At 44.2% G+C, this 72,089-nt stretch overlaps 1 protein-coding gene across 1 annotated transcript; it reads right to left on the bottom strand.

Annotated features, from left to right (window-relative positions):
• Positions 1-15,291: 15,291 nt before the first annotated feature.
• On the bottom strand, positions 15,292-62,206 carry JCAD (junctional cadherin 5 associated). Its single transcript, XM_054592119.1, has 4 exons — positions 62,108-62,206; positions 44,615-44,953; positions 22,843-26,615; positions 15,292-16,775 (listed from the first exon to the last, which is right to left on the bottom strand). Exons 2-4 carry the CDS (start codon positions 44,893-44,895, stop codon positions 16,741-16,743), a joined length of 4,089 nt encoding a protein of 1,362 aa, XP_054448094.1. The 5' UTR covers positions 44,896-44,953; positions 62,108-62,206; the 3' UTR covers positions 15,292-16,740.
• Between the last annotated feature and the right edge of the window lie 9,883 nt (positions 62,207-72,089).

Here is a 72,089-nt window from a genome sequence, read left to right as displayed (position 1 = left end):
ACAAGACCCAATGTTGCAACAAGAACCTGGTTTATAAACAGGACTCTTCCCACAACTGTGTGTTGGCAACTACAGGCAGGGGGAGAAGAATTAAGCAAAGGATACTGTCCCCTTCCAAGTGTCAAAGCAAGAGCAGGTTTTGTGCATGTGTGTCATTACCTCCCACACATGCAAGACACACTGCCCACATGCAACACCCAGTGCGTGCACTTGCAGCACATGCTTATGCAACACAGGCAACACAAACATGTGATACACACAACACACTTATGCAACACAGTGTACACAAATGCATGCAACACATGCAAAACATGCAACACGCACCCAAGCAGTTTCTGGACTTCATTGTGCACTTCCAATAAGCAGCCAGCAGGGGACAGCATTGCAAAGGCTTTGGAGGATGAGAACTCTGCTTCCACAGGCAACAAATATGAAGGATGAGTCAACGTTACAACATGCATGGAGTGCCTGCAATGTGCCAGGCATTGTGCTGGGTGCTGAGGGAGCCACCAAAGAAGAAAACAGGAACTTGTCTTCCTTTAAGACTCAGCTTCCTCTCAAACCTCTCAAGAGTGGGCTTCCTCCGGAGCCCTTGTGCGGCCCCTGACTCTGGCAGTCGTGGGAGGCAGGGGCATTTTGCTGTTAGTTCCAGCCTTGTTACTAAGTGAGTGGGCTGTGATGTCAGACAAGCCCCTTAACCTCTGGCTCTTTTCTGGAACTTGAAATGGCTGATAAAACAACATCATCCAATAGAAATAAAGTGTGAATCACAAATGGAAGCCACACTGGTGACTAAGTTCTCAAGTAGCACCCTTTAAAAAAGGTAAAAGAAACAGGTGAAGCTAATGTAATAATGTGTTTTATTTAACCCAATATTTTAAATAGTATTTTGAATGTGTAATAGAAAAACATTGAGCCATCTTACTTTTTTTTTTTTTTTTCTGGTATGAAGTCTTCACATCAGGGTGTAGTTTACACTCACAGCGATTCTCACTTCGGACCTGCCACGTCCCAGGGGCGCAGCTGCCTGCCGTACGTGCCCGTGGTCCCCGAGCTGGACGGGAAAACTAGGCCTAGATGTGGAAGGTCCTCAGAATATTAGCAATAGAGCTGCCATACGACCCGGCAATTCCACTTTTCATTTATCTGAAAACAACAAAAACAAAAACATTAATTCAAAAAGATACATGCGCCCCTTATGCTCATTGCAACATTATTCACAATAGCCAAGATATGGAAACCAACTCACTGCCCATCAGTGGATGAATGAAGAAGATGTGGTATATATACACGATAGAATATTATTCAGCCATAGAAAGAAGGAAATCTTGCTATTTGTGATATTATTGTGGAACTTGAAGGCACTATGCTAAGTGAAATAAGTCAGACAGAGAAAGACAAATACTATGATCTCGCTTATGTCGAATCTAAAAAAAAGAACTCATGATACAGAGAACAGAGGCAGGGTGTGTGATATGAGTGAAGGGATCAATGGTACAAACTCCCAGTTATAAAATAAGTAAGTTAAGGAGATATAATGTACAGCATAGCGACTATAGTTACTAATATTGTACTGTATATTTGAAAGTGATTAAGAGAGTTGTCCTTTTCTCATCACAAGAAAAAATTTTAACTGTGTGATATCAGATCTTATATTGTAGTGATCATTTCACAGTATATACAAGTATCAAATCCTTATGTTGTACACCTGAAATGAAGATAATGTTATATGTCAATTACACCTCAAATAAACAAACATGTAACCCCTACTTACCCCATCCTGTTTGGGGAGGAGAAGAGAATTTGGGAGGAAATATTATTTTTAATCATTAGAACTTATTTTCTCGGCTTATGTGTGTCCTCTGCTGTGACATTAGCCGACCTTGGAAATGTCTCTAAATTCTCTCACCTAGAAAATGGGAAAGGAAATACCTGCTGTGAATTTCCTTACAGGGTTGTCTTGAAAACTGGATGCAGGCACATTGGCTGAAACTTGTCCAGAACAGGGAAGGGTCTGAGACTCTTGCCTTCCTTCTCGAGCTAATGAGTGCACCAGCCTCGGTTTCACAGATGGTGTACGAGGCACACGAGACTCCTGGGTCAGAGGCGAAGGACTGTATTACAGCAAGAGCAACAGGCAGGGTAGCAGCAGCCTCTTGCACCATGTACCCAAGCCCCCAGCCCCACAGGTGACACTGGCATGCAAGACAGGAGTCCTGGGCTTGGGAAGCCACATCGTTCAGAGTGGGCAGTGAGCCTGGCCAGGTTTTGCCTGAGCGGGGCACATTCTCTTTGTTCCACTGGGTGGTCAGCAAACCCGCCCTTGGCTCTGAAGAGAGACACTGTGGCCATCTTCCCAGGCTGTTCGTTCTGCAAACATCCTGGAAAGCCGTTCCTGAATGAAGTCCAGGACAAAAGCAGTCCGTGCCTCTGTGGGCACAATGACACAGGCCAAGGGGCCCTGGGAGCATGGTCTCCCCAGAGCACTATGTGACATGTAAGCTCTACATATCCATCAGGTATTCCTGCTTCACTTATTCTGACAGTTGTCCCATGAGGACGAAGGGACAAAAATGACCACCATGCAACTTATACAACCAGGGAGGCTGAAGCAGCAAGAGATTAAGTATTTGCCCAAGCTGCTCAGCTACTTGTTGAATCATCATGTCTAACACTGAGAAATCTAGATCCCAGGCCACTGGAAAAATGATCTCTAGTATCACTCAAGTATCATTCATCTCCACTGCAATCTACCAACTGAAACACCCAGGAGCACTCAGCAGCCACTGCCTCTAGAAATTTCTGGAGCTCCCAAGGCTAAGCTCATTTGCAAACAGGTGGTATGGTGTGAGCATTAAACAAGGCGGCTTTGTTCAGGGTGGTCATGAGGCTTCCAGGGGCTGCTCTGACCTGCCAACTTGGGCACCAGAGGGAACGCACAGACACCCAGGAGCAATCGGGCCCCACGGGGGCGCTGCTGCCCAGAGCTACCTGAGCCGGGAGCCGGAGTTGCCTGGGAGGAGTGAGCAGGCTGGTGGTCGCCAGCAGCCCTCACACAGAACCTGCCTGTTGTTGCTCTGTCCTCCACAGGAGCCATGCCTAAAGGGTTCTTTCTGTTCGATGGAGATGGCAAGAAAGGCCATATGGGGACTGAGGCCTTTTTTGGTGCTTCAGCAAATGTCAGTGAGGGTCTCTTGCCCTGGAGGGTCTCCTGCTGGGGCTTCGCAGAGGGGTGGGGGGGCTCTTTTCCAGGCCACCAGTGTGACTGTGGATTAACATTGATTGCACGGGGGCTTTGCTAAGCTCTTTGCGGGCATTATCTTATTTAACCCTCACAAGAACCTCTACTATGGTGACAGGCTTGTGTTCACAGTGACAAAACTCCAATTCATCCAACTGGCTCTAAGGCCCACATATGCTTGTTAGTTATCTGCACATTTTCACAAATAAAATAAGGGTCCAGGAACAGAATCCCTTAAAAGCCTTTCTTTCGTGCCAGCCCATTCAACAAAGTACCTCAAACCAGATCTTAGGATAATCAGGTCTGTGTGCTCCGTCTGCAGGAAAACTTGCGAGCCCTTGATTGCCAGCCACAGCCGGGTGGGAACTGCGGGGCGTCCGAGGCCCTCCCTGGCATGAGCGTACGCTGCCCTCTAGTGTTCAAGCATCAGCAGGACACTCTGCTCAGGATGACACGGTGGCCACCTCTGTCTTCCTTTGAGGGCAGAACAAAGTCCACACTTTAAATTTAACACTAAAGAATGGAACCCTTCCCAGCCGCCTCTCCCACAAGACTGCAGGGGCCCCCGTGTGAAAAACCCCGTGGGTGCTCCTGGCATCCTCTGCAGGCCCCAACCTACCAGAGGGGATTTTTTTCCTCTGACAGGGACATTTGTACATCATTAACTACAGTCCTGAGCCCTGGAGGCATTTATTCCACTGGCCAATGGCAAGTGCTGATATTTGACTGAATTTTCAACTTGGATCCCACAGACCTCAAATGTATTTCCTATTCTTCCCCATGTCACCATCCCTTTAGAAACCAAGTATATTTCCAAAGAAACAAGTCTATACCTGAAGGAATGAAACCATTCCTCGTGTTGAGATTTTAGAAGAATGTTCAAATGTACCAAAAGCAGAGGAGCTTTCTAATGATTTTTAACCCTTGAAGAAGTGTAAGAGGAAAAGTCTAAGTTCAATGCGACCCTCAGCTATAACTGGGAGCCGGGTGAGTGGAGAGACTCCCCAGGGTAGGGTCAAAGGGCAGAGAGGCACCCTCTGGAGCACCCACTCTCCTCAGGAGACTCTTCATCTCCCTGAAGGCCCTGACCTGGAGAGCGCACAGTTCCCCTCATACGTGCAGCAGCAGGTACAAAAAACCTGCTAAGGCCACATACGTGTACGTCTCAGTCAGCAGCTACTCTTGCTGTGATGCTCTGTACCAAGAACCATAAACTTTTCAAGCATATAGCATAATAGCATTTGTTTTTCTTCACTCCTGTCTGTGGGTCACCCCAGGTGGCAAGCTATAGGTTGATGGGGTGGCCGGCCTCTATGCGTTTCCTATTTTTCCAGAAAAGTGGGAATGTCTGGGGCACAGCCTCATGGTAATAAGAGAAGCACAAGAGGGAAAGTACATGTGAGCACATCGCAAGCCTTTGCTCAGGTCTTACGTCTGCTAACCTGTTACTGACCAAAGCAAATCATGTGTCCAACCCCCCATCAGTGGGCGGGGATTTAAACTCTGCCCAGTGTGAGCGCTGGGGAGCAGGCACTGGGATTAGAGAGTAACCGTTTGTTCAGCAGTAATCCAATCACACACCCCTTCAGACCCCAATGTGCCTTCGGCCCAGTCAATGAGTGGGACACACAGAGCCCTGTGGAGGCAGACGCTGGGCTTCCTCCCTGGGAAGCTGTGGCCACCCACCCCCACACACACAAAAGTGACCTCTTGCTATGCCCAGCTTCAAACTGAAGGAGTTCTATGTGTGCCTCAGAAAAATGACCAGTTGCTACTTTTCATAAAGAGCATTCAAACACAGACAAAGCTATGCAAGCCAACTTGGTTTCAAAGGCTCTGGATGGTCCAGTTTCCTGGAGCTGAGAGTGCTCCATGCAGGCAGGAACTCAGCATTGTCACTGTGGGGTTTCCTGTGGAAGGGGCTAGTCTATGTTTGTGATCAGAGCTCACTCCGGGAAGTGGGGGCCCAGCAGAGATCCTTCGAGGTGCCATGATCTCGGCCTGTCGAAGAAAGCTGCCCTGAGCAACCACCTGTGGTTTTCATACGATGTATTTTCTTTAGCGTAGGTGGAACCAAGATCCATGCAAAGGTTTTGTGACTTGAAACTTCTCCGAATTAAGAAAAAAAATGACACCCTTCACAGGCACCACCCATTGGAGGTACTCAAACTTAACCAACTATTTGACATGAAATAAGGTTGGCAAACTTTAGCTTATTTTTCTTCCTGGTACAATCTTATGTATGTGGAATGAGTCTGAACCAAATATAATATGGGCATAATTACAATTCCGACAGGAAATCCTCTGAGAGTCATAGGCCTTTATAATAAAGACAGTTATTTAACCATAATGATATAAACCGTGCAGCTCCACATTGGCATGATGCAGACACAGCATTCTGTCCAAGTTCATGGGGGTAGGGCTTCCCAAAGGCAGAAATAACTCTCCTGATAGCTTCTACTTGTAGTTCCTAGAGTTGAAGACAAACAGGACAGGCCTTGTGGCAAAATTACGAAGCTGCCAAAAATGAATCCTCCCAGGCCCGTGTCCCATATTTCTCTTTTCCCAACAGAAATCACAAGATTACCTTTTGTTTTCTAACTTCATTTCTCAGTTCAAGGTCAAATATCCAGACTAAGTTGTCTGTTTCTGCAAAATAAGTCACCTCCCAACACAGCAATTTAAACGTAGAATAAACATTTATCATTTCACATTGCTCCTGTCTGCACGCAGAAGCAGCTGAGCTGGGGCTAAACTGTCCACTCCCAAAGTGGCGCACTCCCAGGGCAGGCAAGCTGGTGCTGGCTGCTGGCGGGAGGCCTCAGCTCCTCACCACGGGGACCTCCCCAGGGCTCTTGAGTGTCCTTCAGACATGGCCACTGGCTTCCCTCAAAGCAAGGTATCCAACCAGTAAGTTAATAGCCAGTTTTTTATGACCTAGTTTCAGAATTCACAAACCGTAATTTTTGCGCTTTGCTTTTTGGTTACAAAGTGCAGGCTTATTCAGTGTGGGAGGAGACTCCGCAAGGATGTGAATGTCTTAGGAGGATTATGGGCTCCTGGTGGAGGCTGGCTACCACACCTCCAGCTCCCTTTCAAGGGCCTTTTAAAAAGAACCTCCTCTCTCCTATTAAAAAGGAAAATAACCTGATATCAATACCTTAGTGAAGCGTCACATCAAACATCATTGTATATTGTCTTCAGTTGTACGATAATAAAAGGCTTCGTCCCATATTGAAAGGATGGAAGGCATGAGACTACAGGAATGGGGACCTCCGAAGTCACTTCGTGCTGACTTACATGAGGTCAGACTGAGGGTGAACCTGGACTGGACCTTGCGAGAGTGAACGGGTTGGAGGCTGCATGTGCTCTGCTGGCTTTCTCCAGCGGCGGGGTCCTTCCTATGACCAGTCCACATGGCCCACATGTCAAGCCAGTGAGGACCCAGCTCGGGCAGGGTGGGTTAGGGAGAAAGGGTCTGCCCCAGGGTGCGTCCTGTCCTCCTCCCGCCCACGACTGCTCAAGACCTCGGCCCACCTGTCCTGGTGCCACATGCTGGACCCTCCCTGCTTTGCTAGAACAACTTTGAGCTTCCCTCCCCACAAGCGCCCTTTCCCCAGTGGAACCCCAACTACGCCATCTTAACCCATGCAACTCCTACCTCGGCTACCTACCACCTGAGGGTCCAATTCAACTCACTGTCCATTTTTTTTCTTTTTCTCTTTTAACCTTTTCTTCTTCTCCGCCCACCCCCCCCCCCAACAGCCGTTTCTAATGGAAAATCCAGATAAACAATACACACATGCCCATAATCCCAGTTCCAGAGAGAGAACCATTGTTAACACTTTCGTATAAACACTTCCAGACTTGTAAATTTTTGTCGTACTATGGTGTTCACTTCCTGCTCTACAAAATAAAATAGAGGACCTGGCGGCCCCTACTTCCTCCTTTTGTTTAACATCTGAACGGCTCTGCTCTGGCTTTAAAAAATGCTTGATAACTGATACTGTCAATATGTGCCAGAGCTGTTAAGCCCCATGGATGCATGAGACAGACACAGCCGAAACCTTCAGGAGGCTTGTTGCCTAGGAAGAGGGGCCGGTGACACACAACACTTTAAGTGCCCCCTCCTCCAGTCATCACAGTGCTGTTCAGGGGAAGAGCCTTGCAGAGCTACCCAAACTGTCTTACTCTGTTTGGGCTGCTGTAATAAAATACAATGCACTGGCTGGTTTTAAAACCACAGAAATGGATTTCTATAGTCTTGGAGGCTGGAAGTCTGAGGTCAGGGCGTCAGCATGGTGGGGTGGGGGCCCTGTCTGGGTTGCACCCTTCTCGTTGTGGCCTGTCGTTGTGGTAGAAGGGGCTAGGAAGCTTCCTGGGGTCTCTTTAGAAAAGGGCACTAATCCCGTTCGTGAGGGTGGCTCCACTTTCCTGACCTAATCACCTCCCGAAGGCCCCACCTCCTAATACCATCACCTGGGGTGAAAGTTTTCAGCACATGAATTTCGGGGGATCACATTCAGACCTTAACCCCAAGCCCAAAGAGAAGGTTAGAGAAGCTGCTGCAAAATATGAGGCTTAAGTGAGACCTGAAAGATGAAGGGGCATTGCCCAGGGAAGAGAAGGCTGAGGCCGAGGCCAGCACCTGAGAGGCCTGAGCCACGTAGGACCAAGAGAAGCTCCTGTGTCTGGTCTGTTGAACCACTTCTGAGACTCCAGAGAATTTCCCCAAGTCTCTATGGGACTGAGTGTACTACAATCATGTCATGTTCTAGTTTAAAAAAGAATTGTCTTAGTTCCCCCGCCAGACACACTAAATCAGCCTCCTTTTCTCTTTTAACAAGTTCCAAGCATTGGGATACAACCCATGTTTGAAAATCACAGCCCAAAAGCCCACTGCCCGTGCAGATGGCCAGGTGCTCCAGGATCACAGATCTCCCCAGAGCCAGCCCAGCAGGGCCCCCACCAGGGAGACGTGTGCGTGCGGAAGCCCAGAGAGGGAGGAATGAAGGTTCGGCATTATATTTACCAACTGCATGGGCACATCGCTTTTTCACATCTTAGTATCTCTGAAATTGGGATGCACTTAAAACCAAGGTAAGAAATGATTTAATCAACAGTATTTTCCTCCTTTTTAATGATGCAACAAATAATGGCATGTCTCGTAGGCTGGCTGAAATTGGGTAGTTGTCTTTCCCGCCTCCCCTCCTGCTCAGCTCAGCTCAGCTCAGCTCAGCATGCCCACCCACTCATTAACGAACTCCTCTGCTCCCTGTCAGAGACCCATCAGGGGGCAAAGTGTCTGACATGATGCTGATTTCTGTTGCAGGAACACGCTTTCTGTGATGATGGTTTTCTTCCTGACATATTTAAATGTTTTCTTGTGGTTTCTGTTCCATTTTTGCCTCAAGTCAAAAAGTCTGACAAAAAATAAAAATATCAGTGTTTCTGGGCTGTCTCTTCTTCTACAGAGGTACCTCTACAAGTAAAAATCTCAAAAACACCAGGGAAGTTCAGAACTCTTCTACTGCAACTGAAATGAACTGAAATAGTTAGAAAGGCAGACTATTTGGTGGCAATACCTGCTATTGGAACCGCTCCGCTCTGGGTTAGCTCTGGTTCCCTGTGGTGAACTGCAGGGTCCCCAAGGCTGAAAGGGCCCTATCCTGGGCAGCGAGGCAGCCGCACGACCTCTCCTGGCACTTTCCAGTGAGGACGCAGGTGCTTGTGCTGCTCCGGCCACCTCCAGGGCCACTGGCCCTGCCCCACCCACCCTGAGGGCTTCTCCTGGGGACTGCTGGGCCCTTGGTGGAGACAGCCCAGAGTCCACAGCCTCTGCAGAAGGTGTGATGATTGTCCACAGGAGAGCATATTAGGGGGAAGAAGCCTGTTGTTCCCGGAACCCAGGAACTTGGTACCTAGACTCCTGTGTTTGCCTTTGACCTCATACCTTTTCTCTTTACCAGGGCCACCAATGTGGTAAATCATTTCCTTCCCCTGGAGGTGCATCTCCCACAAAAACTTTGCATTTGACAGACCTTAAGATTGGTCTGCAAAAGTGGCTGTTTATAGTTGACCCTTTTGGCTTCATGATTGCTCCCTCCTTGAAAGGAAGGCACTATTAAATGCTCTCCATTTGGGACAGTATGTTCAGTCTTTGGTGAGACAAAATCTTTAGTGCTGCCTGTGAGGCTCCCATCAAAAAGCTTCCCACCAAGACATGGGAAGCATATGAATTGCTCTATATGGCTGGTTGGTGAGCATCCATCCACCCTGGGACTGATGTCTTGAGGTAGTTTAAGTATGGCAGAGACTGCTGATTGCCAGTCAATAACTATCATCACTTTCTTAATTAGAAATAGAACTTTGATTTTTTTTTATTCAGACCCACAATGGTACTCAGTTTAAAAGACTACATTTCCCAGGCTCCCTTGCAGCTAGTTTGACCAGAGGATTAAGTTCCAGCAAATGGAATACAAGCAGAAGAGTGTCAGACTGCCTTCAAGTCTCTTTCAAGGAAGCTAAGGAGAATTTTTCCTGCTGTTAGTTACCCGGGAAGTGTCTAAAGTGGCTTGCACTCTAGCAGCTATCTTGGACCATGAGGTTACCTTAAGGAGGGAAGCCACTGCGTGAGGGTGCTGGAACAGAAAGTTACAAAGAAACTGGCTCTCCAACTGCCATAGAGCTAACCTGCTGAACTGCCTGCCTCTAGATTCCTTTAAAGCGTGATGGAAATAAACCTTTATCTTGTTTTAAGTCATGGTTGTTTCCAATTTTCTGACATAAGGCGTGGAGCAAGCTAAGATAACCAGCATGGACTTTGGGGTATTGAAATAGGTTTGAATCTCTCTTACTGATTGCTGTATCTGTAAGGAATTATTCATCTTCTCTGTACCTTTGTCTTTTGTAAAATGGTACGTATTAAGTTAATCAATGCATATAACATACTTGGCACATAGTAGGGACCGAACAATGTTAGCTTTAGTGTCCTTGTCTTCCCCTCATCCCACCTTGAGCATTTGTTTTAAATATGCCAAAGAAGCAATGTAAATGCGTACTTGGGTTTATTTCTCCACAAGCTGATCCTGCTATCATACTCTTAGAAATACGCCAGTGTGGTTAGGCAAGGTAAAAACATCCAGTTAATGCAGCAGGAAGCACAGAACAGAGAAAAGTACCCGAGAGAAGAAAACAGTCAACAGAGCCTGTATGTGATCAGGCAGACCTCCTATAGCTCAAAGAAGTGCTGGGTTCTCTGGCTGAATCCAACCCAGAGGTCCAGGGGGCCTGGGAGGGCTGGCCCTGTTTTCCATGGAGATGTTGTCCCCAAAATTTTAAGCAATGAGGTGATTGATAGCATTTCCAGCCTGTGAAATAAATACAAGCTGACCGACCACCTGGGGGAAGATGTATATGTGGGGTAGACTTAGCTGGTGAGAACCAAACACCTCTGACCCTAAGTGCATTTAAAATGTCCCCCAGGCAGCTAAATTGTGAGAAAAAACGGTCTACACCAGACACTGGATGAATGCCTTGGGCTGACTCTCAGGCTCATAAACACCCCAGTGCCCTGTTGTAACCTAAGAAAAATATGTCGGGAGAATTCAAGATTATCAGCCTCTTGGCTGCTCCATGGCTATGGTGTGGGGGAGAGACGCGTGATAAGTGACTGGAACGGGGAGGGACCACCCTGGTGAAAGAAATAATGGCAGGGCTCCCTACTCTGGCGATGACCCAGTCCTCAGCCTTGTATAGCCGTAGTTTTGAAATCACTACTTTTAGACCCTTCAGGCAGGGCAAAAGGCCCTACGGACTTCCAATTTTGACCCCAAATTAGTTATATAACCTTAAAGTTGGAAGAAACCAGCTTAGTTCAATCTCCTCCACTTCTGAAGTGCTCCAGAGAGAGTAGGGGAGGTGGCTGGTCACAGCCACTTAACAGAGCCAAGCCCAGGACCGGGTCCTCTGATTCCTAGGTCGTATATTTCATCTTACAGCATTAATTTGGTCAAGTTCCTTCCATTTCAGTTTTATTTTAGTACGTGGATTCAACGATCAGCCCACTGGGTCTTACTTTAAAGCCCGCATGCAATATGATCTGAGACCTCAGACCGCGGCCAGGGCCCTGAAACACTCGAGCTTTGAGGCCCACACACGTGGAGGAGCCAAGGGAAGGACACAGACAACGGTCAGGAAAGAACTACTGGGAAATAGGAGCTTAAGTAGGGAAGAAGGACCGAACTTCAAAACTCGGAATCAACAGCTTATATGTTTATTGAGCTACTAGAAACAAATTGAGAGCATGTGCCTCTGCTTCCAGAAACGTGATACTAGAAACAAGTGGTTGGATCTTTGAACCAGGACCAAGGCCTGGACTTAAAACCTACAAGCTGCCAGACACTGACTTGCTCTTTCCCCGTGAAGGACAGGTCCGCAATCACTGTCTGCGCACCGAACACCCACAGCCTGCCTGGGGCTTTTCTATATACTCGATTCTTCTATTCAAGGAGTGAAAGAGGTAGATGTGGAAACGGAATATGGGGAAGAGACATGTGCAAGGCCACATGTCCGAGTTCAAACCCAGTCCCCAAATTGATCCCAGGTCTCTTTCCACCTTGTCAGCAAGTCCCTGAGAGAGACACGAAGAGGAGCTTCAACACCCAGAAAATATTTGGCAGAGACCAAAGGTGCTGGAACATCCTGGGCCACCTGTCCCCATGTTACTGACACCACCGTCAGGGCAGCCAAAGACGATGAACACAGGTACTTTCATGCAACGCCTTTATTTGGAACGTGTGTCACTGAGCAGGCCGGCCATCCTCAAACAGCAAGTTTTTACATGATGCGGAGCAATACAAGAGCTCCTTAAACACATTCAGACGTGCCATGCTGGTGTCACTAGTCTTCACCTCCCTGCACCTCTCGTCACCATAAGGCCTCTGGCACTGCCTGCTCTGGGGCAGTTCCGCTTGTCTTTCCTGGGACCCTCCCCACCTGGCTTTGCCTTGGTGATGCCCAAAGAAATGCTGTGCAATTACCAAGTTCCTGTGGGGTTCCTGGGCCTTGTCTTTGCATTTGAGTAGTTCTTGTTTTATTTGTTTTTTTGAGATGCTCCTGCTTAGCTTTACTGTCAGGCCTACATTTGAGGGCTTGAATTTTGGCTGATTCAGGTGACGAATAAAAACTTCATTGAGTTCATAATCTGTAAGTTACTTTTCTCCCTCGCTGAGACATATGGTTTTCATTTTTAATTTCTGCCATGGGCTTCTCAATCTTTGTCTCCCTTTTGCTCTGTGACAGTAAGCGGCAGCGTCTGGGCCCGCTGTGGGGAGGGCGCGGGCAGCAGGCAGGCAGGCTGCCCGCCGTGGCGCAGCTGCCGGCCTGGGCCTGGCTTACGCATGGGAAAGGGGCATGGGAAAGGGGCGGACGGTTGGGGGAGCGCTCCTCCCCACCCCCAATCAAGGAATGGGGCTGAAGGGCCGCACTTAACTATGGGTTTGAGTTTCAGTCAGAGGCCACAGTACAAGGGCATCCCTATCCTCTGTAGTAAACACAACTGTGACAGGGGCTCTCAAAAGTCAAAGCCAGGAATCTGCAGGCGCTCTGTCCGCCTCACCGCACTGCTGATGAACCCCAGGACTGTTTCAACGGGCAGTTTGCTAGGCCACACCGACCTTTCCAAGAGGCCTCTGTCTGAATTAGTCTTAACCACTCCTTACTGGGCAGGCTGGGGACCCTCCTTCTTTAATGTTACTTTATCATCTTTCCTTGGTGGGTCCCATAGTGGACCAACCCACTATCCAGGAAAAGGACCTCCCACCATGCAGACTCTTAAAGGTCACTTGGAATGTGTCTCTTAAATTCTGTCCTGAGTAGCAACTCTCCTCCCACAAACAGATGTACAGAGTCTGCAATGAAAAACAAAACAGAAAATGCAACGGTCCCCCAGGCCTGCTACAATAGCTTCAGCTTAAGAAACAGTCCCACCCCTCACTCCATCCCTTCAGGTTCACCCCCCTGCACTGATGGATCTGACGGAACAATGGTCCAAGCACTAACGTAACTACTTAAAAGAACTTAGAAAATTGGAAGTGTTTCTCCAAGCTCAGTATTTAGAGAGAATTCTGCTCTACTGATCACTTTCCAAGAGATGCTAACCTGACACTTAACTATATATTATTTAATCATTTAAAACAAAAAGAGCCAAAACGCACAAACACAATCCTTGGGGGTCACAGATGAAATGGTAGGTTAATCTTATCTTCCATTGGTCCCTTCTGCTCAGGGCTGGGAAATAGCTGTGTCAATGGTGGGTGGGCTCATCATTTTCCCTCAGAAGCCCTAAACCAAGCTTCTATCAGAGTAAGTCATTTTGCTGCCACAAAAAAAAAAAAAAAAATGGTCAGGGTCTAATTTCAGAATCATTGGCGTTTAAGCTCTTGAACTGCCACGAATACCAACCCTTCACCAACAGTCAGATGAACAGGAAAAGTTCTACTTAGAATTTCCACGTGAATTAAAACCTCAACCTACACTTCTAGTCCAGACACTAGGATCTCAGAGAGTAGACATTTTTAAGTGACACTTTAAAAAGAAATCCAAACAGTTATGAACAACATGGAAAGGGTTTCTGAAGCTGCAGTCAGGAGCTGTGCTTCTAAGGAGTTTTCTGTGGTTTGCAGAAACATAAGGTTGAAAATGATAACAAAGATATTTGGTTTTCAATCATTGAGAATTTTTCTTCAAAGAGGTAATTAGAGCTATATTACAACATTTTTCCCTTTTGCAAATTAAGAAATACAAATACATTTCATATGTAATTCCTCATATAATTTTTAGTCCAAATGGTAAAAATTAGAACTTTTAATTTAATTTTATAAGTCCTAAATTATTAAACACCAAAAGTTAGTCATATATATGAGAAAAACAATGACAAAGATAAAATACAAAAAGTTTTTTCAGCCACAAGTAATACCAAAAACGTATGTATGTATGAACAATAGAAATAATAAAAGAATAATTAGCAATCAATTCAACACCCCTGGGAAAACTATTTCTGATTAGACTGTATTATTTCCCTTAGAATATGCAAGTTTAAAAGTCAAATTTTCAAAGTTACCTTCCCTTCTCCCCCAAAATATTTATATGCAAGATGGAATCCAGAAATGAAGCTTAGTATAAATATTGATCATTTCAACTAGATTCAGAATGGTTTCAGAAAGCTATAATACAACAATTTAGAATAAAACAAAACAAGAGTATCATATTTTGGTTTGTTTGTGATACATATAAGGTACAATAATTTTTTCTCTTTGTCCTTCTCTTTCTCCTGAGGAATAAGCTAAAATTTAATTATTTTCCTTAAAAGAACTCTTTATATGAGATCAACAAAATTTAGAAGGAAGCCAGAACAGAGTTGAATATATGTATGTACATATGTATGTGCCTATATGTATATGTACATACCTATCTGCATATGTATATACACATATACCTTCGTTCACTTGCATTTAAAGAGGGACACAGGACACCCACAAGACCTCCAGGTAACCACCCTCATTAGTTCTACCAGATGATTTGAGTGATTCACCGACTATGACACAGTAATAAACCTCTTACCCAGTACATTTTTCGCAGGAAAAACAATTTAAGCTTCTCCTAGCAGAGACCTGGCCCTTTTCTTTGTGTTGTGAAAACAAGAGCCTACTATAACTTTTCACAAGAGCCAAAAATCTGGAAAGAAGTGACCCAAGACTGCAGATTAGTGTATTTGAGAAGATTTTTCAGAATTACTTAGATTCTGTGTTGTTTATTACAGTCCAAATACATGAAGTTCTTATGAAATAGAATCATATGGTACAGATAAAAACAGGCCGTGGAAGCCCAGTCAGAGCTGTTTTAGGGCCAAATTGCAGACCACCCAGCAGTTCACATTTTAGGAATTTGAAGTGTCTAAAAATAGATAAGGTGGCTTCTCAAAAAAAAAAAAAAAAAAAGGAAAGAGGGAAAAATAAAGAAGGCAAAAAAAAGAAAGAAACAAAGAAAGAAAGGGAGGGAAGAGACAAGAATCTATTCAGGAAATGTTAGCTAAGAAGAATACCTTACTTAGAAAGAATAGGCAAATGCATTAAAAAATGCATAAACTTTGTGCAGGTTAATGCAATAGTAAACACAGTAGAATACATAGGCCTCATAATACTTTTGTAATGGCATATTTAAAATGTCTCTAGCACTTTAAAAAACATGCAGAGACTAAGTAAGGATCATTCTGGATAAAAATACGTATTTCTTAAAGGGGTAGGGGGCAAGGGGAGGAAAGTACGGTCTCAGGGCAGAGCTCCATAGATGTACAGAGATGAAACTATGCTTTTTGGTAATCCTAGTGGACGTGGCAGCAAAAATTGTCATAAGGATGTTGGCTGGTTTTGAGAGGGTTATATAACCTTATAGCTATATTTGTAAAAAAATTTGTTGTTAAAAGTTTATTTGATAAACCCTGTAAAATATCTATATTGACATCGTTTTCTAAGATAGAATAGAAATAGCAGAATTGTCAATGGGTAAGGGATATATGCTTTAAAGCAAACGTGAACCCTCTCTGGGTCCCTCTCACACAAAGGGATACAGATTCTTAAATAAAATAATACTTCCTTAAAAATCTGCCACCTAACAACTGTTTACAACATAGAAAAATAGCATTTTTGTAAAAAGAAATATAGTCACTTTGTTAAAATGGTCTATTTTAAACCAGCAATTATTTTTCATATAAAGATTTTCCAAGTGTCCATACAGGAAATAAAAATAGATAATACTGAGTGCAAAGCAGACGATGGCATGTTTGCGAATGATCGTGGTATTTCATTACCAGATAAATAATACTCTTAGTACATTATAGCAAGTTTTAATCTTTTAGAAGCTTAAAAAGATATTGCTTTTAGTCTCTGATGGCAAGTTACTTGTAAGTTACTTCCAGCAGCAAAAGGCCAAATTGATTAGAAATGGATCAGACACACTCGTTCACATTTCCCCTAAACTCAAAGTGCAGAAACACTGGGTAATGGCCTATGTCCCACGCTCCTGGACGTAAGCATGGACCGCAGGCCCTGGGGACACGACGGGGAATTCATGACATTCACAGTCCTTTCAAAATCATTCACTCAATTGTCCACGTTCAAATTGTCACAGAACTAGATTAACACCAAACTATTTACCAGCTTGGCTAAATCCATCATTCAGGAGAGAGTCTATGTGACTCTTTTCTAAGTAAGTATTAGCTCTTCATGGTATCAAAACAGATCATTTCAACAGACTACTCCTTTATATCCACACAGCGATTGCGTAGGCACGACGAGTCCCCGGGTAGCAGTGGTCATGGGCGTCACAGTGCACTAAAAGCCAGCAGCTTCCACTGGGCACACGGGCAAGCCGGCTGACAGACAAAACCAAGGGACACTCAGTCAGCAGATATGGCGGGCCTGCACTTCACTGCCATCTCATCACACCCTCTCCACTCTGCTAGGGTCGTAGGAGTCTGTAAAAAAAAAAAGGCAGAAAAGAAAATTAATGGGAAATTCAACTGGTCTGTTTCCAGTTTAATTCTCAGATTATAAATAAATATGTTTAGGGAGCAAAATCCATTTCAGCAATCTTGTTTTCACTGTGTAGAGAGCTATCATAAAAAAGCTGTTTTAAAGGGACATGCATGATCTTTATCTAATCACAGACGAAAAAAATGTGAGTTGCTCTTAATATTTTGATGGCCCCTGCCTGCCGTTCACAGTGAAACATAATTAGCCTTAAATGCAGGCCTATTAACCAGCAGAGGTGTGCTCAGCTGGTGCTGATTGTTTAATTATTTTTTGTGAATTACAATTCTAATGAAAGTTCGCTTTGCAGTGTGCGTCTTTGTGATCAAATGCTGTCACTGGAGAGCCCGAGGACCCTGCAATCCTAACTGCTGGGCCTCTGTCTCTGACTGCCAGCAGCCAGCAGGCTGGCCCAGGGCCGGACACAGGTCTGTTGGCACAGATCCTCTGGGCCAACCCCCACACAGGTGAGTGTGAGTCTGGGCCATCCACGGACCCATTCTGTAGCCCACACTGAAAAATCCCAAGCTGGGCCCAGATGTCCTGGGTTTCCCAGATGGGACACCGCACGATAAACAACAGTCCTAAACCGCCATTAGTGTGGCAGCCAGGGGGTGCTAATTTTGAGCACCTGGAAGTCACAGATCTCTGGGTCCAGGCAAACCTGAAGCTCGCATTTGTGCTTCCTATGGTCGGAAATTCCTGCCACAGTATTCAAAGGTGTTCTAACTTTTTAAAAGAAAACACATAAGAAATATGGAAGGATGGAACAATTTGTTAGTTGTAGAAACTATTACAAATAATTGCTTCTTGAGTCATCTGGAAAACTGTGTCATGAAGCCACGCAGATTCCAGTATCTCCAGTAGCATGTCCTCCTTACACCTGCTCAGCTTAGCCACGATACATTTACGACACGATGCCACTGTGACAACTAAGACAGCATTTAGAGCACTCTAAGCCTCATGTTATAAACTGCCCACATAGGGCAGTTGCTGCATTTGGGAGAGGAGTTTGCTGCTCCTCAAACATGATTCATGGCACCAAGTGCCCATCAGGCTAAAGCCAGCGGAGTTCACTGGAGTCAGTGCCTTCTGAAGTCTCACAGAACACCGCCCAGTGGGGCAGCAGAGGATCTTACCGGCCAAGCGCCACACTTCTGTGCTCCATCAGCCGCACCATGAGCTGACTCTGGGAGGGACCACCTGTGAGCGGAGGTGTCTGTTTCTCCACTGGGAATGAGGTGGGTGGTCCCTCACGGAGGGCTCAGGAAAGGGCACAGCACAGCTGTGAGAGGCTGGGGAGACCTGGAGCAGCGATTAAGCCTCTAATTACATAGACACTGGGCACTGACCTGCCCCCTCAGGGCCAGGTACATGGGGACACATCACAGAAAGTGCCTGCACCCCAGAGCCCCACTGTTGAAGCTAAAGGCCCAGAGACAGAGAGCAGGAAAAGAATTCTGTGCAGCATGGGCTCCTCCCTCAGATCACGGGGGGCCTAGGTCTAGTTTACATTTCTAGTAGCCACGTTAAGCAAAGAAAACAGGTGAAATTAATTTTAATGATGTATTTTATTTTACCAAATAAACCCAAAATATCATTTCAACAGGTAATCAACATAAAAATTGAGAAATTTTAGATTATTTCTGTACTAAGCTCTGAAACTCGGTGTATATTTTACACTTAACAGCCCATTTCACTTTGGATGAGCTGCGTTTCAAGTGCTCAGGAGCTGCGCATGACAGGGGCTACCCCACTGGCTAGTGGGGTCTAGAGAACAGAGAGGCCACCCAAGAATATAGGGTCCTGGCTCCTGTGGGCAGAAGTACAGGTGAAGACAAGTCACCGACCCTGCCCTAGTGGGCATTTTGTATGTGAACACCCTCTTAAAGACATGCTGACGTCTAGCCTTCTGACGGCATCATGTGGCATCATGAAACCTCCCCGGATCGGCGGCCCTGAGGCAGAGAGGCTCTCCTCGCTCCGGCTGTACTTGCACTGAGAGAGTACATGCAAGTTGATGGAACCACAAGGTTCTGAACCAGCAGGTTCGCAAACAGTAGAGATGGGATTCCGTTCCCTGAATTCGTTTGGAGCTGCTGATTTCTTAACCAGAGCCCAAGAAGTCCACTGAAAAGATGTTAGCTGAAAGGCCCATCATCAGGCTAAGATAAAGACACTTTATGACGCTCGGTACTCCAACACAATATTGATAAAGTTCTGGGAGGGGGTCCATTGAGGGGGAGCAGTTACAGACAAACATGGTATATTCTTGGTTTGAAATTCCATAACAAAATCTAAACTGACGTGGGCTGTGCATTCAGCAACAGGGAAGTGGTCTGACACACTGCGGGGGACGGAGGAAGGGGTGGGCTGCGGACAGACATGCGGATTCTTGTGTTCAAAATAAAATTTAGCGAAAGGAAAACAGAAAGTCCAAAAGTTCATCAGCAACAAAGCAACAAGGCTTTATTCTAATTTGTAAAGCAACAATGAGGAGACTCTCTAACATTTGGCAAGTTTTAATACCTCAGCCTTATGACCTCTCTAAAGAATGAAAGTGGATATTGAGGCCTGGGGCCATCACATGCACGGCCAACCGAGTTTCACCTGGGCCACTGCAGGTTTAAGAAATCTTCCCTAGTGATGTCCTGCTATGCAATTACTTAAGAATGACTGAGGTAGCTGTCGGTCATCATAAGCAGCTCTCTGCTTTCATATTTTTGGTCATTTTATTGTGTATTAACAAATGCATCAGAACAAGAGAGAGAGAAAAAATACTTCTACTTGTTAGTAACTATGATTTTAAAAAAATGAGGCCACAGGGGTGGTTTTTTAATGCCTGACTAAAATTAAAATTGGCATTATCTAGGTATTTTCGGATACCTTCCTCATCCCATTCACATGCCAAATGATCAAGCTCAAAAATTGAGCGAGTGTTTCACTGAACTATAAATTTTATGGTATAAAATACTGCCTGAAATATGCGATCTTGGACTGGAACATAGAAATCTTTGCAAATGTGTTTTAACAGGATTTTCCTTGTAATTCTCAGGATGAGGTAGGACTAATAAAATCATCCTGATTTTATAGATAAACTCACTTTAAAAGCCTCTGATGTCTTTTTAACTAGCACTTAATAGTGAGTGGGCATGTTTTTGGGGGAAGTAGGAGAGGAGGAATCATGCTGAAGCCTAACAAATTCCCACAGCTCAAAAAATGGGCCGCATAGCACTTTTTCCACATTCTTAGTGTTCTCGTCCTCAGCAAGGACCAAATTTGTCAAACGAGATGATCCAAGACGGCCCTGAAAAATCAGTTATTTCAGTAATGTAGTATTTTGCATAAGGAACAGAGCAACATTGGCTAACGGTCCTAAGAATCATACTGCCTTTCTGGGAAAATTTAAAAAGTGCCAAGTAGACTTTTCTAACAAAAATTTCTGGACTCTTCTAGCTGAAACAAGTGATCCTTTCCATCTACTTTTAAGTTCTTGGATTTCATCCTCACTTATATGGTCAGTTAATCTACAATGAAGGAGGCAAGGATATAAAATGGGGTAAAGACAGTCTCTTCAGTAAGTGATGTTGGAAAAACTGGACAGGAACATGCAAAAATAAAATTGGATCACTTTCTTACACCATTTATAAAAATAAACTCAAAAGGATTTAAAGACTTAAACATAAGACTTGAAACCATAAAACTTCTATAAGAAAATGGGTAGTAAACTCTCCAACATTTCTCCTGGTAATATTTTTTCTGATATTTCTCCTTGGGCAAGCAAGGGAAACAAAAGAAAAAGTAAACAAATTAGACTACATCAAACTAAAAGGTTTTTGCACAACAAAGAAAACCATCAACAAGAGAAACAGGCAATCTACTGAATGGGAGAAGATATTCACCAATGATACATTTCATAAGGGGTTAGTATCCAAAACATGTAAGAAACTCATACAACTTAATACCAAAAAAAAAATTAGCAATCTAATTAAATAATGAGCACAGGACACGAATAGACCCTTCTCCAAAGAGGATATACATATGGCCAACAGACATATGAAAAGATGCTTGACATCAATAATCATCAAAGAAATTTAAATTAAAACCACAATGAGATATCACCTCACACCTGTCAGAATGGTTGTCATTAAAAAACTGACCAACAACAAGTGTTGGTGAGGATATGGCGAAAAGGGAACCATCATGTTCATTGGCAGGAATGCAGATTGGTGCAGCCACTGTGGAAAAAAGTATGGAGGTTCTTCAAAAAATTAAAATTACAGCTGCGATATGATCCAGCAATTCCACTTCCAAGTATTTATGCTAAGAAAACAGAAACACTAATTCAAAAATATATATGCAACCTTATCTTCAATGCAGAATTATTTGCAATAGCCAAGTGCCCATCAGTAGACAAGTAGATAAAAAGTTGTGGTGCATATATACAATGAAATATAACTCAGCAATAAAAAAAAAATGAAATCTTGCCACTGTCACAGTATGGATGGACCTAGAGGGTTTTATGCTAAGTGAATTAAGTGAGATAGAGAAAGACAAATACTGTATATTTTCACTTATATGTGGAATCTCAAAAAACAAAAATGAATAAAGAAAACAAAATAGAAAGTCCCACAGACACAAAACTAGTTGGTAGTTGTCAAAGGGTATGAGAGGTGAGGGAACTGGATAAAATAAATAAATAAGTGAACAAATAAGAATCACCACAAAGATCAAACCTATTTTGAAGCAACTAAGAGGAAGCTAAGAAAAAACAATGACGTTCTGAACTCTAAAAATGGAGATGTTTAGATGCTGCCTGTCCTTATGGAAAAGTAAATAAACAAATAAATCCATCCTCGGGTTTCAAAACAGAAGACAGAGCCGGGCGGGGGCCCGGCCCTGCTGGGGCAGCCCAGGAAGATGGAAGAGCCTGGCTCATGAGGTCAGGCTGGGGTCTGAGGGCAGCGCCATGACACCCACCTCAGGGGACACGGTTTCCCTTACTGTGCAAGGGCTGAATGAATGACTTAAGGTCCCTTCCAGCCTGTGGTTAATGATGCCGACAATTTGGTAACTACCTCAGATCTCCCTCTGATCATTTTTGGATATGTAACCGGTAATCTCCAGCCCCTGACAAAAGCGTCTTAAACAAAGATACTGAGAGGTCTCCTGGCCTGTGTGTGTCATAGCTGGGACGATGAAATTGTGCTTGAGGAAAATCACACTGTTACTGTCATTGGGAACCTGCCTGGTGGCTTTATGAAACAGAGAAGGCTCTAAAGACACCCCGAGGTGAGAGGATGGAGAGGCCCAAAGGCCTGCAGGGTGCTGTTGCCAAAACCATCTTACTTGGAATTTCAGAATCAGAACTTAGGGGTCTTTAAGAAACAGAGTTAATGGTGAACTTCTTAGGGGTTCTTGAGAAAGTGAGAACGGTTATTTTTTGTCACTAAAGTTTCATAAATGGTGTGGTAGTGAAAACATAAAAAATGGGGGGCTGGGGGCAAAAGAATTTGGAAAGTGAAATGTGAGAAACAGCATCATGGGGCAGGTAGTTTATTTCAATCAACCTGTTTGTCTTTTCTTATTAGGTTAATAAAGAGCAATGAGGGTTACTGGGTGAATGCCAGTACTGGGCAGAGAGCACAGATGCTATGGTCTCCTTACGAGATTTATAAAGGTGCCTGTCCCAGAGTTAGAACACTTTAGGGACTCATCTCGTCACAGTAAGGAGCCCAGAAAGTTGTTTACATGGATACTTTTTAATAGTAATTTACATAAATAATTTTCATAAAGACATAATCATTTAAAATATACTACAAGATCTTGATTTCTAAGGAAGGCTTCTAGATAATTTTTTATAAAATGAAGAATCTTTTGGTACAATAATCCACAGGACCAGTTTGCTCTTTTCTAAATATGCATATTTTCATTATCTACCGACCTGCTAATACTTATGCCCCAAAGACACCAAATTAATACTGAACCCCTGCCGCTTGCCTGACTCCTCACCTGGGCACCAGAAGTCCTGATCAAAGTTCTTCTTCTCCCTTCCAGCTGCCAAATGCCCATTCTCTTCCGGTGGGCGGGCACCCTTGGAGACAGAGAATGCATTTCCCGCCTTCCGGGCCAGGTCCGCAGTGGTGGGAGATGCCAGGCCTCCCGGCTGAGCCCCGGAGCCCTTCTCAGCCTTCAGTTCCTCGGCATCCTCCGTGGAGTCTGTGCTCCGGGAGCTCAGGAGCCTCATCCGAGACATGGAGCTCACCTCTTTCATCCTCATCAAACGGTCAGGGTCGGCTCTCCTGGTGGGGGAAGCCAGTTTCTCTTGTAAACTTTCGATCACTTTGGAAGTACTTCTGAGCTTCTTTTCTGAGCCTGCCACACTTGAAGTCCTTTCTATAAAATGGAACAAAGTGGACCTGAATGGTGGTTTTGTCCTCGTGTCCTCAGGACTGAAGGGCTTGGACTCCGGAGCACTGGGCTGAGATTCGGGGTCGGGGTCCTTGCTGGGGATGGCTCCCTCCACACCTGAGCGCTCAGAAGTCCAGGGAGCCCGTCGGGCACTGTCCCTTTCCCCCACAAACAAAGGGCTTTCCGTCCAGCCACACTTCCTCCTGCCATAAAAGGCATCAGTGGACGCTGTGGGGTCACCCAGCTGTGCTGTGCTGGACACTGGCTCCTCCCGAGGGGACACCGACCTGTGGGCACTGCCATCATGCTCCGGGTGCTGGTTATGTCCCATTCCCCTTGCGCCTGGGAGCAGGGACTCCACGGCCACCTCGATGCCCAGGATCCTCGCAGCCCTTGCCTGAAGGGACTCATTTGGGGGAATTTCTATTGCACTCGCTTCACCTGAAGATCTATCTAACTTACTGGCACTGGGCTCTTGTGCTGGGGTCAGCCCCACAGACCTCAAGTCTGGGGCAGAGAGTCCTCGAGGTTTGTTAGCAAGAGAGAGCGGGACCACTGTGCCCCTCTGCTCCCCACCACCAGGCTTCAAAGGGGTTGCTTTGCTCAGCTCCATAGACCTTAAAACACCGGGGGGTTCCTGCCTTTCCTGGGGCTCCCTCAGTTCGTCTGTATTGGATGAGGACACTGTATCTCTTGACCTAGGACACATCATTCTTTTCACAGGACCTGGGCTGAGTGCTAGCTCCTTTATTCTTCTCCCAACCTCCTGGTTTCTCTTCTCTGTACTCAAGCTCCCCTGTGCTGGCGGTAACGCTTCACCTCTGCTGTCCTCCACCTGCGAGGGGCCCAGGTATTGCAGATAAGCACCCTGGTGGCAGGCGGCAGGCTTCTGCTCCTCACTCCAACTCTCAGACTTACTCTTCACTCTTCCCGACCCAGACCCAGGCTCCTCCAGCACCAGCCTCCTTGGTGGTTCCTCCGCCCTCCTTTCCTGGATGTCTTCTCTGAAGCCCAAGTTCTTGGCTGTCCAGTCAGCACGGCCCTCTGGCCGCCACTCAATCTCACTGTCCTCACTGCCGCTGCTGCTGTGACTACTCTCTTCCTCTTCCTGAAGCTCCTTATTAAAACTTTCTAACTGACTTATCAAATCCCAGGGGCGACGGCTAACTGGTTTTAAAAGAAACTGACCAAACAGCTGCTGACTGTTGCACGGACCTGTGGTTGCCCCCTTCACCACCTCGCCTCTGGACACGGGGCTGGCTCCACGTCCATGGCCATCCACGCAGGACTGACTCCGGCCCACTTTTGGCACGGGGGCCTGGTTTATGAATAAGGAAGTCCTTGAAAAAGCACTGTAGCTAGAAGGGTTGAGGGACAGTTGACCTTTCAGGTGATGAACATTCGGCCTTTGGTACTGGTCACTGGAAGCTAATGCCGTGTGCACCTGAGCTTTGGAGGAAGAAGGGTCTAGAAATTTGGGAGTCAGCACTGCATTAGGTGACCCTTCCGACTTCTCAGCAGAGGGGGGCTGCGGGCTTTTGGATTCTTCCATGAAAGTGGTTTGTGTTTGCTGATCTCTGTACTGGTGCCCTGGCCATGAGCCAGAATACTGGCGTTCTCTGTGTTTCGTGGGGTGAATGAATCTGAGGTCATCTGTTTGTTTGTCTTCTTCTGGCTCCCCCAGATCCTGCTTTGGGAACTCTGCTCTCCCGGCCATGCTTCCTGTGAGAGCCTGCAGCTCCAGGTCGGTGGAAGACATGCTCAGCAGACTCTGCTCCTGCAGAGCCATGCTCTTATCGAGCCTGTGCTTTTTATCAGTACTCTGTTTTAAGTCATTGTTGTTCGTATCTGTATCTGGCAGATGTGATTCTGATTTCACTGGGATGGAAACCAAACAAAATATCGTCTCGTTCATTTTTTTCTTTGAACTTTTTTTGGTCTGAATCCCAGCTTCAAACTTTTTGAGCTTGGTTCGAGTTTCGCAGGTACTCTCGCCCTGTGGGTTTGGGGAGGAGACTTGGCTTTCTGCTTGTCCATGTTGGCTGCCTCTCAAGTCAGGCCACTGTCCTCTCATAACACACTGGTCTCTTTGGTCAGGAAAACCACCATTTTCTCCCTCCCTGGGGAGCTGGCCCCACAGCCACCGGGGGTTGGGATCGGCAGGAGCGGGGCCTCTCTTACTCCCCGATGGGGGCATGATGCTCTGTGGGTTCAAGACAGCACCATCACGGTGCATGTTTCCATGAGGTGCCTGGGGGGCAGAGACCGCACCAGAGTTGTACGATTTCTCATCCACCTTTGTTTCTTCACAGAAACCCTGGGGTCGGGCCAGTTTAATATGTCGTATCCGTGGGTCATCAAAGGGAATATAGAGAACAGAGCTGTCACAAGCAGTGATGGGATGGGGCTGTTGCGGGAACCTTTGAGGAGAGTGTGGGCTCACACCATCCTCGTTCCCAGTCCCAAGAGAACCAGTAGGAAGCTGACCGCTGGCAGCAGCCTCCTCAGATGGAGGACGGTGACCATCACACACACGCCCGGGCGCTGCCTCCTCCAGGTAGGGGTTTGGGATGTGCTGGGGCGGCGACCGGTATGATGGCGGAGGCACGTACACGGGCGGCTCTAGGCCAGCGTCAGGCAGGCCGAGCTCCTGCCGGGGGTTATTAGATCTGGCCACGTAGGAAACACTCGGGTCTGTCTGCTGGCTGTCCAGGCAGTCGCTGTTGTCCACTCCGCCCCTGGAGTGTTGGTGGGAGTCGTAGGATGGAGGCTTCAGGGGTCTCCCGAACTTTGGCCACGGTAAAGGGGCCGAGGAGCCGCCCTTCTCGGGGTTCCCTGTGGATTCAAAATTCGGTGCACAATTTGGAGGGTAAAATGGCATTTTAGGAACACCTGGTAAATGCCCATGGCTCAAGGGAATCTCCATGCAACTCAGGCTCTTGGGGGAGAGAACTTTAGGCAATGACCGGGATTTTCCTTTGCTTTGGGAATTCAACACACGTTCTCCTTGCATGAATGGGTACAGATCTTGAAACAGTTTCTCCCCATCACCATCAGACATCTGCCTTCCTAACTTCCTCGGCTGGTTCCAGCTTTCCATGCTTACATTCTGCCACTTGGCAGGACCCGCCACTCTCAGCTCTTCTTCCCAAACCGCCTTCTTCATCACATTCTCTGTCCTTCCTCCAACTTCCCATGGACCCTCCCTCATGTGGACGGGCAGGCTGGGGGCTTGGGCCATTCCTCTGACCTCCAGGTCTTCTCGGTCTCTGGGACCCAGCAAGCCACTGGCCTCCTGTCCTCTCCTCCAACAGGCGTGGCTGTGACCGGCCTGGTGCTGAGAGGACCACGCTGGCATGGGTGGTTGGTAAAACCTGCGAAACGAAGAGGCACAAGTTACACCAAGGGAGGAAGCACACACTGCTTCTGTGACTGGGGTTCCAAGTCAAAACAAACATGGGTCAGTACTTTGAAAAAATAGATTCCCAACCAGAGTACTAGTCGACTTTAAAAAAAACACATCCCACTAATTATGGCTGGAAGGCAGCCACGGGTTTTGCCATCCAAGGGCCCAGGAGTGGCAGCAACAGGCTGCCCACAAGACATCAGGACACTGGTTATACTTGAAAGATGTTGAGGCCATTACAACCTTGAACGGCCACAGGAACAAGGAGGGTAAACCTGAGAGCAACAATTCTCAAGCGTGGTCTTGGGGTGGGACACTGGGAGTCCGTTCCCAGCTTGGTCCAAAACACTGCGTTCTCAGGGGCAAGTCCGCAAACCTGCTCTTCCCAGCCCCGTTCTATATCAGTGGTTCTTAAACTCCAACTTGTGCAGGAATCACAAGAGGGTTGCTAAGGCACAGACTTCTGGGTCCCATCCCCAGTTTTTGGTTCAGCAGGCCTGGTGGGGCTCCATAAGGTACATTTTTAATTATTGTTTAAGTTTCAGGTATATAACATTATAATTCGACATCTGTATACATTACAAAGTGATCACCCTCAAAAGTCTAATTACTATCCATCACCATACAATTGATCCCCTTCCCACCTTTCGCCCATCCCCAATCCTCTTCCCTTCTGGTAACTACAGATCTATCCTCTGTATCTATGAGTTATAAAAACAGTGATGCTACTCAGCCACAAAAAAGAATAAAATCTTGCCATTTGCAACAACATAAATGAATCCTGAGGGTATAATTCTAAGTGAAGGTAAGTCAGAAAAAGACAAATATTGCATGATTGTCCTCCTCTGTGGAGCATAATGAGAACTTCTGACAGGTACCCAGGTGATGCTGATGCTGCCAGTCCCAGTACCCTGCTTTGGGAATCATCATTGCCCATGGTTGTCAACCATGACTGCACATTATAATATGGAGGGACTTCAAAGTTCCCGATACTCAGGCAGTATCCCAGCTCCATCACATTAGAATTGTGGAGGCAGGAGGGGCACTGGGCATCAGTGTCTTCCCAAGTTCCCCAGGAATTCCCAGTGTGCAGCTGGGATGGAGCCATGGCTCGGGCAGAGTTCCTGCACTTCCCTCACGGTAAGAATCATCAGTGGGTTCATTAAAGACACGCCTTACCAAGTCTCTCCCCCTGGAAGTCCGCTTCAGGTACAGGTTAGGGGTGCAGCTGCATTTTAACAAGCACCCTAGGGGAGTCTTCCCTTCAGATAATGTGGGAAGTACTTCCAAGGCTGACTCAGAGACTGACCAGAGGGAGCGGTGGCTCTGTTCATGGGCAGAACTCTCTGCCAGTCAGGAAATGGTACATAGTATAGTATAAGTGCCAGCCTGGTTCCAGGTTGCTGTTCACCACCTGGCTGCATATTAAAATTTCCTTGTGAGCCTTTGGAAAATCCCAATGCTGGGGTGGGGGCAGATAGGGACTGGATGAAAGAAGATGAAGGAAATTAGCCAAAGAACATATATGCCTGATCCATGGACAGGTACAACACTGTGGTGATGGCCTGAGGGCGTGGGGGCTGGGTGGAGGTGAGCAAAAGGGGAAAAGTGCAGACATATGTAAAGCGCAAACAATAAAAAATAAAGACAAAAATACCAATGCCCAGGGTCCATCTCCTTATATCTAGATCCAATCTGTCTAGAGAAGAGCCCAATACCAATACATTTCAGTATCTCCTCAAACGAGTCTAGCATGCATCCGAAGTTTAAAATCACTGTTCAAATGCAGCTGAAGAAAAAATCTCAGTAACACTGTTACAGTGTGCAAAAATATTAAGCAACTGCCTACACATCACCAGAGATCAGGACTTTAACACAGAAAAACCAGTCACTGAAAGGAAGCTTGGGGCACTCAATTACCTTGATTAATGATGGGCCAAGCAGAAAATGTTTCAACTGTAAAACTGTTGTTTGCTTTTTAAATTGTAAAAGTAATATGGAATCATTGTTAAAATTTTGGAAAAATATAGGAAAGTAAAAAACCAAAACCATGTATAATTTTTCTATCCAGAGACATTTACTTTGGTACCTTCTAATCTGTGTGTGCGTGCAAGGATGTGGATTTTCAAATAGCCTTGGTGTTCTTCTAGGAGTCTGTTTTATGCGAACATTTCCTACCACCTGTTGTATAAACAGATGACCCATAGATGTTGCCATGTGCTAGGTCCATACTCAGTGAGCTCTAGATATATAAGTTCATTTAAGCTTCACCAGCACTCCTCTGAGTTAGGACTACTCTCATTCCTATTTTACAAAGGAGGAAACTGAGGCACAAAAGTTAATGTAACGCTATCATTTATTAGGCACTTAGGCTGTGTCAAGCACTATGCAAAGCATGCCAAATGAATTTTGTCATTAACTTTACAACCACCATTATTTCTCCATTTTATAGATAAGGAAACTGAGGCAGAGAGAGGTTAAACAACTCTTTCAAGTCTCACATCTTTTAAGTGGTAGTAAGGAAAGAATTCAAACCCAAGAAGTGGGACCATAAATCCCAGTTAGCCAGATAGCCTGTTTTACTTCTTCCAATGTAATGAAAAATTCCTCAAACGCATAATTTTAATGGATTAGTATTCTATCATATGTACGTGATTTACTTAACCACTGTTGGACATCTGTGTAGATTACATTCTAAAGCACTCTGAGAGACACTACTGTTCACAAACACTAAGCATATCTTCGATCATTATTTAGAAAAAATCCTTCAAAAAGGAATTAGTAGATTAAGAGCATTACGTTACTCACATTGCTAAATCTGACCTTAGATCAGCCATTCCAATTTATACTCCCTGGTGTAGTACAGAGGAGAGGTAGTCTCGCTAACCTTTCCCATCTCTGGTTATTACAATCATTTTTTTTCTTATTAGATGAGTGAAAATAACTTCTCATTGGTTTCAATTTGCATTTCTTTGACCACTAGTAAGGTTAATTTTTTTCATTTGTCTACATGTCATTTGTGGTTTCAAACTATTTCTACAACACGGTCTGCTTTTCGACTGATAGCAAGGTAGAGTGGAGATGACGGGGACAGGGAAAGGCTGCTAGGCCACCAGTGATGGGTACCCACAGCACGTAAGGCCTGGGAACAAAGCAGCTGCCAGGGCTGGGCGGGAGCAGGACCATTCCCAGCGCACAGGCAGAAGGCTGCTGTTGTGCAGAAGCCTAGATGGTAAATGATTAGCAAAAATATATTATTATTACATTATTATTTTGGAAGTATTTCTTCAAAACCTGCCTCCACTCTCCCACCCCATGTAACTTAAGCAGCCACTTAAAACAAAATTGAATTGTGGGTTGAAAAACTAGAAAATATTATTTAAAATCAACTTGAGGTAAAGCACTTGCCACTGAGCAGTCTAAATGCTTCTGCATTTACTACTCATACATAGTGCAAGCTGCCTTAATACGGGGCCTGGGTGAAGGTCAATTTCTTTGTTGCCATCAAAATCAGGGTTTCGGGGGGGATTTTTTTTTAGTATTTTTAATTTTTATTTTATTTTTTAAAATCATGTTTATTCTATTACAGCTGTCTCAATTTTTCCCCCTTTGCCCTCCTCCACCGGCCCCACCCCACCCCACCCCCGCGCTCCCACAGTCAATTCCCACTCTCTTGTCCATGTCTATGGGTCATTCATAAATGTTCTTTGTTTAGTCCCTTCTCCTTCTTTCCACCATTGTCTTCCTTCCCCATCCTCTCTGGTCACTTTCAGTCTGCTCCATGTTTCCATGCCTGTGATTTATTTTGTTCATTAGTTTATTTTGTTGAATAGATGCCACTTATAGGTGAGATCATAAGGTAGTTGTCTTTCACCGACTGGCTTATTTCACTTAGCATAACATTCTCCAGTCCCATCCATGTTGTCACAAAAGGTAGGAGAGCCTTCTTTATTTCTTCCCTTCTTTCTTTCTAAATGCAGATTGATTTTATTTATTTATTTTTTTAAATGTCAAGATCCATTATAAAATATTAAAAAATTTAAATCCATTATAAAGTCTCAGCAACATGACATCAGCACAGAAATAACCAAGTAGATCAATGAAATAAAATGAGCATTCTAGAAAGAAATGTATATATCCATCTAACAATGTAATATATGATTAAATTGCTATTTCAAATCAATAGGGAAAATAAGGTTTATTAAACAAATAAGGTGCATGGACCACTATTACTTGAAATAAAAATATAGAACTCTATTTCACACACTATACAAAAAATATTCAGGTGAGTTAAAAATCAATATGTAAAATCTAAGGAGTTTTAGGAGAAAATACAAAATATTTTCCTAACCCTGAAGTAATATATTCAAACCCAGAAGCTATAAAGTAAAATATTGACAATATGACTATATTAAACATTTAAGACTATATAATAATATACCTATAAAAAAATTTAAAGGAGAATTAATAGAATAGGAAAGTATTTGTAACACATCTAAGAAAGGATTAATAGGTTTGGGTTTTTTTGGGAAAAAATTCTACAAACATTTAATCAAAAAATTGATAAAGAATATCACAGTCATTTAAAGCTTTTTAAAAATAATAGAAATAGGCAAAAAAAATATACAAAACAGGTTTAGTTTCAACAAATAAGAAACACTTAAAATAACACATCATTGTCACAATCAGATTAATAAGTATTAAAAATATTGGTAATATCAAGTATTGGTGACTGTGAAAAGAACTGGGTATTCATAGAGTCTTTATCTTTATCCTCTTAAAGCAGTCCCTTTAGCATATTTTGCAATGCTGGTTTGGTGGAGACGTATTCTTTTAGCCTTCTTTTGTCAGGGAACCTCCTTATTTTGCCTTCCATTTTAATTGAGAGCCTTGCGGGATAGAGCAGCCTGGGTTTCAGGCCTTTGCTTTTCATGACTTGGAATATCTTTTGCCATTCCCTTCTATCCTGTAGTGTTTCTGTTGAGAAGTCAGCTGCTAGCCATTTTGGGGCTCCCTTATATGTTACTACCTCTTTCTCCCTTGCTTCCTTTAGGATTCTGTTTGTCTTTGATATTTGCCATTTTAATTACGATATGTCTTGGAGTGGGCCTCACTGGGTTCCTCTTGAACGAGACCCTCTATGCTTCCCGGACTGGTATGACTTTTTCTCTCCTCCAATTAGGGAAGTTTTCCATCATTACTTTTTCAAACAGGTTCTCTATCCCTTCCTGATCCTCTTCTCCTTCTGGTATCCCTATTATACGGATATTATTATGTTTCAGGTTGTCCTGCAGTTCCCTAAACGCGTCTTCATTCTTCTGAGTCTTTTTTCATTTTCTTGCTCTTTCTGGGAGCTTTTTTCTACCTTATCTTCCAGCTCAGTGATTTGATCCTCTGCTTCATCAAGCCTGCTTTTGATTCCTTCTATTGTGTTCTTCAATTCAGAAACTGTATTCATTTCCTCTTGTGTCTTATTTATAGTTTTTAATGTCCTTTTTCATGCTGATATAGTCTGGAGTAAGTTCCTCATAGTTTCCCTGTAGTTTTTTTGTAGTTCTCTCTGAGCTTGCTGAGTTCATTGAGCTTCCTTAGAACTGTTGTTTGGAACTCAGTATCTGATAGTTTACTTACCTCTATTTCATTTAGTTCTTTTTCTGGGGATTCCTCCTTTCCCTTCTACTGGGGGGTGTTTCTTTGTTCCTATTATTTGTGAGTCTCTTCTCTTTTGCTTCTGCTTCTTAAATTGATCTGTCTTGATTTCCTGACTTTGTGGTGTGAACTTCTATGGTAGGAGACCGGTTTTATTTTTTTCTCTGGATCTGCCTCTGATGATGTCAGATGTTGACCCTGTCTGACCTTACATAGTCTGTTCAAGACTTTCAGGAACCTACTGTCTGTGGTTGTCTCCTTCAGCTGTTAATGCAGGAACTCTGCACTCAGCAGGCCAGCTTAGAGACACCAAAGGGTAGGGCCAAGGCCCGCCTGGAGGTGGGGCTATTGTGTCCTCTCACGCTGTTGTTCTCAGGGGAATGGCCTGCCTGAGGAAGATGGCTGCTGCCGCATGGGGGAGGAGTCCACACTGGGATCCTGCCAGCTACTCTCTCAGTTCTCTCCCCAAAGCCTCCCTCCCCCGTCTCTCCTCAGGCGTCTTTAATCCACTCTGCCCCCACCTTTGCCAGAGACCAGGGTAAGTGGCTGCAAATAAAAACGTATGCGTTGGCCCTTTAAACAGCTCTTTGTGTCTCCTGCCTCCTGTCTCTGGCAGAGAGCAACCCTGCCACTTCTCATAGCTGGCTATTATCTGTATGCTTTCTGGGCTCTGGTGCTAAAGGCTGGAGATCCCCCACTTATGGTTTACACTCCACTCTTCTCAGGGGGATCCAACTGGCCGTTTAAATATCTTCCTGGTGCTGCTGACCCTGCCCGCCTTCTTGAGTCTCAACGGCACTCCTTACCAGTTAGATTGTGCTAAGGCCGATTCTTCTGTCTCCGAGGTTGACAGAAGAGGTAGGCTCCTCTCTCGCTATTGTTCAGTTGTTTGTTCAGGTAATTGCTCCACAATTTAGTTGTAATTCCAGGTTGGTCATGGGAGGAGGTCAGTGTGACTTGCACTCACTCCTCCGCTATCTTGATTTCTCCCAAATCAGGTTTTGAACACTCAGGTTTTGCATGCTTAGCAAAGTTCTTCATGGGCCAGGTTCCATAGGGACTAGCCATTGCTTCATGAGGGGAGCTTGCACGTCTCCCTCCCACCCACCTACCCACCCAGGTGAGCTGGCAAATCACAGTTCAGAGCTCTGGAAGCCACAATCCCTCCCCTTAGGACATCCTCTGTGACTCCCGTCCACAGCCTGAGAAACACTGTAGAAGAGGAACCATTTAAAAGTCCTCAGCACTTACAGGCTACAGGGTCTTGGACTTTAGGCAAAGTCCAAGGGCAAGACAAAAATTAGAACTTAATAAGAAGTTTCAGTATCACAGACCCAATTAAGAGAGAGTGAAATAGATTATTAGGTAGTGTGTGGCCAACGCCCTGCATCAGAGCCTGCTTTCTTGCCTCCGTTCTTTGCTCATGGTGAGTGCACTTTGTACACCAGTAGCTTTAATAAGCACCATTCTTACTCCTTATGGTCTTATAAACATTTTCCTCGGGTGCACGACTTTGTGGAAGAAAGCACACTGTGTGGCTTCTGCTCATTTTCTGAATGGATAATCTAGTTTCTCAGTGAACTCATGATGTACCTAAATACCAAGGGGTGGCTGAAATCCCAAGGTGCTACCTGTCTGGCTATGTGCCATGAGCATAATCAGAAGACAAGGAGACATAAATAGGACAAGAATATAAACAGACTGAGACTACCTACCCAAATAATGTGGTCAGTTTTCTTCCCCTCCCCAAAATGTTACATTATCACTTTGTCAAAACTGCCATCTATAATTTACCCAAATGGCTAAGCATTCTGGGCTAAACTTCTTCTATTTGTACAATGAACCTAAGTCCAAATTTAAGGAAAACAGACATCATTTGGGAAAATTTAAATACCCTATTTTAAAAATAGTCCACATGACACAGAAAACTATAAAGCATTTATTGGGTTGGCCAAAAAGTCTGTTTAGTTTTTTCTGTGAAATAAAAGACACATTTTTCATTTTAACCAATTACTTCATTGATTTGGAAATTTTGAGTATGTCGGCTATCTCCTGCTATTGGCTTCTAGTGGGTAGGGCCCAGGGGTGCTGCTAAAACACCTTCCAATGCATAAGACAGCCCCGCAGTAAAGAATTATCTGTCTAAAACGTCAATAGTACCAGGAAACTTAGCAAACCACTTTTGACAGGTTCAATCAGTTACAGCACCTTCTCCATGTACTGCACAAATCTTTTTTTGCATTTCAGTTGCATTTTTATCTTTCCTGAAATAATAAAGCATAATATACCAAAAATGTTGCATATTTTTTCCATCTTCAATACTAAAATGGCTGCACAAAAATTCACCCATTTTGATAGGTTTTTTTAAATGCATGCTGATATGACAGCTGTCACAATGCAATCTAATAAAATTGTTTCGAATGAAGTTAAACTAAGTACCACTAGAGCCATCATATGGGCCCAATATTTAACGATTATCTACTTTGAACCTAGTATGAGCCTCACTTTGACAGGCACAAGTGGGCCCCACATAGTGATAGTTCTGGTAAATTTCTCCTTCAGACAACTTATCAAGAGTAGATATTTACTGGCTTTGATATATGATGTCCATTACCAGCTAAAATGTGTGCTACCTCAGATGGCTTCAAAGCTAAGAATATATTTTCTAATACCTTTGAGGAAGTAAGATGAAATGAAATTTTTCTTTTTAAAAAATGGGACTAATAACTTACATTTTAAAAATGTTAACAATGGCTCATTTTAGAAAAAAACATGCTGAGCACATTAATACAGGGTGGGAAAAAGATAAGGAAAGCAAAGTGGAATGCGATAGCCCAAATAAATTGTGTTGACAAGTTCAACGAGACAAGCAGGGTCTTTATACAGAATTCCTGGGAGAACAGGACAGAGATGAGACAGAAGTTACACTTGCTAACAGCTCCGTGCTTTATCACAGAAAAGAGACATGATGCCAACAAAACAAATGATAAAAACTGTTTGGAAAATAGTTGAAATAGAAACATGTGAAAAACAACATGTCTAAAGAAAATTAGATAAACCTAGTCACTGAATACATAAAAGCTACTGATGAAAAAAATTAGGAGACTTTTCCGTTAGTTCACATGACTTATTTTCAGCCACAATACTGTCTTTCTTTTCAAAGTAAAAACCAACATAGAATGGCAATATTTAAAAGACTTTAACTATAGTTTCACATGCCCTGGAATTACCTTTTCCATGGACTCCAGGGTCCTTCGTTGCACCCAACTTACCCTCATCTAGGTGCATGCCTGATAGTCGCTGGTCATGGGATAGATGCCCTCCTTCCTCCAGGAACAAAATCCTGCATCTGGTCCTTGTGGGCAGCCCCCAAAGTCTAGTCAGCTACGCTTCCCTGTGAGGTCAGGGAGGAGGGTAGAAGGTTCTACTAAAGTGGTCCCAGGCCCGGTAACCTCTTCAGTTGCAGGTCTGTCAGTCTAGCAGATGCTGGCACCGCCACCACCCTCACACTCTGGCATCACTCCGGGACCACGGTGGGCTGCAGCACTCTACCACGGTCATTACTCCAGAAGCCACTCCCCTCCAGGTGGGCCAGCCAGTTAGCCAGATGCACAGTCCGAGCACAAAGGTAGCGCATGTCACCTAAGAACCTCGCACGCCTCAAGGGAGAAGCTCTCTTCCTCTAGGTGGGCAGAGGGGCAGAGGCATCTCTTTAGAATGACTCATATTCACCGGCCCCACTGTTGGATGTCTGACATGTTTCTTTGATGAGTCAGCTACCTATTGCTACAGAACATGCTCTAAAGGGACCCATAAGCCTGCAATTTGATTTTTCTGCACGACTTGGTGTAGTCAATATACTACACTATTAAATAACCCTCTATATAAAACATCATCCATGTGCCATCACAATGGAGGGGCCTGCAGAGAATCTGACCCTCAGGGGGGCCAGGTCAGGCTGAGGGCAGGGAGCAGTGGATACTGCTGGACTTGAGTTCACTTCAGGTAAAACCCAGGTGAAAGTCCAGGTAAGTGCCCTTCCTCCCTCCTTCAAGATGTAAGCCGCCCCATCTGAGTGCGTGGTGGCTGTACCTGCATTTACCACAGGTTACTAATCACCTTCTGACAAATCACCAAGCTTTAGGGAGAAAGGGCTTGGACAGACAAGACAAGAATGAGAAGACGGTGCCTGGAGTCAGGCTTCGGGGTGGGGAGAACCCAGGGAGCATGCAGCCACCCTCAGGGTCAACAGAATGGTCAAGACTATGGCGCAGGGCTATGAGGCCATGGGTGGCTTCAGGCTCCTAATAGCACTGTCAGGGAGCAGTGTGGCAATGCTGCCGGAGAGTGTGGGATCTGCCCGGGGCGCTGGTCAGATGGTGTGGGTTCAAATGCAACCCACAACTTCCTAACTGCATGCCCCTTGCAACACACTCCACCTCTCTTTGCCTCTGATTCTTCATTTATATTAAGGGGATGGTAATAATTCCTTCCTTTTGAAGTTTATCAAGAGGATTGATAAGATAATACATTTTAACTGAGCAGCCAAGTGTCTAACATAATAAACTCTTGTTTTTGGTTATTATCACTGTTGTTAATTAAACAATTCAAGGTACATAATTCTGAAACTCTTTTCCTCACATCTGAAACTCTTTTCCTCACATCACCCTCACAAGGAAGAGGGTGAGGGGCATAAAGGAAAGAGAGAAGAAGAGTTGTTTGTCTCAACCTGGTGATTATTTTAGATCTGTATTGTCTTTGTCTAAGTCGCAATCTATAGGCCTGCACAATCACAGGAAACAGTGATATAGCTGACTGTCATAACAAGACTCTGCCCCTCCGGTGCTGGCTGGTCTCTAAGGAAGAAGCTACACCCGTTTCCCTAATGATGATGTAGAATAAACCAATATTTAGTTTATGAAAGCAAAGCAGGAGGAGCAAGCTACAATCCCTGTTCTCAAGCATAAATCCAACAGGTAAGGAAGATTATCTCTGTATGTTCCTATTTTTTCTTTAATAAGGATATATTTTTACCAAGCTAAAATATCTTTACCAATGTAGTCCATACATTATCACCATAGACAATGAAAAAACACCTTAGTTTTCACTTCCCTTTCATGATTCTATTACCATCCCTCACTTTTATATATTCATTCATTCAGCCAATATTTATGGCATGTTCCCTGTGCCTCGGCCCCTCTGCTCTTCGGAAGGTAAGCTTAGAACAGTGAAGAGTACGGGAGGCAGCCACCAGGAACATGTAAGCCAGAGAGCCAGTTGTCCACTCTCTCCATAGACAGACAAGGGCACTGTGCCCTAGGGGAGCTAACTGAAGCCCCGAGGCCCCACAGCCGGTCCACGTCAGTGTGTCAGCTAGACTCCAGTCCAGGCTCTTTGTACTTTGTCAAGAACTCAGGGATACAGTTGACCCTTGTACAACACAGGATCTTGGTGCCGATCCCTGCGCAGTCAAAAATCTAAGTATAACTTTGAGTCCCCAGTCATCCCTTGGTATCCACTGGGGGATTGTTTCCAGGACCCCTGTGGATACCAAAGTCCACAGATAGTCAAATCTCTTATATACCATGGCACAGAACAATGCCTATAATGCCTGCATCCACGGATTCTCAATCGCTGATCAAAAATACTGCTTTCCATCCACAGCTGGTTGAACCCAGAATTCACACCTATGTTGTTCAAAGGTCAACTGCAGTCATCTTTGAAACAAAGTGAGTGGAACTGAATACATACACCGATTGTTTTTAGATACGTTTCATATTCTTACTATTCGCTGTCTCTCCCTCGGGTATGTCCCAGCTGGCTAACTAATCCAATTCTCTAGCTAAAGAGGAAACTCAACTCCAGCAACTCTCCTCTTGCTGGCGACACAGCTACCTGTACAAACGAAGTTCTCGGCTATGCTGCTGAAGTCTCCCCGTTCAAGAAGAGCTTCCTCATCACTGTTCATCCAGAAGTTTCACGTTCAAAGGGTCCAATTTGCTTCTTGGCGGGAAAAACTGGTGACAGCAAAACAATATGAGGGTGTGTGCCGGAGAGAGAAATGGGATCCAGGCACTTCGGGAAGGCTACACTGCTTATGAGCAAGGTCAATGCACCTCAGAAGGGTTTACAAAAAGACAATGGGAAAAATAGGAGGTCTGAATCTTTAAGTGTGTTGATTAGCGTAACAGCTCAAACAATTCAGACTTTACTTTGTGAAAAGGTCAAAAAAACACCACCTAACACTTAAAATGTGAAGCTGGCAGCTAAAAGACAAGTAAAGTTTGTGGAAGTATGGTTTTGTAAAGAGAACGAGCTACATAGAAACAGATGTTAAACTTGAAGCATTCCTTTTTTGGAAAACCATTATAAGCAGGATATGATTTGAGAGAAGCTTAAAAAGCCTCTGAAAATTAACTGTTTACCATATCCAGTAGCACTATCTAGAATGGATGTTTACTGATCAAATATAAACCTCCCAAGATGAAGCCCCAGATCACCGCCACATCAGAGACTCTCCTAGATTGCTAAGTCTCTAATTAGTTACAACTGCCACTGATGACAAGCGATAATTACAAGTCATTCTCATGGTTAACTAACAAAAATTTTTACCAGAATTCCTGGGGCTAAGCACAGACAACCTATTATGGTGCAACTTTTAGATTCAAACCTCTGCTGTGTTACTTGATTTTACAGTTTCCTCTGATTATAATATTTCAAAGGAAACACACGAAGGAAACCGTGAGTGCCTGATAACAGTGTTTTACAAAGATGAATGGTAGCTAAGTATTATTCAGTTACTGCTACTTGCATTTTAAGGAGTAGTTTCCTCCATGTATAGATAACAGCTAGCTTTTCTCTTTTGTCTCCTCTTTTTCCCCTTCATCTGTATATGTGCGCGTGCGCGCGTTGGCAAGCAGGACTTAGAACAAGACAGTATGTGCATAAATAGTTAAACTTAGTGCAAACTGCTGAACTAAAATAATACTTCTCATTATAATCTTGAATACAGATGTAAATAGAAGCTTTCAGGAGCATCATTTTCATATTGGCAGAGACAGGACAGAGATGCCACATATAAGACGCATTCAGTAAGTATCTGTTGTTCATTATATGGCAAAAGTTAGGACATAATAAAAATCTAGCATTAAATGATTTGATTTATACAATGCTGGCTGACTGTGTGCTGTTTTACGGACATTCCTGTTTCCAGCTATGCACCTGTGACTGCCAGACCGACATCTGACATGGCCGGTGAGGTCTTTTGGTAGCTGGCATGTGAGGGACTGCCATGCAAAGCCTTCGGCCAGTCTCAGCATCACAGCCTGTTCACAGACCACTTAGGGTCTAGGTGAGCTCTGTGGAGTCCATGACTCAAAGGGGAAATGCGAAGTCTTTAGAGTTACTAAATGAATGGTCTGTGAAGAGCACAGGTTTGAGGTGCATGGTCAGCACCCCCACCCAGCCTGGAGACTGCCCTCATCCAGGGCCCCTTTACCCACAGTGGATAAAGCTCAGACATTGATGTCCAGTCCTTCCCTCCCCCTTGTCCAACCTCCCTCCCCCATCCAGCCCCACCCCTGCCCCCCCACCGCCGTGGCCACAGCACCCACTGGCTGCCCCAAACTACCGAGTCTTCCTCTCAGAAAGCTGGCTAAGAGAAATGGGCAGTGGTCATCAGGGGGCTCTGGAGGTAAACCATGACATAAAGGCAAGAGGAGAACAAGAATCACTGACCATGAACCCAAGTTCCTGGCAAGAGTAACTGCCCATGAAGAGCAGAGGCTGGTCAGCAAAGGAGGAAGCAGAAGTGCAGGAAGATGCAGAGACAGAGACAATGTGGGACGGAGACCCAAAGAGTCCCCCGGGGAGAACAACCTCCAACCCAGAGAGACAGCAACCGAGGGACCAATCTTGGCCCCAGCTTCCTCATCCCCACATGGAATGAGGCCTGTGAGTCTACGTTTCCCAGCTGTGGATGGTCCATGAAACTCCCCCTTATAGTCTCATAACAACCACCCTTGTTCACTCAGGTGGGCTCAGCTTCCTGCACCCACAGGCTCCACGGAGGACGGACAATTTACCACTAGGACTAGGTGTCCTGCCGGGAGTTTTTCTGAGCCTCTAACTGTTAGTTCCTTATCCCTACTTCCCTGTTCCAAATGAAGACATCAGTTAGTGTGTCCAAATGAAGCCATCAGCGCTGCCACCTGAACGTTCCAGGACAAAACGTCAACACCCCTCCTTTTACAATGGAACCTCCCAGAACTAGCCTCACACAGGTCCTTTCATGGGCAAAACCTTCTCCACCTTCCATCTCATGGTAGCCAGTGCTCTGAAAACATTCAGCGCCTACTCAACTGCCTTGCCATAAAGGAACTAGGTATGAGCCAATGTACTAATTTCTGAAAGATGTTTGAGTGTTTAATAAACGCAAAATTCTTCAACAGGAACTAGCAAAATCAGAGATGAATGAGAAATGGTGCCAGGCTTCAGGAAGCTGACGGTCCCGGGACTAGGAGGAAGTACTGGAAGAACACATGGGAGAGAGCAACTCTAACTGGAGAAGGCCGGAAAACTCAAATGGTAGGTGGGCTTCCTGGGGAGATGGGGCAAAGAGGGTTCTGGGTGCTCCCAGGCGGGGCTTAGGAAATAGGGAGCACAGGGTGCCCCATGTGGCTGGCACCCTGGAAATGGGAGAGGACATGGGAAAGGCAGGTGTGGCTCAAAGAAGGAGGCATGCAGGGCCCGCAGAAGAGCGGGGGGCTGGACACACAGGCAGCGAGGCCCAGGAAGGCCCCTGGGCAGGGAGTCGCACCATGAGGGTCAGAGTCATCACTTAGACTTTAAGTGCCTGCGAAGTTACCAGCCCTGAGACAGCCAGTGCAACAAACTGAATGTAGCTTTGGAAAGCAACTGCTTTGTAGTCACCAGTTTGGATAAACGACTAGGTAAGATGAGAATGGACTCTTGGTGTTGGGTCCACTGCTTGAGCATAAGAGTTTTTAATAAGCTCGGCTGGTCCGTCACCTCTCCTCACATCAGAACTCCTTCTCATCCCACCTTGGGTGCTCAGTGTCACCTGATCTAAAGACAGTGGAAGCTCAAAGCACGGCCTCTTCAGCAAGTTAGGAGACACATATCCTGAATGCTTGGAAATCTGGTCAAATCTCCATATCTGTATTCCTTTTTGTTAATTTTAAAGTTTTATTTGATATAACCAGCCCTTACATAAATTCTGTTTTAAGATGATGTTAATTATCAGAGGGACAGAAATAATCTGATCATTCTCACCGCGCCCCAGCTTCTGGACAGCACCACTTTCATTTACGTAGCCCTGAGCAGTGTCACAGAGAATCAGCGTGACGTACGTGTATCTGATTTAGGTGTGACAGGATGCTTTCCTCACACAGCTCCCAGACAGGAAAGGGGCGCAGCTGGGCTCTGAAGGCATTTACACATCCATGTGTGCCGTTGGGAGGGCAGAGCGCCAGGAGTGCAGAAGTGTGGTCCGGCGCTGAACAACCGTGAAGGGCACTCAGAGGCTTGAGCGCCCTTTCCAAACAAGGCCAGGCCTCGCATGGAGAGTTTGGCCAGAGCCTGTGTGGCTGCAGTGCCAGCCACCGCTGGCCTGGCAGCACAGTGCCTGTGACCCAAGCTGAGCTCCCCTCCACTGCCTCCATGGCCCTTGCCAAGTCACCAACACTGTCTGGGCTTCATGTTCTTTGGCTATGAAATACAGACATTGCCAGCATGCCTATATCTCCGCCATCCTGCCAGAATAAAGCAGACCACCTCTGCTCAGCCCCTGTGGCCTTCCAAATGACTGGGAATCAGTGGAGCACTGGGACTGGTCCGTGGTATAGGGGCACACTCTAGGGTAGACCTCAACCCACCAGAGAAACTGCAGGAAGAAAGGACCTTGGTGACACGTCCCAGTCTCCCTGATGGCCTGGAGTTGCACAGGGCCATCCTGGGCCCCATCTTCCCCGCACAGACCCAGAGGCCAGCCCATTAGGGTCACTGCGGGCCAAGCCAGGCTGCAGGGCCATCGCAGTGCTCATCCAGTGGCTGAAGGCTGGTACCTGCCACAGTACCATTTGTTTATCCAGGTTCAGAATGTAAGGAAGCCGAAGTATTATTGGTTTAATTTTTCCTTTTTCTTGTTTTCAATTTTTAAGCTGTCAACTATTAGCACCTATTTGCTTCCTCCAAAAGCACATTTTTTTCTGATGAGAAAAAAATAATCTTCCCACACCTTTCTGTTTACCTCCTGTTTCAATTCTCTATTGGCTACCAAAAATAACGACAACATCACTTCATCACAACCCAACTCAGCTAGTGTCTGAGGCTTTCGGCACTGGCATGGATTTCTGCAGGCATGTACTGTACATTTTCTTTTTCAACCCTTCCAGGCAACCTTCAATCCAAAAGTTAGTATATACCTCCCAAGTTAATCAGCTAACCACAGAATCGGGGAAGAGGCCAGATCTGTCAAGATCTCTATCATCTATGTAAAGACATCCCAGAGCTACACAAAGCCATGCATCTGGGCACTTTACTCATGACAGAAGGAAAGACTTCTGGCAGACAGGCTGATGCCCACCCACCTAGAGGCTGGGCTGGTGGGCCCTGTGGTCCTCAGAAACCTGCCACCACACAGGGGCTAGAAAGTCCTGAGCAAGCTGTGGACAAGGTTGGGAGCCGCACTGCCCATGTGGAATTAAAGGGATTCTATTACCTCCACTTCTCATCTCTGACCCAGACCTTCCCAACGGAGGGGACCCCACACAGCATACACGGCAGGTTCACATGGATCCCACAGCCACTGTCAGCACCTCATTAGAAACTGAGCCCTCTGCTCCCCAGCAGTTGTTAGAATGGTGGGAAGAATGAACTGCATCCATGAGCATAAAATAAACTCCCAGGTGCCTGGCAATTAACAAGCTCTTAAGACCCTACAATCCAAGGTAGAAAGTACCAGTATACTCGGCACAAAACTAGGAGCAACAGAAGGCAGGATCAAATCAAGCACAAGTCTGTGTTATAGTAACTAAGCTGTCCTAATTCTGAGCCAACTCATCCATAAGCACCCTCTTGCAAAGTCCATGGTGGGTGTTTTTCAGGGAATATGGTTCAAAACAGACTTAAGCCCAAGACAGCAGTGGATGCAGGTATGATTTGTAAAGGGCAAGGTTACATAAAAGCAACTTAAAGTTCTTTCCCCTTCTAGGTCCCCCTCTAAACCTGGCTCCACCAATGAAACCCTTCCCCCAACCCGAGAAATGGTCTGACTTGTCCGCACAGCCTCCTTTCACTACACCGGGCATGAAGCGGGGCAATCATCTTTGTTTTTACTCAATAACTAAGGTGTTAGATTCTCTCAATTATGAGAGAAAAATCCTTCCCACTTTTCTCCTGAAAGCTGTCCATGAACAAAAAAGACCCTTTCTCTAGAAATGTGACTTCAAACCATTAAAGGCTATTTCATTCCCTTTAGACTTAACCCACTCCCCTTTCTGTGTGCTTGTTTGTTTCCCTTAAAGACAGGTCTACTTCTTGCTGGTTACAGAGTTTCAGGACATGCTCCGTACAGGCACAGCCCTCCTTCCCTGGTCTGAGCCTGGTCCCAACACAGCATTAAAGACAAACAGTTTTATGAAGTGATGACAAAGGTTTCCTCTAGGTCAAAGCGGCTTGGATGAGATTGCAGGGCTCCTCTCCCATGCTGGCTCTGTTCCCCCCAGAGCCAGCCTTTTCTGTCACTGCAAGCAAACACCCGCAGACGCAGCTGCACTCAGATGGGGACCCACGCTGGGGCCCGGTGTGTGTGTGAGGAAAACAGGGGTTGGGAGCCCGTGGAATTATATGAATACACAAGAAGAAAGGTGTTCTTCACAAATGGAGGGGAATACAAACCTCTTCCAACTCAGTGATGTACCACATACTGAAACATATTAATAAGAAAGCCTAATGTACTAAGAATGTGTGCCTGACACAAACTAGCTTTTACAGAGTTTTAAAATGATTTCTAGCTGAGGTAGTACCTGAAGATTACAAGGGAACAGAGAGGCCGAGCACTGAAATGCAGTGTTTAGCAGGACAGAATCCGTTTTGCCACCACTGCTTTCTGATGGCCTACTGGGTCCCGGCCCTGTGCTCGATGCTCCTGGAACATCCCAATACCTCAGTGGACAGCAGCATTCTTGTCTCTCACTCCACTCCGAGATCCCAGCCAATTATAAGGAAGGGGAGGATTTTATCACATACTCACTGCCAAACCCCCAAGTCAAAAGAAAATGGTAGGTGCGCACTTACCCCTCCTCAGACATTCTGGCCGCAGAGGCACTCGGGGGCTCTCCGTGAGCTCTCAGCGCATGGCGGCCCTTGTCAGAATCACTCCCGGCTCTTGTCCCTGCATACGCCTTACTGTGTGGGAAGGCAGCAGGTCCATCCTCACACCCGTTCAGCAGGCCTTGGCCCCCTCTCGCTCTGGTCCTCACTGGCTGGCGCTCCTCATAGTGAGCCTCGTGTGGTGCCTGAACATCTTTTGACAGCTTGTATCCATGAGAAATCAGGAGGTCTTCTACGCTGTACATAATGCACCGGCCTCGTCCAAGCTCATCTGCTGCAATGGTCGATGTGGCAGGACACACACTGAGGGGACAACAGAGGGTGTTCATGAGGACTCACCAATCCCCCCTGCAACTGCGTCCAAACTAGTCCCTGGTTATGAACACAGCACAGTGCCTGTGCTAAGCGTGGAGATGGGAACTGCTGCCTGAAATGACTCTCCATCTCATTCAAGCAGAGAGCGTGGATGCCGCAGTGCTCTGTAGGATGTGGCGATTACTCTGGGGCCCCACCCTTGGGTAGCTGCCTCTTGTAGAAGAGTCCGGAATGGTGTTTAAGCAATGAAATGATTAACAGTGTCCACCATCCCTTGCCCCAGTCATCTGCAAACAAGAGGAATAAGGAGAGAGGACAAAAATAAATACAGACTCAGAAGCTGCAATTACTTCTTGGTATTTCTAAAAAGAGCAACTACCAGCATCCAGTTTAATCTTCTTCTACTTCCCTGCTTTCATCTTGTAGGCATACCTTTCATTCTGAAAGGGCAGAACGAGATCTGTAATCAACACAGAGCTATGACATACTTCAGCAGGCTACACTGGGAAAGGGCAGCTACAACGGGAGGTCAAGCAGCCTCTGAAGACAGACCTTCAGCTTTTGGGCTCATCATGAGAAAACACGTAACATGATGATCAAGCATTCACACCCTACCCACTGCAGAATCCCGAACTTCTCTTTCCCACATGAAACTTTTAAGAGTCAAATTTCTCCCCAGCAAATCTTGGGGAAACATTCTGCATCTCTGGGCCAAGGGCATCCACATCCAAATCCTTCCACAGTACATGAATTCAACACAGCTACTCCCCTGGGTAGACTGTTCTCAGGCCACAGTACCAAAAAAAAAAAAAAAAAAATGGACAGGAACCTGCTTGACAGCATATGTGTGAAAGCAACTGGGGCTGCCACGATTATTTTTACACAAGAGACTCTTCTTTCCTACGTCTTCTCATTGTTAATAGGATGGAAGGCAGTATGGTCAGCCGGACCTGGTTCCCCAGAGGCCGTGACACAGGCCCGAGCAAGAAGCACCCCAACCATAGGCTGGTAAGGGCTGGCTGGCTCCAGCCCCTCTCCACTGGTGGATGGAAATAGCGCTGCGGCAGTCCCACAAACAATGGCCAGGAAATGCCTTTTGCCCGTGTGCAGGTGAAAGGGGACACATGTGCTTCCTGTTGGTGGGAGTTTCTACCAGGGCCTATGATTCTCTGACTGCACGTGTCTTTCCTTCTCATCACGAACTAGATAACGGCAGCAGCAAAGGCCCAGTTATCAGCATGAAGAATATCAGACTCTGGAAGGCTCTAATTTTCCCTTAGGTTTCTACATATTATGTGAGGTTGACAAGCTCTGGCCGCTGCTGCACTAGCAGAGAAGTCTCTGTTGCAATTCTGCCATCCTTGACACTTTTGCTGTGTGTCTTTTAGGGGGTTCCGTCTGGTCCTTAGATGGAAGTGGAAGGACCAGAGAGGCAAGTATTTGTTCTTGGATTCAGCTGAGCAGTCACTGGGCCACAGACTACAGAGGAATGAGGGTCCATCACAGACATGGGGCTTGGGGACAGAGAGGCAAGGCTAGGAAGGCAGGGCCTGTGTTTGATGCTATACCCCCAGAAACTGGCACACACTATGCTCTCAAAATAACTTGAATGAATTTGCAGATGAAAGGGACATTTGAGCTAGGTTCTGAAGAATGATTAGGCGTTCACTAGATAAGCTGCCCAAGTGCACATGTATGAGATGGGAAACACACTAAACTAAATTGTGGGTACAATTATTCCAGCAATAGAGAAATAACATAACAGAATCCTGGCAGCCTAGACCAGGGCTCCTGGACTCACTGGCTCAGTGTCACACACCCAATCAGCACCACAGTTAAAGTTAGAGCTTAGGGCTTGTGACACTCAGTCTCTCACTCTTGCCGTGTCAGGTTCTTTAAAAGCAAAATGCACTGCACTCCAATTAGCTCCCCCACACACTGAGGGGCAGGCCGGTGTCCACCACAGAGCTGGTTATGCTATGTCCACTGTTGGATTCGTAAGCAATGACCCTCACAAAACATGTAAGTGGCTATTTTCCTTCTGGGGTTAGGTAAGTTGGTCCACTGTGGCTATGTCTGCAGGACAATTATATTTAGCAAACCCTCAAGTGGAAAGACAATCCAAGCCAAACCATAAACATCTCTCAAAAAAAGATTCAAACCCTTAAGAGCCATAACTTGACCTATAGGTCTGAGGTCAAAAGCATATTGATTACTAGAGACTCCTAACTTTTTCATCCCACAGAGACCAGAGCTTGTGGGACGCCAGAGTATGAAGGACGCCAGAGTATGAAGCACACCTGCTTCAGCACGCAGGACTTGAAGCCAGTGGGAGAGAAGAGGGGAAGTGTAACCAACAGGCCCCAAAACCCAAATGAGTGTTCCCAGCCACCACCCAATCTTTGCCTCACTCTTTGCCTTCTCAACCCCAACTCAGAGCCGGGGCTTCTATCTCATCCCCACTCCTGTGCTAAACACCACCTCTCCCTCACACAGGCTGCTGAGGTCCCATGGTGTTTCTAATACCTGTAGTAGTCAGCTCACTTTCTTCAGCGTTGGAATCTACTTAAGATAGAATTAAGATAGACATGTCCATTACAGTGGTCACCAGGAGGGGATATTGAGGGGCTGAGGAGAAGCCTGGTCTTTCCACAGTTTCTTTCCAGTTCTGAGACACCAGCACTCAACATCAGTAGTATTTAATCTGACCACCCACCTACTGCCTCAAAGGGTTGCTAGAGAGACAGACACACATTGAAAATGACCAATGCCAGTTATTATAACGGTAGCTTTCACAAACAACACCGTATCAGGTATGACACTTTTAATCCCAGCATTTGTGCTGATACACAGCTCCAGCCATCATCCTTGCAGCAAGTCATTAACCACACCAAACCTGTTTTCTGATCTGCAAAACAGCAGTGCCACTATCTTCCTGTCTCACGAGACTACTTTGGGGGCTAAATAAGAATACGTAGGGCTTCAAGTCAAGATGGTGGCATAGGTAAACACAGCTCACCTCCTCGCACAACCACATCAAAATTATAACTAAAGTATAAACAACAATCACTCAGAACCATCAGGAATGGAATTGAATGAAAGTCCAACAACTACGGAATTAAAGAATCCACATTCGCCCTGGCTGGTGTGGCTCAGTAGATTGTGTGTCGGTCTGCAAACCCAAGAGTCACCAGTTTGATTCTCAGTCAGGGCACATGCCTGGGTTGCAAGCCAGGTCCCAAGTAGGGGACATGCGAGAGATAACCATGCATTGATGCTTCTCTCCCCCTCTTTCTCCCTCCCTTCCCTTCTCTCTAAAAATAAATAAATAAATAAAATGTTTTAACAAAAGAAGAACCCACATCGAGCCAGACTGGTAGGGTGGTGGATAAAAATTAAGGAGAGATACCTCGGGAGTGAGGAGTCTCAGCCCAACAAGAGACCCTCAAGTCCAGGGTTCCAGTGCCAGGAAGATAAGTGCCCCCATAATTTTTGGCTGCAAAAACCAGAGGTGATTGAGCCAGTGGAAGAAACTTATGCAGTCCCAAGCAGTTCCTCTTAAAGAACCGACACATGTACTCTCTCAGACTCACTCCCTCTGAGCTCCAGCATGGGGGAAGTAGCTTGAAAGACGGCACCAGTGGCATACAGAGAGGAAATGAAGTGTCTGGCATCAAGGCGAGAGCTAGGGGACAGCTTTCACCCAGACAGAAAGGCAGGCAGCGGCCACTGTCCCTTTTCTGAACCCTCCCCACACACAGCCACAGAGCTGGCAGGCAGGTGCCATGTCTGAGACTCCACCTACCTGGCTAACTCTATTTGCCCCGCCCTGGAGGTCCCCTGGAGACTCAGTCCCACCCAACTCACAGGCCCACCCAAGTTATTAACAGTGACTTTTCCATACAAATGGCTGGTCTTGACTCCTGCTTCACAACTTCCCAAATCCTCTCAAACAAGCAAAAGCCAGCCTCAGTGAGCCCCCAACCCTGTTAAGTCTTGATAAGTGGTCCCAGGCTGGGCACTAGCAGCAGCCAGCCTAGATTCACAGCTTGGCTTCATCTGGGAATCTCCAAGCCCAACACAAGTAGCAGCCATCTCAGATTGCTTTATAGCTCATGCAGGGTGGCCCCAGGCAGAACACAGGTGGGGGCTGACCTTGACCTGTACCACCTGGTAAACCCCAGAGTCTGCGCAACCAGTGGACAGCTACAAACCATGTCGGAGCACCACCACCTGCCCCTGCACAGCTGATCCTCCATGGAGGGTGGAGGTTGGTGGTCACTGGTCACAGCCAGTCCTTGCAGCTGACTAGCCCGAGTAAATCCCTTTCATCAACCTGCCAACAGCAATCAAGGCGCAACTACAAGAGGAGGGTGTTCTCAGCCCACACAAAGAACACACCGAGTACCCAGCTTGAGTGATGGGGTGGGCTGTGCCACTGGAGCCCACAGGACACCTACTACATTAGGTCATGCTATTGAGGAGGTCATAGCAGCTCTACCTAATCCATAGAAACAAACACAAGGAGGCTGCCAAAATGAGGAGACAAAGAAACAGGGCCCAAATGAAAGAACACATCAAAACTTCAGAAAAAGAGAAAAATGAAATGGAGCAATCTATCAGATGCAGAGTTCAAAATACTGTTTATAAGAATGCTTGAAGAACTTGTGAAGAATCAATAGCATAGAAAAGATCCAGTCAGAAATGAAGAACTCACTAATTGAAATAAAGAACAATGTACAGGGAAACAGCAATAGAGTACATGAAGCTGAGAATCAAATCAACGATATGGAACATAAGGAAGCAAAAAAACAATGAATGAGAACAGCAAGAAGAAGAAAAATCCAAAAAAAAACCCCAAAGATAGTGTAAGCAGCCTTTGGGACAACTTCAAGCATTCCAACATTCGCATCATAGCGGTTCCAGAAGGAAAAGAGAAAGAGGAAGAAATTAGAAATCTATTTGAAAAAATAATGAAAGAAAACTTCTCTAATTTGGTGAAGGAAATAGACATGCAAGTCCAGGCAGCACAGACAGTCCCAAACAAGATGGATGATGCAAAGAGGCCCACTACAAGACACATGATAATTAAAATGCCAAAGCTTAAAGATAAAGAGAAAATCTTAAAAGTAGCAAGGAAAAAGAAGTTAGTTGCCTACAGGGGAATTCCCATAAGGCTGTCAGCTGATCTCTCAAAAAGAAACTTTGCAGGCTCGAAAGGATTCGCAAGAAATATTCAAAGTCATGATAAGCAGGGACCTACAGCCAAGATTGCTCTACCCAGAAAACTATCATTTAAAATCGAAAGGCAGATAAAGAGCTTCCCAGATGAGAAAAAACTAAAGAAGTTAATAATCACCAAACCATTATTTTATGATATGTTAAAGGGACTTATTTAAGAAAATGAAAAAGATCAAAACTATGAACAATAAAATGGCGAAAACTACGTATCTATCGACAATCAAATATAAAAAACAAACTAACAAGAGCAGAGACAGAATCACAGATAAGGAGAGCATTTTGATGTTTGCCAGATGGGCGGGGGAGGTTTAGGGAAATGGATGAAGAGGTAAGGGGATTAAGAAGTACAAATAAGTAGTTACAGAATAGCCACAGGGATGTAAAGTACAGTGTAGGAAACAGAGTAGCCAAAGAACATATATGCATGACCAATGGACACAGACAATGGTGTGGGGATTGCCTGAGGGAGTGGGGTTACTAGGTGGAAGGGGGCAAAGAGGGAAAAGTTGGAACAACTGTAATAGCCTAATCAGTAAAAAAAAATTTTTAAATATATAAAAGTGGAAGTCACACAAATATAAGATTGTAGATTTATTATGTTAAATGGCTCTGGTTTGTCTCTAAAGGGTTACTTGCCTTATGGAAATATTTTACATTAATTATTAATTTTCATCATGCAGTTTGGGCCATTTCCTAATTCCTTTGGTATCCTTTGGTATGTAACTTTTGATTTCCAAAATCATGACTGCTTTACAGCACCCACATCTCTTGTCTTTTGTGAATGAAGACTTCAATTTCCATCCAGGTCATTAGAACAGTAAAAGTTATTCTATGTAGTCCAAACATTAACACACAATTCCTGAGTGCATGCAATGCACCAAGTACTCAAACTATAATAATGGATAAGATATGGTCTTTGCCCTTGAGAATCTCAGCCTTGCTGTGGAGACTGTTGGAAAACAGAAAACGAAAACATGGTACATGCATGTATTAGTGACAGGAAGTAGGTACCTCTCCACAATGTCATAGGACTATGAAAGAGGTAAGAACAGGATGCTGCAGAAAGGACCCTTACCCAATCTTAAGGGGTCTGCAGGTCTTCTGGAAGATTGCTTCTAGGCTGAAAAAAGCCCTCTGCCTCAGGGTAGATGTGTACAGCAACATCACCCTGTAAGAATGACTGTCCAGCCAGTACATTTAAGACATTTTTCCCTTCACTACTTTTGTTACTTACCAGTACCCACTGTGGGACATCTGGGAAGAGTGGTTGGGGCACTGAAGGTGCCTAGACAAAGTCTCAGGTAAGGAAGAGACTTCTAGCCTTGGCTGGGCCAGGACACAATGACAAGAGACAATGAGCACACTGTAATTATCATTTCCATGCTATGACTATCTAAATACATTAATGCAGTAAAAACATTTAACCTAAGAACAAACATGAGGGCAGCGCTGCCTCTTAAAGCAAGGAGTCCCTCGCTGGGAGCTTCTCAAGCAGAGGTTGAGGTAACTGAAGGAGGGTGCATGCCCATCAATCAAGACTGTAAAAGAAAAATATTTACCCTCACATCCTGACATGCTCTGTAACATTTTCTATTTTATTTCACTTTTTTCCACTTTCAAAAGCAGATTTTTTCTTTTCTTTTTTTTTTATTGATGTTCAATTACAGTTGTCCCAATTTATTATTTCACTTTTTAAAGATGGTGGTTACTACCCACAAAACTATGGTGCTTAATCAGTCACAACCTACAATTTGAAAAGTACTATTATAGAAATCATTCCCACACTGGTGAGGGTGCTGGACTGGATGTCCTCTGACCTTTCAGCAAGTTCCAAGACCCTAACAATCTATGAGAAATTCCTTGATCTAGTTCATTGCTATGTTCTCAACAGCAAATTCAACTGTTCTATCCTATCTGAAGTGTTTTTTTCCGAGAAAAAGCGTAGCTACTAAGTGAAGCTACTTTCCTATTCTTCTGAACAGAAAATGAAAAAGAAATGAATCTCCTTAAGGGAAAGTACTGTCTTCTGCTTCCTTCCTCACTCCACCTATGACTCCCCAGGGACTTGACACCTGAGGTCGGGGAACACGGCCTCCCTGGCAGAAGCAGAGGAAGCCATGGGGCCTAGGAAGAGTGGATATGCAATGCTGCCACCTTTACTCTCCCTCTCGTTGGCTTGAGAAAGCCAAGGTGCAGCTTTTTGTTGATTTTAATTTCACTTTTGTTCTTCCCATGTTTTCCTACTGTTCTCTGGCCCCTATATTCCTAAAGTCAATCATTTCAAAGACAAAACTTATAAAGCAGTTTAAAAACTCTAGCACCCCAAGAAAAATTGACAGCCTAGCCAAGTGGGTAGCGTGTGTTTAGCTGTTTCTTCTCATCTTGGTGGAAGGTGATTGTGGACTTTCTCCTACACAGGTGATTTTCAACCTTTTTCATCTCAGAGCACACATAAACTAATTACTAAAATTCTGTGGTACACCAAAAAATATATTTTTTGCTGATCTGACCAAAAAAATAGGTATAATTTTGATTCATTCACAACAATGGCTATTGTTGTGTTGGCTGTTGTCACTTCTTTGACAAACTAAGGGAAAAGAGGTCAGTGACCCTGACTAAACAGTCTGGTGTTGCCTGTTTAGAAAGTTCTTGCGGCACACCCACCGAAAAATCACTGTCCTACACATGCGCAGAGAGGGTGGCAGAGCACAGTGTGAGGAGGCAGGCGCTCTGATGTCAGAGCGACCTCGGTTTCCATCCTGGCTTTCACTTCGTAAGTGGCCTTTATCAAGTTACTTCACTTCCAAGCCTTAGTTTTCTCATGGATAAAATAGATGGGTCTGCCACTTATTCCAAGAAAAAGTTTGGAACTCCTTGGAACTTCAGGATATTTAGGACAGTAATTTCTAGTGGATTTTGTGGGAGTGATCAATTTAACTAGAAAAAAACCAGAGCTAGGCCCAGCCACCCACTCAGAGAATGTCTCACCTGGCTGTACAACTTGGGTTGAGCAAAACAAACCATTTGATTAAAACAAACTTTGTAGGTCCATGCAGTTGACCCTTGAACAACCTGCATTTGAACTGCATGGGTTTCCTTAATATGTGGATTTTTTTCAATAAATACTATAAATATATTTTCTCTTTCTTATGACTTCCTTAATAACATTTCCTTTTCTCTAGTTTACTATATTGTAAGAATATAGTATATAATACATATAACACACTAACTATGTCTTAACTGACTTTTTATATTATCAGTAAAGCTTCTAGTCAACAGTAGGTTATCAGTAAAGTGTTTGGGGAGCCAAAAGTTATACCTGGGTTTTCATCTGCATGGGGGAGTAAGCACCCCAACTCCAACACTGTTTCAAGGGTCAACTGTATATAGTGTTTCGAGAGTCAACTCTACATAGAAAGAAGAAAAATGGGATTTATAAAAATTCTCTTTTTACAGAAGAAAGGTTTTGTGCTGTTTACAACATGCACACACACAAGGATAAGATAAATTCAAACATTTGTTTTCCTTTCTCTGTTATTAAAATGCTATTTATAAGCTTGGAGATTTATAACGTAATTGAAGAAACAATGAAAGAAACAAAAAACAAGTGGGAGCTGGGTGGGAAGACAGGGCTCAATCCATAATTCTCTTGTTCACCTCTATGAGACTGCTTTAAATTAAATTAAATTCATGGATGACACCCAAAGAGAAAGGTTTATTTAGGTGGTTTGAAGGGGACAAGGCAGAGGAATAACAGTGCTGAACAGCCGAGTCTGCCTGCGGTAGGTTTTCAGATCGATTCATAACATTATTAGGTTTATATTTTATTTTGCCCCCCTGATGATGCTTGTGATAGGTGGTAAAATGCTCAAAATACTCTCCAGTAAATGCCTAACACATTCATCAAGAATATCTTCCAATTCATTATTAACTCTCTGTATACAAAGCAGAAGGAAGAGAGTGCTCTATAAGCTCAAAATAGCAGCACACGTGAAAGATAATAAAACCAACCATCCATTGAGCATCGGCAATGTGCCAGATATTCTGCTAGTTGCCTGGCACACTTTATTGCATCTTATATTCCAGTACACTTCCTGATGTACATATGAATGTCTCCATTTGACAGACAAGAAAGCTGAGGTTGACTGAGTCCAAGGTTACACAGCTTATTTAAGTGCAGATCTAAGGTCAAACCAAGGCCAGCTAGCTTCAAAACTCATGCTACTATTTTAGGCTCACCTATCTTAATAGCAGTAAGTTTCCTAATTTACCAAAAGAAAATGCAAAAACAAGAAAAGATAGAAGTCATGGTGACATTAAGGTGCAAAGCTGTACATTTAAAAAGAAAAAAAATTCTCTTTTATTCTCTGGGATTTGGATGGCTCTTCTAGATGCTTCCTTCCTAATACACACCAAACACACACACAGGCACACAGCTGATGCCTTACTTGACTGCAATGTCGTGATGGCAATGCTAGTATTAATTTCAGAACACACAGTAACATGGTCCATTCACAAGTACACCATGCAATTGCTTCGGGCCCTTCAGCAGACCTCCCCTGTCCTTTGAGGCTTCAGGCTCCTCACTAGTAACTTGGTGCTATCATAAAACTTGTGTAAAACTGAAAAGCAAGCAAACTACAACTACGCCAAATGGAAAAGGAATCACTTTCAAGAGAAAAACGAATTCTAAAAGAAAAAGACTCTATATAATAATAGCCACTCTTACCTGCATGATTAATACATTTTAGACTTATTTTGAGCAAACAATGGAAAACCATTAAGGGTTTGGGCAAGGGTAGGGCTGCTCCACAAAGAACCCAGCAGGAAAGGAAAGGGGACTGAGGTGGCCAGACCGTGGGCAACCGTGCGGACAAGTAGTTACAAATCCCTTCTATGGTAACGTACAAGGCTGCTAGCATAAAGGATAAGAAAAAAAAAAAAAAGACATAAGAAGAGTAATTTTCAAGGGAAGTACAACGAATTTGAGTCTTGGTGACTAGATAATGATCGTCTCATTAAGAGAAATACAGAAGTCAGAAATAATTACTGGCTGGAGAGGAAGACAAGCACCTTGACTTTGACTTAACCAACCAGTTGTGACACACTTTTCTCTCCCAAAATCATTTTCAAATGGATTTCCATCACATTATTTGTCCCTTTCAAAGACCTGAATGAGACCACTGAAAGTGATGTTCTTGTGCTAGATTTCTAAATTCTTCAAATATTAGCCATATTGTTTATATTTATATGGAAGGGATGATAAAGTTAGAAAAATGTTGTTTGTTAATCCATCAGGATTTAAGTATAGAATTCAGCTGTCCACCCCCGTGACTGTAGAAATAAATTTGTTTCTCCATGCTGCTCAATACATATCTGTTGTGTTGAATTGATCCTGAGACACCACACATGAAAAAAGGGGAGAACCTGCTTGGGCTTCCATCTTCCCCTGAAAAGTGAAATAAGAAGGTTGCACGAGAGGTTCTTTAGGGTCTTCCAGCTCTAGAAAACTGCCCCTCCTCTAACCTGTTCTCCCTTGTGACAAACGGCACGCATTTCTATCTCAGCTGGCCACAGTGAAAAGAATACAGCTTGTGGCCATGATGCAGAGCAAAGCTAAATAGGTCATATGAAGATAGAACCTCTGACCTTGGCCTCATTAGGCCCCATGCAGAGACCAACCAAGAGAGCAGAGCTAAATGGCCACACGCTGAAGAGGAGGAGATGGGTACTGGGGGGCTGGGGGAGCTGGGAGGGAGGCCAGGCAGTACACCATCTAGCAAGTTCCGGAGCACAGGAGTTGCACAATTATTTCAACTTAAATAAGACACTTGTTCCGCACTGGGAGAGCCAGGCTTGGAGTCTGCTGGAGAACAAAAAGACACACAAGACCCATCGACACTCGCTTTTGTGGATGCCATGGTCTAGGTGGTGTTATTTCATTTGTGGGCATTCTCATCATTAGCAGTAAAAACTCGCAAATGGTACCATTTCCTCCTCCCTTTCCTTTTACAAGTTAAAATATTCTTATTCTCATATTCACAGTTATAAAACTCGCTAAGACAGTGAAACAAAATATGAATAAGTTCATTAAATCAACCAGAACTTGTCTTCCTTTTAAAAATTTGCTTAGAACATAAAATGAAAATTAATAAAGGGACAAATACAACATTAAAAATATGAAACAAATATTCATCCTCACCTGTAATCAAAGATATGCAAATTAAGCCAAAATACCATTATTCACTTATCAAATTATTATCTTTTAAAAGCCAATATTTGTTGTTGGTGAGGGCACGGTGACTTATGAGGGTTCTCCTATTTGTGGACGTAGGAATGTCGGGGGAGGGTCTGTGTGTAAATGGGAATTTCCTTTCTTAAAAGTGATTAATATGTTAGAAATCTTTAAAAACCTGAAACCCTATGGACAAATCTCACTATTTAGGATCCATCCTAATGAAATAACCAGAGACACACAAAGTTTTTTATAAGGGTATTTATTCAAGTGTTAATTATGATTAAAAAAATAGGTTAAATCTCTATTTAAGGGATGTTTAAAAATTCTGATGCATCTGCATGACAGATTATAATATGTATACACACATGTAAAATTATATTTTCAGATACATAATGGCACAGGGAAATGCTCATGGTACCAAGTTAAATAATAAAGACAGAATACAAAACCCTAGATTCAGTGTAATACAAATTTCATTTATATACACATGCACAAGGGTGGACAAACACTGAAAGGAAAACTACTAAAAATACCAACAGAGGAATTGGATCCTGGGTTTTTTTTTAACATCCTTATTTATATTTTATAGTATTTTATGTGGGTCTGTTATAAAATGTATTTTATAAGGTTTGTCATGAAATGAACCTTATGAAGTATCATTTTGAAGATAAAAAATGGTCAAATGATGACACTTTCATATACTTTAACTTATTTCATCAACAGAAAAAAATTTTAAACAAGGAATTGCTTAGGTAGGATTAAGAAAATGTATCTTTCAAAATGTATTACATAATGGGAAGACTCAATGAGAATAAAACAAGAAAAGAGAAAGTAGTAAATCACGTAAAATTCTAAGAGTCTAGTATACAGTGCATGTGTCTTATCTACTACAGCGATTCTTAACCTGTTTCCAGTGAGCCTAAAATTACATGTTTCACAGATAAAATTGAATACAAGATTACAAACAGCACTCTAAAGCTCTTGATTAGACATTGTTACTCCTCTAGAGAACATAAAACTTAGCGGTATTCATCAACATTCCATACTTAAGATGTAATTAGTCCCCCAAATTGTTGGCAGTTCACTGTAAATATTTCTTCAACTGACAACTTTTTGGTCTAATGTTATGATTAATATATAACAAAGCACTTTCTTTAAACAAGGGGTAAATAGTCAGACATAAAACAAACCAGAATAGAGCATGTTGCTTATGATATGTGGATTTTTTAATGCTTCCTATAGCTTTTTTTTTAATGGTAGAACTATGTATTTTATTATGAGCAATAGGACTGACATTTCCCTTTTCAGTCTTAATAAAGAACTCAACAGTTCCAGTTTAAGTTCTGGGACAGCAAGTTCTCACACAATGTCGTTAACAAACCACACAGTGTGATGGCCAGTTCTGCCAGGGCCTTCAAGTTGTTAAAAATCTCCTACGACATAAAAAGCATATTTAATCTATGAAGTAATAATGTTAGTAAGGCAACCAGCACTGAGTTGTTTCAGTAAGGTAACCAAAAAAAACAAAAAACAAAAAAACAGAGAAAGAGAGAAAAAGAAACTTGGGTCTAAGATCAAAAAGGATCCTGGAACCCAGGTTGCTGGGTTGGGTCGGTGTTAAGGCACTGATCCAAAAAAAAAAGAGAGAAAGAGAAGAAAATATTATTCACTTCATTTTTTTCACAAATGTTATCTCCTCTAACTTCTTTTTGTCTTCTTCCCCACAACTTGTGTGCACACACACACACATACATGTGCACACTCCTGTCTTCTCTTTCACCTTTAAATTCTGTTACACAATTATGCTTTGGGGACCTCGCCTCATTTTCTTGAGACCCTAAGTATCTCATTAACATTTATGATAGATTAGTAGTCATTAAGAGCTGAACTTAGATAAGATTTTTTATATCTCCTACAATTTCTTGCTATTTGAAAAAATAACTATGAAACTTATAATAGGTTAGAATTTAATTCTACTATCATCAAATATGTAAACTCCACATATCAAGATTCCTAAAATAGTCTGTCTATTAAACTTATAAGACGCTAGTGTTTTTTTCAAACATCTTTAGGATAAAAAAGCCAAGGTTTTACAAAAATGTTAAAGTTTAAATGATATCATATAACTCTTACATTTTTGCTTATTTTTTTTTAACCCTCACCAGAGGATATGTTTATTGATTTGTGAGAGAGAGAGAAAGGGAGAGAGAGAAACATCGATGTAAGAGAGCAACATTGATCAGTTGCCTCCCGTACACACCACAACTGGGGATCGAAACTGCAATCCAGGTATGTGCTCTCATCGGGGATCAAACCCACCACCTTTTGGAGTACCAGACAACACCCCAACCAACTGAACCACCCAGCAGGGGCTGCTCATTTTCTAATTACAAAGGTCACATAAAGTTATTCTACAAGTAAACACTACATAATTTAGTGTTTAAGCAAAAGTAAAAGTTCCTAACGAACTCACTGTGCCAAAAGATAACCAGCCATAACTGGTTTCTACTTCTCCAATTCTTCTTCCTATACATACAGTTGCTCTCTCTCTCTCTTTTTCTTCTCCTCTGTGAAATTTATCTTGGTAGCTCTTCATAATAGTATCTAAATTCTTTTATTAACATAGAGAAGAAACAAGCTTAATAGGTGAGCTATGGAGAGATAACCCATTGGCAGCAAACTGCAAGGATACTTAGCAGTCTGATCATCTTTGCCAGTGTGGCCAGGCTATTGCCAATAATATTATCTTTAGAAAATTTTTGGAGAATATATTTAAATGAGTCCAAATTTTAAATAAGAAACCACGAATTCAAACTAAGATAATTGAGGTTTTAGCATTGGGGCAGTTTCTGTATTTTTTTTTCCAAAGACATTTAGTGTTTAAAGCATTGGAAACTGATCTAGCCTTCCCTGGGCTGCTGGCCTCGGCCAGTGAGTGTCCCTCAGCATTCCTTAAGTCAGCAGGCCCATGAAACAAAGCACAATAACAAGGTTTTAATGAGTGATATAACCCTTCCCCTTCCAAAGGTAAAAAGCATCTGTTTATAAAGCAAAAGAAATGAAGGAACAGGGCTGGAGGATTTCAGAGATACAGTTCTTGCTTATCAAAATAAAAACCACAACAGAACAATTGTTTCAGTCCTACACTCTTCTCTAAACTATTCTAAACTCTCCCCAGATTAATTGGCATGGAGTCCCATCGAGCTTATTAAAAGAGAAACTTCTGGACTCTTACAGCTCAGTTGGTGTTCGCTGTCCTCCCAAACTCAAGGGCTCTCCCAGCGAGGACAAGGAGAACTTGGCAGAACCACAGACTCCCGGGTTTTCTTTTCTGATAGTATTTCTCAGATTTACCTTTAAATTGCATTTTAAAAACCAGACCCCAAGGATCTTTTCAGATGTGCTATATTTTAACTGAAAAGTTGATCCTCATTTATTCTCCTTGTGGTACCACTCCAGTCCAGTTACATCTTACAGCTACTGAACAATCCACCATCTGCCCTGGAATCTGTGACTACTCAGATGGGTTATTAGATAACTCTGATTAACTCGTCAAGCGAATCCTGTGGACACTCTGGCATTTTCAGTTATGTTCCAAGAAGGTGGAAAGACAAAATTCTTTTTTTCTTTTCTTTCTTTCTTTTTTTTCTGACACAGGCTTCCTCCACCCACCCAACTCCGCTCTCTTGGGCCTGCCAACGTCCTGACCTTCCAATCCCTGCAGCAGAGGGTGAAGTTTGGCGGGAGAAAGACCCAGCAAATTAAGGCCTCTGTTCAACAAATATTTGCTCACCCACTCCAAGGGGAGTGAAAGTTTGCTACATGCTGCCTGCCAGGGGTAACATTCATCGACCTTAAGGAAGCTTGCTCAGCTGACAGCTAAGAATTAGACACCTCATATCAAGGTAAATAGAAAGTCCAAACTCACAAAACATCACAGCAAACCAAATAATTTACCAAACTCCCAATTTCACATGAAAGCCAACACATGTCCCATGAAACAGAATGAGTCTGATTTGCTTAAAAAAAAAAAACAATTTTTTTAAATACCTGCTTATGTATGTAGGATGGTCTTAATCTGGTTATCTTAAATTCAAAAACTTCATGACATAAAGCATCATTTTCCTGAAGTTTTACCTGCACAGCCGACTGAGTTTAGACTATTGGGACCGACATTTCTGTCAGGGTAATTTCTGGCTACCCATATCCCATTTCCCAGTCCTCTCCCCTACCAAGAATCCCTTCCCATGTTCCAACCCTCACCTCAAATCACTGGGATATCTGCAAATCTGAAAAGACAAAAAGCCAGAGAAAGGAAGACATGAAACTATGGGAAAAACGTCTGAGTTTTGTGGTTCACACTACTTTACCCTCATTCCCAAGACTAGGGGAGGAAAATGGGGACATAGGGGGTTAGTAGAGGAGGAGATGCAAAGGATGGGACAGCGGGTGGCAGGCTGTGTGTGCGGTGGGGGAAGGGAGTGGCGATCTGTCTACTAAGCTCATTCCCCAAAGTCCCCAGCTCCTAGAGAGCGTGGATGAGCAGGACTAGGGCATGACCAGGTTGCGCAGGCACAAAGTTCCGGTTTTCATTTTTTTTAAATAGTGAAATCACAGCTTCTTTTTCAAACCCTCAGAAGAATCCGAGGCGTCCAGCTGCTATTGCCAGTGACAAGGAGCAAGAGAGGCGCCTTCAGCTGTAGGTGTCGAGCCTCACTGCAGTCCAGGCATCCAGGGAAACCCTGGCATTCTGGGTGACTTGACAGCGATCTGGGGTGGGGAGCTGAGGGTGTCGCGGTGACCCGAGCGCGGCGACCCCAGCGGGCGGACAGGCGGCTCCAGATCCCATAAACCAGCGGGCTGACGAGATTTACAGCACTCTCAGGCGGTGCTCTTTCCTTTCCCCCACCCCGCCCTACCCCCCCCCCCCCGCCCTCCTTTTTCTTTCTTTTCTTTTTTGCTTGACCACCAGCAGTTGGGGCCACCCGGGGAGTGGCTGGGAGCGACGGCGATTAGCTCCCTAATCCCCAAACCCGACCCGAGGGGCGGGGTCGCCGGGCGGGGACCGGAGCTGGGAGCGGGGGACGCGGCGGCGGCCAGCTCCCAATGTCCCGCGGGCAGGTCTGGAGGCAGTGGGTGGCGTGGGAACCCGGGACCTCGGCACTCTGAGGAGCGGGTGGCAGTTCCCAGGGTGGGGATGTCCGCCAAGTCAGGGCGCGAGGGAGAGGAAGGGGGTGGCTGGACTGGGGTTGTAGCGGGGTCGGCGCCGAGAGGGGAATAGCGACCCACGCCCTCCCGGGCTCTCCCCGAGCCGAGGGGCGACGTGAACCGCAACGCCAGCCGCGGCCTTCCGCGACACGGGGGAGCCCCGCGCCCCACGCCCCGCGCCAGGGCTGAGCACCTGAGGGGCGGGGACTCTCCCTCCCGGCGAAGCGGGAGCCCCCCTTCCACCTCGCGGCAGCGGTGCTGGGCGTTGCCGGGGGGTAGCTTTGGGCGGGATGCAGACCTCCCCCAAGGCTGGGAGCGGCTCGGACCCAAGCAACGTCCGGCCGGAGAAGTTGAGGGCCGAGCGCGGGAGGCTGGGGTCGAGGCCCGCGAAGCGCAGTGGGAACGTGCCAAATGCACGTTGGGAGTCAGGAGTGGGGAGAGTGGCCGGTACTTACCGAGTGGCTCCCTCATGCTGTCCCGCGCCGCCGCCGCCGCTCCGGCCGGCAGGGCACCAGCGCTCCCAGCCCGCTCGCAGCAGCGGCGGCCGAGCATGCCCGAAACCGCTGCCGCCACCCGCCCCGCCCACGGCCGCCCCGCCCGTCGATTGCCCCGCCCATTGCCCCGCCCCTCCCTTCTGTCCTCCAGGCTAGTGCTGTCTCGGCGGGAGGGCTGCACCCAGGCGAAGAACCTAGCATTGGCCTACCCTTGTCCCAGTCTGGGTGTGTCATACGGAAGCCACAGGTGGGCTGCCCACCCTTCCCTATTTTTTCCTGACACTTGGGTTTGGGCAGCTTCAACCCCGAGCGGATGTACACATGCACACACACAGATATACACAAAACACAAAAATACTCATATACAGTCACACACAAACTCACGCACATACACAAAGACATAAAACACACACGAACATTTCTGTATTCAGCACACACAGAAACACACACACTGAAGGCATGAAGGGCAGAGGACAGTAATGATGACAACAGCTTAGTGCTTGGATTGACTTCTATAAAAAAAAAAGACATCTAAGAGTCTTAGCTGTAGGCTGGAAGAGACGTCAGAGGTCAGCTGTGACAGATGAGAAAACTGAAGCCAAGAGTAGGATTTAACTAAAGGCAAGAGTAGGAGGAGGTCAGTGAGGATTTCACACCAGAATGAATATTTACAGTCTGCTAACCACTCCAAGTTTCTCTTGTAGCAGAGGTTACAAGGCTACCAGGTCTGTTCAGGGGCAAAAGTCCTTGTACTTTGGACGGCAGAAAAAAGACATAAAATGTGCAATTTTGCTGACAAGTTGGGGATAGGATATTGGCTAAGTCAAGTCCAAGGGGGCAGAAATGGAGGGCAAAATAGACTGGAGTCCCTACAGAATGAACTTTTAGAAAAACATTTAAGCACACCATGGATTTAGAACTGTGCTTACTGCCATAACACCAATAATATCTAAAGCTGTTTTCACTGTCACCCAATCTGAGCCCTTCATATGCATTATTTTCTTTCAGTCCTCACGTCAGTCCTTTGAGGTGGATGCCTCTGGAAACTAAGGCACGGGGAGGCACAGAGTTAGCATGTTGCAGAATCTGGCCTGAGACCATTGTTCTGGACCCTAACTATGAAGAATGTGCAGTCTAAGAGAGCAAAACACCAAACACACTAGAGCTGGGCAGGGGGGTGGTGCTATGCTGTGAATTATCCATAGTGTATCTGAGGAGGGGGTTGGACAGCATGGTCAGGTGCTCAAGAGGCAGACGACTTGGGTCCCCATCTTGGGGGCTTCTGCCTCTTCCTAGATGTGTTGCTTTACTTTTGTTAGGCTCAGTTTCCTCTGGGACAAAATGGGAACAACAATGATGCTAACCTCGTAGGAAAGCCATGAGAATGAAACGAGATGAAGCCTTTTAAGTACTCATCACAGTACTTGCACCTTGTGAAAATGAAGGAAATTTTGGCTGCTACCACTAATGCTTTGCTAATAGTGCTCTGTACGCCGGAGCCGCCTGGGGAGCCTTGGTGGGAAGCACCTTAAAGGGGCTTGGATAGGCAGAGACAAAGGGTATCATCTCCAGCCTGGAGGATTAGGATGAGGAAAAAGAAAGAAAAGAAAATGCTGCAGCTTCTCTGAGAACTTGCAGCTATTAACAGTGATCACAGTACTTCTTGTCATAAAAGCATCTTTCGGGGATAGACTGTTTCAACGACATAAAATTCCCATGTGCCCTCCGTTGGTAACCTCAGTGAAATACCTTTGTGTTGTGTGGAGCCCCTATATGGGCCCAGCCCAATGCAGACATATATGGAGGCAAATGTTTCCTCAAGATTATTAACCAGCCAGCAAACTGAGGTTAGGATGCATTTTCCCCACAGAATAATGTTATATTGCAGGCTTTCTGGGTCACTCTCACGGAAGTTTTATAATGTAACTGAAATGCTGTGTAGTTGCTGTAGAAAACAACATTGGAGCAATGCTGGAAACAAAGCTAAAGCAACCCAAATAAAGCTTAATTGAGAATTTGATGTAACAAAAGGGCTGAAAAGGAAGGTAACAAAATTGAAATACCAGATTCTGGAAAAGACAACTTCACAATTTTAAAGATTTGTATGGTTTCTTGACACTGGCTCTTTATCATGACGACCTCATTTCAAAATGTTTGGCTTCTTCCTTTCTTCAATACTGATCTATCACTAGCCATGCTCTAGTGCTTTGCAGCCATGATGAAGACCATTTCCAGTGAACAAGCAGGATCAAAAAAAAAAAAAAAACAAGGATAGAAGGGGGTGGCAGCGCTGGGAACAAGGAGAAAGGTGGGAGATTTTCGGAAGATTTGGGAGTAGAATTACAGAGAGGAGAGGGGGCAAGGCTGAAAAAGTATGTTAGTAAGAGTGGGTGATTGTCTGAATTATAGACAGAGGCAAAGGACTGTGTGCTGTTTCCCCAGATGAAGATAAAAGTTGGTGAGGAAATCCACCGGGCCCTTTTCCCACACAAATCACCCGTACATGGGCATGGAATGGTGGGCATGTGATATGAGAAACCAGCCATATATACAGTATAAATATGTATATATAATCTTCTGCATTTTTACATATTCACCCATATACAAATATACACATATATATTCTTATTATGTTTTCAGATTAAAGGACATTTCTTCCTAAATCAGGTCTTTGTAACTCAGAAAGCACATGCGTTTTATCTTGACCATTAGAAGAATCACATTCCTTCTCCTAATCACCACCCACCTCCACTTTCATGCAACATCAATCCCCTTCTCCCACCTACTTGGTTTTGGGAGATTTAAACACAGGAAAACATATCTCCTACCTATGTGACATAAAATATACTTTAAGACAACTTTTTGTGTGATGCTGTTAGAAATCCAGTGCCACCTGGGAGTGTGTGCTATTGTCCCTCCCGGGTGCCCAAATATCCCCCCCTTTCCCTGAGTCCTGGAGAAGGGATTTCACAGACTCAGGAAGGAACTTGGACTATTGAGTCATCAGGGCAGATGTGCAAAAACCAGAAAAAGAATGCTTAATGAACTTTTTTTAAAAAAAGACAAAAACCCTTGTTTCTTTAACTTGCTGTTTTTTCAAGGACCTTAGAGTGACCCTCCTCCTTCCTTGGTACAGGGCCCTTCTGTGATGACCTACTAGAAGGTTTCCTTTAGCTGACTTGGATTGTCTTTGATGTTTTTCTCAATCTGAAAAACACTACCAGTTCTCATTTTTTTAAAGATTAAATTTCTTGATTAAACCTTGAAGTGCCTTTTGTTGGTTTGTTCTAGAAAGTCGAACAATAAATACAGAAAAACCAGAAAGAAGGTTTTACATCAACAAGTGCTAATAAAATATTTTTAGATATCAACATGCTGTATATTAATTCAGAGGTTGTCTCATATAATTATTTTTAACCATGAACACTGTTTTTCAAAGTGTGTCCCATGGACCACCTACTTCAGGGCTATCTCCAGGGGTTCCTGGGCCTCATCAACAATGAGCACAATCAAAATTTAATTTCTAATTCCTAAAGTTGAGACCTTGAAATCAGGACTTCAAGTACATGTGCAGATAAGTAGGGATAGAGCTCAAAAAAATAGGAATATTGTGACAAGAGCCTAACAGAATGATTGGTACATAATAAACAAACAAAAAAAGAAAGAAAGAAAGAAAAACAGTAGCCATGGACATCACTGTGTGATGATAAAGAATAGCACAGCAATGTCCCTCAGGAATAAAGTGCAAGAGGCGTTTGTTAACTGTTGGTTAGAAGATTTGACACTTCCCAAACAGAAAACTTTACACCCCTAGGGGTGAAGAAAAGAATAACAAACATTTTTCAGTCATATGCCTTCATTCTAAGAAGAATGAATCTGTAATTATTTGCTATCTCTTTGTCAGCTTTTTCTTCCATAAGCCTGCACGTTAATGGAAACCAGCCTCGCTGCCTCTCTCCTGAGCCCTGTCGCCACTCACCCGAGCAAAGGGTTGCTGTTTACTAGTGGCTGACAGAACATTCCAAACATCCCCCTTCCCAAAATCTACAAATCTTTGCCAAATTCATAAGGAAAACCCTGTTTTCCTGTCCTCCGGGGAATGACAGTGGCTGGCTGGGATCCCAATGGTATGAAGGTGATGCAAATGTGGCTTCAGGAAGACAGTGATGTGGCTAGATATGGGCACCAGGGCTGCTCTCTGCCATCCACACCAGCTAATCAAGAATCAACCCAAATTAACTTGACTATATTCTTTAACCCTGTGCGACTTTTTTTTTTTAATTTAAAAAATGGGAATCCATGGACACCTATAAAACAAGGTTGTTACTAACAGTAATTGCAAAAAAAAAAAAGTGTCTTCATTTCAGGAGAGGTTGGCATATCAGAGTGTTATTGTGTCGGTAATAAAAAAATAGAGCAACACAAAAATGACAGTAGATTGGGAGGAAGAAGTGAGAACTACCTTTCATTTGACATTTTTTATGCATCAGACACTTGGCTAGGCCTTGACTTATGTTTTTCCATGCATATAAGGGTAGCCTTTATTACCAGGGTTGCATGATTTTGAAGTAGTGATCATAGTTGAGCATTGAAGAGAATGTAAATCTTCCATATGAGAAATTCTCTTTACATGTTTCTGCTTGTTTGCCTCCATAAAAGTCCCACAGCATTTTGTTTTAAGCAGCTAGCATAGCATTGATCATGGTATACCTTGGATCAGCTTTATTGGCATACAAAATTAGTTCAGATAACAGATTTTGAGTTCCTGGTGGAAGGGACTGTTCATCCCAGTCCTAACTGCGTTGTATTAGGTTCTGCCTTTGTCTTCTTGGCATCCACATATTACAGGACCAAACTAAAGGCCACAATGGTTTCCAGCTCCCCTGCAGTCTAGAGCCAATCTCTGAACCACCTCCTTATCTAACTATTGCACACTAAGCCGATGTTTTCTCTGACCTAAATAGGGACACGCCTATGGTTCAAAGCCCACCAGAGTTATTCAGACCAGCCAGTTCTGAGCAGCTTTCCCAGCCTGGCCTTGCCTTTCCCACAGAAACCCCAATAAAGCCTGAGGTTAATGCTTTCCCCTTGTTCCTAGCTGCCTCCGGACACTGGTGCCTTCTCCTGTGGCCCCACATGGAGTTCCACGCCTCCTGTTTCTAGGGAAACCATGAGTTTAAACTTTTCTTTCAATGACATTGACTCCTCTTTATAAATCAATCCCCCCTGTTTTCCACAACCTAGCACTATACCTGTGGTCAGGTATAAAACGACTATCTGCTGAATTGCATTGCTGAACATCTCCGAAGTTAAAAAAAAAAAATGATCACTTAAACTCACATTGTGCAAATTCTGAGTTATAAATCCTCACTATATGAATAGGGTCAAAATGTTAGCTGAGGGTTGAGTGTTGCCAAATAATGAAATGGTCAGCACTTTTAGAAAATGTTTAGGTTTTCTTGAACTTTTGGCCCATTTCTTTTAAAACTGTTTTGAGTTTTGCTTTTTTAGTGTTCTGTCTTAAACTCAGATTACTGTCCTCAAATTCTGTTTATGAGCCTCCTAAGTATCTCAAACAGATTGGGTGCTATTTATTTGGTTGGTTTAATCCAACAAAAATTAAACTTTCTAAAAGCAAATAACAGAAAAAAATCCATGTAAGAGGTTAAGGAGAATTATTAGTGGTTTATAGTAAGGCAACTAATAAACATGAAACATAAGTCTGAGAAAAGAAAATAAATCATTTGTGAAAGTTAGCTTTTCATCAGCAGTAGTTAAAAAATAACAATAAAAGTCCAAACCCAGCATTATTTGGCTGGAACAATTAATTGGTTATTAAGCCCCTAGGCAACTGCTGCAATGTTTCTTTTGTCACCCACCTCCTCTGACAACTTAGTCTGTTTTTCCCAGTTGTCCCTGATGAGACCCAGCAGGGCCCCCCACTTCTGCATGTGCCATCACCACAACCTCTGTCCCTGTGCGGGAGCCCACAGTCTGCTTCGTCCCGAGATGATGAACTGAGAGCAGTTTAAAGCCAGCAGGAAACTGCATGTACTTCCTAGTCTCCTCAGACCAGTGAGTATATTAATTCTTCGTCTAAATATTTTTACAGTCTTCCCTATGGTTCTTGATGCCTGGAATGTGTATTAGAACTTTTGCTGAAACCACTAAATACCTGAAAGTTACCATACCTAACTAGTCACAGCTGTAGTATTAAATCCACCCGTTTTTTTCCCCCTCCATATACAGCATTCACTGGAACCATAATATTATACATTCTTGGAACAGATGCTATTCATAAATAGAATGAATATCTTTTCCAGAGAACTCGGCCTTATTCATGGTCAGGGGCCACCTGTTTATCAGGAGGCAAATCTACATATGTGCCTATGATGGATTTTGTATGTTGATTAGTTTGAAATGTAGAAGAACATTTCCTAGTTACTAATTCTTTGCTGCTTCTTACCATAAACTGTTCCAATAGCATTATCATCATTATTGTTTTTATTTTCCCCAGGTTTTCTATGAGCAGGGCACTAGCACAAGCAAAACAGAGATGGTTGCAGACTGAGGAATGTGAGGACAAAACATTCTAATATTGAAGCAACTGCAGAACTATAAATCTGACTCTCAGCCATTTGGTGCAAAACGTTAAGATCTCAATAACTATGTTGAAGAGAATATATTTAAAAGTTAAAAGACAGGTAGGTTATATTAGATGTAGATTTAAAACACTACCATGAAAACAATAAGAAGGAACCCCACCGACACCAATACATCAGTGCTTTGGGAAAACAAAATATTCTCCTCTTTCTCATAAAGGCGATGACCGGAGGTTAGTATCATAAAAGCTCACCTGGCATTTAAATTAAAGGCCATGAAACATCTTTACTGCACACTTAATTCCCACTGTTACTCAGTAAAGTGTATTGACTTAACATTCCCATTTTTGGGGTTATGTGCTATGTTTTGTGTTTCATGCAACTGTTGATACCGCTTCCATTAATATCTCGGAGTAAGTGCAGGCCTTCCTACAGCGTTCCTAGAAGCACCAAAGCCTCGCTCATCACACCAGACCGGATGTTTCTGATGACAACTGCCATTCTTATCATCAGCCCTTAAGACGAGAGATGTCATTGTCTGAATCTATTAAAGTATGAATGGTAAAATTTATGGACCTTTTGAAAGAAAATTAGTGGTTAGTTCTTATTGGCTTGGAACCTAGAGACAAGGACTCAGAAATCTGCATTTTAAACAAGTGTCCTGATTCTAATGAGCATCGAAGTTTGAGAGCCACAGCTTGGGGCCTATCTTAATACTAACTACTGACAGGCTTTCTTAGAAATGCTTTCTTTCTGGCTCCATAGAACTCATTGACTACAAAGCCATTACCTGCCCCTTTTTGGAAAGCTAAATGCATTCACAGTAGAGTGCTTCCCAATTCCTGTGCTTGTCAGAAGGTAACATACCCCGAAGGAAGACGCACTTAGGCCCTGAAGTCAGGCAGATCTGGGTTGGATCTCCTTGCTGCTGTTTATTAATTGCTTGTCTTTAGGCAAATCTCTTCAGTTCTCTGAACCTGTTTCCTTATATGATAACAACGCACAGTCTGGTTATGAGGGTAAAATGAGATATTTTGTGAAAGCATTCAGTACAAAGTCCACATTCCACAGAGGTTAGCTGTTCTGTGCTGCACCCTTCATGGGGCTCATGTGAGAATGCATGAAAGAAATGCAAAGCACTTGGCACATCACCGCACTCTGCAAACCACAGCCATTAGTATCTTCAGTTTCTGGGGACTAAATATAACCTATGAGCACAGTTCCCTCATTTGTTGAAAACCAAGAGAGGAAACTATTTCTATATTCATTTGCTTTTCATAGGAAAAATGTAACAGAGATTCTAAATGATTACTAAATTTTAAGACTGTTCTACTTAGCTTTTTAATCGGAAAGCAAGATTATGGTTTCCTCCCTCTCTCCCACCTTCCCTCCCCTCACCTCCCCTCCCTGTTACCCCTCCCTCCCTCCCTCCCTCCTTTCCTCCCTTCCTTCCTCTCTCCCTCCCTTACTTTCTTCCTTCCTTCCATCCTTCCTTCTTCCCTCCCTCTCTCCTTCCCTCCCTCCCTTTTTTTCCTTCCAGACAAGGACATGGTATTATGAAGAGCATGTGCATTTTCAGATTAAAACAAACTGCTAGAGCTCCTTAAAACTAATGAAATATCATAAAGAGTTTAGTTAAGATACTGTTTAAGGCAGGATATTTGAAGATACCTTCATTTTTTCAGGGATTCCAGATATCACAAGATTCCAAGAGAACTCTTTAATGAGAGGACTCTTATTTATTGTGAGATGTAAAGTCTTAGAGCTTAATGCAAGCATATGGCTGTGTGTGTGTGTGTGTGTGCATGTGTGCGTGTGTGTGTATGTGTGTATGAGAGAGAGAGAGAGAGAGAGAGAGAGGAGAAAGAACAGTAAAGGACTAGCTTTCAGGATCTGGAAGAGTAGATTTGACCAGCAACAAGAGGATGAATAAGTGTATTAGAAATCTTGACAAAAATACTATGGACAAAATAGCCATCTCATACTAAATTAAGGATATTCTCTGAGGCACACATGAGCAGGATAAATTGGCAGGGTTCTTCCTCTGGATATTAACACATGTTCTAACCGTGGCTAGGACATTTTGTCACTGCCTTTCACCCTTTTCTTCCAAAGGTAATGGGAGGGTACAAAACTAAGCAACTGGCAAAGGTAAAGTAATGTGACCACATTATTAACTCACTTAAAGTTTCAGTGATTTCACGTTTAAATACTCCTTTAGGGGAGATACAGAGGGCCCAGAGGCATTTGAAAGGATGCTCAGCATCACTAGCCATCAGAGAAATGCAGATCAAAACCACCATGAGGTACCACCTCACACCGGTCAGAATGGCCATCATAAACAGATCTACAAACAACAGGTGCTGGCGAGGCTGTGGAGAAAAGGGAACCCTAGTACACTGTTGGTGGGAATGCAGACTGGTGCAGCCACTGTGGAAAGCAGTGTGGAATTTCCTCAAAAAGCTGAAAATGGAACTGCCTTTTGAGCCAGTGATTCCCCTGCTGGGACAATATCCTAAAATTACCAAAATGCCAATTCACAAGAACCTATGCACCGCAATGTTCATAGCAGCACAATTTACAATAGCCAAGTGTTGGAAGCAACCTAAATGCCCATCAGTAGATGATTGGATCAAAAAAGTATGGTACATATACACACTGGAATACTACGCGGCAGAAAGAAAAAAAAGAACTACTAAACTTCGCGACAGCATGGATGGAACTGGAGAGCATTAAGCTAAGCGAAATAAACCAGGGGGCAAAAGACAAATACCATATGATCTCACCTATAAGTGGAACCTAACCAACAATACAAAGATGCAAGGAAGATAAGACCAGCAACACTGAAAGGAAAAGAAATCAACAGAGACAAGAGGGAAGGAAGGGGGGGGGGGCGGGGAAAAGGAAGGGAAGGAGGAAGTCAAGGAACATATAACAAGGACTCATGGACAAAACCAAAGGGGAAGAGCTGAGGGAGGAAAGGAGGGAAGGGGCAAGGGAAAGTGGTGGGGGGGAGGCAGAGACAAATGTATTTGAAAAAATAAATTTCAATAAATAAATAAATAAATAAATAAATACTCCTTTATTATTGTGAGCCAAACTCTGGCCTAAACATTCAGTAAGTGCCAACCTAGCCATTGGGGCCTGGCTTCCACATGTTTCCAGGCAGGTAATGTGTCACCTCATATGTTGGCAAGGCAGAGCAGGGCAGTGCGCATGTGCCCTGCTCAGTGTCCACCCAAACACAATGATTTCCAGGGAAAAACAGCAGGCTCCACAGCAGCTCTTACCTCCAGATGCCAGCAGCCCCCGCATGGAAAAGGAATCTAAATGGGTAGAGA

Source organism: Pteronotus mesoamericanus, unplaced genomic scaffold, assembly GCF_021234165.1.
Source record: "Pteronotus mesoamericanus isolate MK-2021 breed Mesoamerican mustached bat unplaced genomic scaffold, CSHL_Meso_final contig_130, whole genome shotgun sequence".
In the NCBI taxonomy this organism is placed as follows: Eukaryota; Metazoa; Chordata; class Mammalia; order Chiroptera; family Mormoopidae; genus Pteronotus; species Pteronotus mesoamericanus.
The sequence above is the reverse complement of the archived record's forward strand: the minus strand, read 5'-3'. Positions and strand labels throughout refer to the sequence as shown.

Coding starts and splice junctions, on each gene's coding strand:
- JCAD (XM_054592119.1), bottom strand. CDS start 44,895: ATGTACAGCGTAGAAGACCTCCTGATTTCTCATGGATACAAGCTGTCA. Junction 26,616..44,614: donor GCCAGAATGTCTGAGGAGGG/GTAAGTGCGCAC, acceptor TTCGTTTCGCAG/GTTTTACCAACCACCCATGC. Junction 16,776..22,842: donor TCAGGACTTCTGGTGCCCAG/GTGAGGAGTCAG, acceptor TTTTTTTTACAG/ACTCCTACGACCCTAGCAGA.